We start from the raw sequence: 60,948 nt of genomic DNA, 5'->3' as shown, positions 1-60,948 counted from the left end.
AAAACCTGTTATAATCATAATAGCCACAAATACGCAGTGACCTTTCTTTTTCCCTTTCTTTTGTGTTTTGTTTTGGTGGGTTTCGTGCTGTTTTTATGCAGAAAAAGGCTATCAAGGAAAATGACAGTTTAGTTGCTCTGATTCTGTGCATGTATCATTCATGGCTTGCTGTCAATTCAATCTATATATCTGGCATAAATGAAATGAGTTTCTCCGACTATTCAAAAAGTTCTGCAGAAATTTGTTATGCTGTTCAAGTTACAGTTATGATGATAATAGACAAATCTCTTCCTAGAATATACAACATGGGGGGTTTAGGGTACCATTGATTATCAGTACAGTTGTACGATTGTCTATTGTGGAGTTCTGTCGGCTTCTAGATTTGTGATCAGGTAATATTTCCAAGAGGTAGCTTTCTAACACTATGAAATGTTCTGCTTGTGGCAGGTCACATTCTCTGTCATGTTCTTCAGAAACTGTTTTATGCATATTTCTGTTTTACCATCTGCTTACAATTTGCATATTTCTATGAGTACATGCTAATTCCCAGCTGCAAGATTCTGATTTTGGGTAAATGGATTCATGCAGAAATTTGTGGGAATACTATAATTCACAGTAACAAGCCTTGATTTTCAGTTATCAATGTCTGCACAAGATTGTGTAGTTTGAGCCACTCAAACACTCCCCTGTGACTGCTTGTCATATTGTCTTGGATACGCTCGGTGCCAGTGTATTTGTTTTACTAAATCAAGAGAGAACATGCTCATATTTTGTTGGTTATGTGGTCTGTCCTAGAATTGGACTTAAGCTTGTTGCCTGTAGTAATATCTCAGAGGTGGTCCATCAAAGAGATGATGGCATACATCTCTGCTTTTAGTTCGATGGTAGGATTTCAGACAACAGTGCCTCTGTTGCTAGTGAATCGGTATTAGTCCACTCCTTAGTATGAAGTCAAGTTGGTGTTTAGTGGTTTAAGTATCATTCTATGGTGTGGTGAACGTTACAGGGGTGTTGGTCTCCCTGTGAGCTGGAAAAATGAGTAATTTTGATCTTTGGATTTGGCATTAATCCAGTGGTCGAGCATCTTTCAGTTAGCTGGTTGGGCAGAACTGACATGGCATTTGTGCCCATGCCACAATTCTTGCATCCGTTTTGGATGGCAATGCCATGCCAAGGCATTGGCATTCAATCAAATTGATGGAAAAAGAATGGTCACTCAACCTGGTGTTCCTTTTATGATTATATCCTATGTAACGAGGACACAGCAAAATAAACATGGGACATGACGTATTTGTGGAATTTGCCATTTAATATAGTATATAAGAGGATACAGCACGAGAGAGAATTGGAGTATCCCTGAGACAGATTATATCTTGGACCCTGCTTATCTTTTCGTCTGAGCTCCAACCCTTGACCTTCCCCAGCATCACCATGGTCTATGTCACATGGGTGCGGGGATGCGGCACTTTCAAAAAACCTGGGTGTGGAGGTGCGGCAAAATTATAAAAAAATTTATATATATATATATATATATATATATATATATATATATATATATATATATATATATATATATATATATATATATAAAGTCCAAAAGTTGGACATAAATGACCTTGGATGCATTGACTGCACCCAGGGTCAGGTTGACCGCATCAGGGGTGGGTGTGGGTGCGACACGGGTGCGGCATCTAGTTGGAGAATCCCTGTGACATAGGGCAAAAAAAAATTTCTTGGCAAAATTTTTTTTAAGTTTGAGAATTGGATCAAAATGACCTTGGGTGCGTTGACCGCACCCAGGGTCGGGTTGACCGCACCCGCGTTGAGTCGCTTCGACGCGGGTGCGGCACCCTGCTAGCCGAATCCCTGTGACATAGACCATGGTTTTTCATCATCTGCCACCTCAATCTTCACTTTCAATCTCAATTCTCTGCCATCAATGGCTGCATCAAAGCTCTCTCTCTCTCTCTCTCTCTCTCTCTCTCTCTCTCTCTCTCTCTCTCTCTCTCTCTCTCTCTTGAAACCAACTACCATTGATTCTCTGTACAGGTTTGTCACAGGAGGCTTCCAGTTAGCTTTCAAAGAAAAACTGTCAATTTCAAGAGAGCGACTTTTTTTATTCTATTTGAGACCATATATGGAGATGCATTGCCTTACTCTGCACATCTGGTAGGGCGACCGGTGAATGTCACCAAGTTGATGGAATATCATGAGTTTGAAACCCACTGGGGCATCTCTTACCACAAAGTGGAAGCTGGTTGTACTCGCTGATAGGGAGGGTGGACCTCAAGGATTTGTACTAATCGAAGTCTTGCCTATATACATTCAGTGAGGTATGTTATGACATGCCAAACACATTTATGGGGCCAGAATTGCAAAAAAAAAAAAGCACCACAAAACCTGAAAACCCCATTTAACATGTTTTCATTATATAGACACACACACACACACACACGAGGATATTGGCTACTAATGAAGGTAAGAAACTAATGAGTAAAAACTACTCTTTTCTTCAAAAAAATTTATTTTTTTCTAGATCAAATGTTTCAGATGTGATCTACATGGTTTGTTTAGTAGGAAACTTGTTTTAAATCATGTGATTATGACACATAATTAGGTTTTTAAAGGGGGTTCAAAAATCAGCGGTCCATAATGTGCCAAATTTTCATAACTCAAAAGATCATTCTTTTATATCAGAAATGCAAGATTCAAGGCTTGATCCTTAGCAAACAATTCATGTTAAACACATCTATGTTGTTAGATTGAGTTGTTACAACTTGCTCATTTAATTTTTAGCTCATTAGTTTCTTACCTTTGTTAGTACCAAATATTTTTTCATATATATATATATATATATATATATATATATATATATATATATATATATATATATATATATATATATATATATATTAAAAAATGATTGTATTATCCTTGTAAAATGATAGATCTCCGAAATGCCTCACAATTCCTTCACATGTCCAAAATTTTGATTTTCAACTTTTTTAGGATATTTTTACCTTTTGCACAAGCGAACCTATTGATGCTCGCACAATAGATATGAACGTAGTATGAAGGTCACATCTCAATAAAAAGGAGATTCACATGAACTTTTTGTGAACCTGATGAAATTCACATAAAAAAAATTGTAAACATGTCTAGGTTGGATCTCAATAAAGGAGATTCACCTAACAAATTCATATCTTTTGGGGTTCGCAAGCCCTATGCGAACCTTCTTGAATTGAAAAGTTTTAGCTCGCCATGTTTGCTCCATACATTTGCGGCAGTCCTGACCTGCGCACATATAACATGTGAATGTCAATCTTGTGTTAATGCAATGTCATTTTGCGAATGTTCTTACCTTCGCATGCTTTCTGATTCATATATAAAGTCATTGATAACTCTCTTTTTTTCTTGATAGAACCCCAACTCTTTTTCCTCTTTTCTTATAGTGATTCCTCCGCAATTTATCTTGCAACATTTTAGTGAGATTGCACCAACATTTCGACAAGGTTGTGCATTTTTTCACTTTTATAGACTTTAGCAGCAGTTCAAGACCGTCACTAAAGCCTCTAAAAGCTAAAAAACAGTGCCTATTTGATGGATGAAGGGAGTCTGACTATACCCCTTCTCTCTCTCCACACACACACACACACACATATATATATATATATATATAGAGAGAGAGAGAGAGAGAAAGAAAGATAAATTGGAAGCTGCTTAATCGTTGAGTGCTTGGTCATCCAACCACCATGCTGTCCCATATATAACCTTTCAGTCTCCTTGCTTAGATACCTCTCTCTCTCTCTCTCTCTCTCTCTCTCTCTCTCTCTCTCTCTCTCTCTCTCTCTCTCACACACACACACACACACACACACATATATATATATATATATATATATATATATATATATATATATATATATATATATATATATATATATATATATATATATAGAGAGAGAGAGAGAGAGATGCTTAATCGTTGAGTGCTTGATCAAAACACACTCATGATGATCCAATGACCATGCTGCCCCCATATATGACCTTTCAGTCTCCTTGTTTTTTCCTCTTTCCCATAGCACCCTCTCTCTCACATTGTCCCCTCCCTCTTTGTACTTGACCTCATCCCCCACACCTCTCCCTCTCTCTCTCTTCTTCTCTATGTTGGACCGCCTTGCCAAACTCGTTCCCCACCTGTGTCGAGATGATCGTGTCGAGCGCCATCGAAAGTGTATACATCAGGCATCTCCTTTCCTGCGTTGGACCATTGTTGGAGCTTGTTCCCCACCCGCAGTGTGTACATCATGTGCGCCCTACCTGTTATCATTGTAAAATTTTACTTTTGCAAGTCAACTAACCTTATGAAAAAGTTTTGAAAATAACTCACCTTTATTTTAAAATGCGAAAAAAATTCTGAGGAATGGGACTCGCCTGTCAGTACGAGGTTCAACCGTTCCTGATGTCATAATCAGGGGTAATCGAACCAAGGATCAATCTTGTGATTTGTTTTGCTCAACTGTCTAAACTGTTATTCTATTCCTAAATGCACAAAGAATCAGGCATGTGCTATGAACTTTGAAAAATGCAGATTGAAAACATGATGTATGCTTCAAATATTTGAGAATATCGGGAAGGAGATGATTGAAAAATAGTGTTTCAAACTTGGAAAATATTGAAGACTTATTGAAATTTGAAGATTTTGAGAAAATCATTTTTGAAAAAAAAGACTTAGAAATGATGTTGACTAACCTATATGATGAATGAAATATCATTTTGTAAAATCATATTTGGAAAAAGAAAATTCGAAAAGGCTTTGAGAAATACCCTTTCTTTCATAAATCGATTTGGTATAAAAGGGTTTTTGTATACCTTATAGAATTTAAATAAGGTAGATTCACCATATATCCCTGACTATTACCACGAATATGTATTAAATATATCTCATTTGATTCTAAAAGGAAAAATACTTGGAAAAGCTTTTGAAAATTTATAATAATTTTTTAAGATAGCCTAAGAGTGTAGGTTGTTTGTAACTTAAAACAAGATGAAAAATTTGAGTTTCATTCATATTCTGACTATGGCCATAAATACGAACTCCACTTAGTTTATCAACTCTCTAGAGCAGGTGTATGTGCCATTCGTGTTGACCATTGTGGATTTGAAATATGCATGAATCATCATCCATCATAATTAATATTATATGCAAATGCAACCCTAATCTATGCAGAAAAGGAAAATATTCTTATTCCAATATTACAATTACAATTTACATCAACAATTGAAATAAAATAAAGAGAAAATAAAAGAAAATTTAATCTTGAGCTTTCTAGCAAAATTAACAAACAAGTTAGTAGAAATATGTAGGTTTTTTTAGATTTATCCAACAATATCTGAAAATTGAGGGATTTATCCGAATATAAGCCTTTTTCTATGCTTCTCTGAAATAAAAATCATTAAATATCATAATGGATGATGCCTAACTAAATGAATAGTAAATTAGAAATTCAAAATTGAGGAAAAAATAACCAAAATACCCTTAAAATTTGAGCTTATTTGCAAAATAGGGTTAAAAATAGGGTTTTTCAGAAAATATTGTTGTAATATGCTTAATCTGAAGACCAAACAGACTCAAAACGATGCCAAATCGGGTGGAGAGCACCCTGATGTGATTATGAACATGATCAAATCCTAAAAATATAAGACTTTTCATGAAAAAAGATGAAATAATAGAAAAATATTGATTTTTGCCCATATTTCACTTAAATTAGGACTCCACGGGTATCTTTTTTTTATGAAATAACTAAATAACACAGCAAATAAATTTTAAAAATCATAAAAATTGACATGGATACTTCTAATACTCTTAAAAATAATATGCAACTAAAAAATATTACTATTTAAGCAATAAATATTAAATAAAAAAAGGAAAATATATTGTTTTACCTACTATTTTGTACATATCACGGTGTCAGACCAGAACTACATATCAAACAGCTAGAGATGAAAATTTATGAAATTTAACAAACAAAAACTAGAAAGATCAATGAAAAAAACCATTTTTACAGATTGGTAATATGATCTTTGATTAGGGAGATACGACTTTGGCAAGACGCACTTGATTCTGACCCATGCATAACGATACAAGAAAGACCGACCCAGTTTCGGGTTTAAGGAAAAATAGCAAATAGTCATCAAAATTCATAATTTTTTTCAGAGATGAACTAGATATAACAATAAGAAAATCCCTTTTTATGGATCAGAAATACGATCTTCGGTGAGGGAGAAATTGTTCCAGTAAGATGACCTAGGGTTTTAATCATGCCTCAAAATTCAAGAAACACAGACTCTGATTTTGGACTTAAAAAAATAAAAAACGATGGTAAAAATTTATAAAAATCACACCAAAGAAAGTAGACATGCATACAGATTGGTTATTTTTTATGGTTCATTGATGCGATCTTCGGTTAGGGAGATATCATTCCGACAAGATGAACCTGGCTCTGAATCGTGTCTGTCAGTTCAAGAAACACAGGTTCTAATGTCGGATGAAAATAGAATAGTAAATGATCATAGAAATTTATAAAAAATTTAAATATTAAACTAGACACTCTAACAAAGATGTCGCTTTTTACGGATCTAAAATACGATCTTCGGTGAGAGAGATATGATCTGCGCAAGCTGCACCTGTTTCTGCATAGCATTTTAATAGTGCAGAAAACAGGTTCCGACTTGGATTTTTGAAAACAGGGTTACAGAACTCAGAAAAATCTATTTTTTTATTAGAAACCATAGATAGGTGCATGATTCCACCATAAAAAATTTAGATTTAAACAATGAATATAAACAAGTAAAATAATAGCATAAACAGACAACCAAAATTCAAAATATGGAATCTAAAACCCTAGAACAAAATAAAACTTGATTTAATAAAACGTGTAACTATGGCTATGGATCATGATTAAATGCATGAATAACTGAAAATAAACCTGAATACAGTAAAAATAAAAAATGAAATTCGAGCATGGATTGAAATTCGATTTTGTCAATAGAGAAGAGAGATTTGACCTATAGAAGGTTGAATCACCTTCTTTCTTTGGGCATTAACAAAATAAACTAAATATAAGCATGATCTATGGAATAAAATTATAAAAAGTTTGATCATGAATTAGTTGATCATCTTCTTGAAGCTCTCACATAATTCCTTAAAGTAAACAATGAAGAAAAAGCAAAGAAAAGATGGGCGGCTATGGTGGATTCAAGGGAAATCGATAGAAAAAAAACTAATAAAAGCAAAAGGAAGAAGAAACTCACCTTGGGTTGATTCAATAGAGGAGGCTGCTGGAACTTGAAAGAGCGGGAGAGCAAGAGGGCTGGAAAGAGGGAGAGATAGAGTATGGGGGTCGGCCCCTAGAGGTCCCCTTTTATAGACTTTTCAAAACTTTGATTTAGAGAGTTTTGATCTAATCGGAACCCTCTTAATTAAAAGAGATAATCCAAAAGAGGTGGGGTGCAATTTTTCTAAAGAGCCCTAATGGGCTTTGGTTTTTGACTTTTCAACTTTAACCTAATTAAAATATTAACTAAACCCAAATGGGTTTAAATACCCCCAAATATGGCGCCACCCATGTGGGTCCCATTTGGTTTTTAAAAAATGATTTTAAAGAGGTAAAAACAAAGGGGTTAAAAACATGATTTTCAAGAAACTTTGAAAGACACCTAGATCCACTAAATTTTTTGTAGTTTTGAAATAAGTAAAACACAAAAAATGAAACGAATTTGAATAAAAATGGAAATTAGGGTTTGGCATCCCTTGTCGGGTGGGCCCCACTTGAAGAAAATTGATAAAAAATAGAAATTGACTTAAAAATCAAGTTTAAAACAAATCCAGATCATTTTTTAAGGAAATGTTTTTGAAATAATGGAATATAAAGCCCTCGGGGTTGGCCAAATGGCAAAAATTGGTTCTAGAACTCACGTTTTTTAAATTGATTTCTAAGAAAAGGTTTTAAAATCGAGTCTGGATTTGATATTTTGAAAACAAGAGTGTCGGATCTCGAAAATGATATGAGATGACATGGAATGCGATAAAATGACATGCAATGACATGCGAAATGCTATAAAATGACATAAAATGACTATGAAATGCAAACTCTGGATGAGGGATTTGAAGTCCCGGACCCCTGGCATGAACAAGGAATTGAAAATTTCAGTCTGAGGATAGAAATTGGGTATTGGATATCAGATTCGATATTGGATTTGATCCAAATATGAATTGGATGTCGGATATAGCTAAAACTTCAGAGAAAGAATTGATCCGAGCCTAGATTGGCACTTATACCAACTTGGGAAAATGATAGAATTGATGTTTCGGATAAAATGACCTGAGCAATTATTTTGCCCCTGCAGGACTGAGAGTGACACTAGAAAATGAGGTTTAAACTAGTTTAAACTAGGTTCTAGGGTTTCTAAACTCAGATGAACTAAAAAGACATTGACTCAACTAAACTCCTAGACTGGATGATCGAGAAATGACATCATTCTCGAGAAAATGTTCAGAAATGAACACCGGAGTGAAGTGGATCACGAAAATATACTGAAGTGTGAGCTAAGATAAAGGTCAATTATACTGAGATAAACTAACTTTGGAGTTTAGACACTAGCTAGACTGACAAGACTTAGCTCAATTTCAGCTAAAATTGGCTGAAATAAACTCTAAGACTATGGGAAACGAAATTGAACTGAAACTGGACTACTTGAACTTCTGGTGAGCTCAGGTTAGACTCAAGGAAATAGGGTTGATTAGAATTAACTGACTCGGAGACAATTGACTGGAACTCGAGCTAGAAATAAGCCCATTCCTGAGAAAATAAACCAATTTTAGCTGAAATGATCATAAATGAATAAGACTTACTCATCGTGAGCTCAGGAGAGCTAGAAATGACAAACATTCTAACTATTCTGAACTTAAAAATGAGCTTGATTGGGTCTGACTGATGAGAGCCTAAGGTGACATAGGGGTAGAATGGTAATTTTACTGACAAAAAGAAGTAAAATGACACTTAAACTGGAATGGACCTACGGTTAGACTCCTACACTGGTCTACAGGGATGGCATCTGTGAAAGGGGGGTGTCCAAAAAACGAACAGGGAAAATTTGGGGTGTTTACATTACCCCCCTCTCTTTTTCTCTCCTTGCAAATGGGTTCCAACATAGAGTCTATGTGTGTGTGTGCTAGGGTTCCAAGAAACCCATAGAAGAAGAAATGGGGAGAGAGACCGTCCAAAATGCTCTCTCTCTCCTCTATGTTTGCTATGGGGTTTGAATAAATCCAAAGGTGAAGAAACCCTACCGATCTCCTTGTTTCTTCCTTTGGGTTTCTAACCACCATTTTTGCTTTGATCTTGTGAATTTTTTGAGTCAGTATTGAATACAAAGAAGGATTTGTCTTACTATTACTCTATTAATGTTTCTATTTTTTAACATATTTCATTCTTTGATTGTTGTTTTTCTAATTTTCGTGCTGACCGGATAAAACTTCAATAAGAAAAAAATGCATTTGATCCAACGACCAACATATTCTTATGTTGTTTTTCCAATTTTTGTGTTGTTTTTCTTATTTTAGAACATATTCTATGGGTTTCTAATTTTCATGTTGTTTTTCTTATTTTAGAACTTATTTTTGTTAGCATGAGTTGCTCAATACATTTCTCGATTTTTGCAGGCAACTTATAGATCGACATGTAGTGGGAAGGGTCATTGACACAACTGATTTGATCAGAGTTAGCCTACCAGCCCGAGAAAGGTACTTATTTCGCCATGATTGCAATCCTGACTCCACTCGATCCAAGATCTGCAACCAGAGCGGTGCCTAAACAAACCGGTTGTCAAGGGAAAGGCCCAGGTATGAAATCGGTAACTTACCTACCCGGGATTCGAAGAGGTGGGAGGTTGCTGTTGTGAGCATGAGATCAACGTTGAAGACAAAGACCTCACTTTTTTATCAGTTGATGTGTGGGCCCGAGATGAAGCCAAACACTTTGAGGATTCATAGAATCCTCTTCATCTGTTCAATGGAGGCTTCACCAAAAAGGATAAAGTCGTTGACGAACTGAAGAAGAGTGAAATTAAATCCGAAGAGGACGTCGAGTTTGTAAACCTGACCCTTGTGGCTTACATAATCAAGTCTGCCAACCCCTCAATGACAACGTCAATGAGAAGGGGGGGGGGGGGGGGGGGGGGGGGAAGCAGGCAGCCCTGCCTTAGGCCTCTATACAGATTTTAAACTGGGCTTAATTCACCATTAAGATCCAACAACTAGCGATTGCATTGCATGCACAAGAAGTAGATACTTAAAGTCTTAAACTTGTCAATCTTCTCAAGATGATATACTAACCGATCTGGATGAGTAGATGATATCTTAGTGCATGTAATCTTGGGTAAGTAATTCTTCCCTTCTTTTTTTTAATCTTAATAAACTAATTGTATGTTCATATATGGTATCTTCATATTAATGTTAACTGGCTGGTAATATGCATATCAAATTAACCATATGATGTATAAGCAGATAAATACCAGTTCACTATTTCTCTACAAAATTCTTTTTTTTTGTTTTTGTGAAATGTGGTTGTGGCTGTGTGAGTTTCTAGTTCATTGAGTACAACGTGCTTCTTCAACCATCACATACTCTTAAAAATATTTTTTAAGTGTGCTCTTGAAAATATTGGTATTCTTGTTACATTCTTCTTATGAAACTAATAAATTAAAGGACTGAGTCAAACTAGAAAATAGCTCTGTATTCTTGCTTTTTGGATAACCAAATGTGAAATTTTTTTTAATTGTAGACGTTGGTTTTTTAAATCTTCTAAAAACCTAACTGGGACAATCCGAAAGTCAATTCCCATAAAATCAAGCATGTAGATCACATCTATATAGTCAGATTTTAGAAAACATATAAACAATCTTTTCAAAGCTCTGTAGACTAGGGGTAGGCATAAAAAAAATGTTAGGCACCTGCCCATAACACACACACACACACACACACTCTCTCTCTTCATATATATATATATATACGGCCCAATATGCAAAAAAACATAAACAACTTAAGATGTAATACAAATACGGTTTAAGTTGGGTTACGAAGAAATAAGCCACAAAACTACGTGAAACTATTAAGGTGAAAATCATAGGTTTTAGATTTTTTTTTAGATTAAATCTTATAGATGTCATCGACAAGGTTTGTTTAGTGGGAAATGAGCTTTAAATAATATGATTTAGACACATAAGCAGGTTTTATAAAGGTTTAAAAAAAGTGAATGGTTCACAATTCACTAAAATCTCATGACTCGAGAACTCATATCCAAGACCTGATGCTTAACAAACAAAACATCCAGAAGACAACTATTTGGTCAGATTGAGTCAATAAGGCTTGAAACTATGATTTTCAGCTCTATAGTTTCATATAGTTTGGTGCCTTTAATACCAGCAAATATTAACCATATACAATATATATAAAAAAAAATATACTACGTATTAATGAGCCTAGATGCACGGAGCTTTCCCAGTTCATACTAGTCTTAGATACCTAAACGACGAGTTGGCTCATTGCTCCGCTCGCGCCGAGCCCAGTTTTCGAGCCGAGCCCAGACGAGCTGAACTGTAAGCTGCTCATCTTTTCCTGCCCTAGCCTAGCCAAGGGAGTCAGACCGAGCTGGCTAATTGGACCAAACCATTAGTTATGTCCTAACCCGGTCCAGAACATCTCGAACACTAAATTGATGCCCTAACCCTAAAAATGCCAAAGGGCAGAATACAAAAGCCTTTTCCCCTGTTTGTTTAATAAAAAGGAGAATTGGCGGAATCGACCCTTTGGAGTTCAAATTTTCGATCGACCCATCGTTTCCCCTCTTTCCGTACACACCACAGAGCCAAACAATCGTCTCCTTCCTCCTTCACAGATCAATGGGAACGAAGCGCCGTGTGGAATCGGAGTCCAATGCAGAACCCCTTGATTCCACGGTCGGGGTTTTCTCTTCCCCTTATCCCTTTTTTTGGTTTTTTGATTTCTTGGAGCAATAAAAGAAGAAATTAAATTGTTGATCTTTTGGTTTTTTCACTTCTTAATCTTCTTTTTCTTATTTTGGGTTTTATTTCTTGGTCTTCTTTTCCGTTTTTGGTGGAAGTATTAATGGGTTTAGGATCGTTGTCGTGATTTCGTGGTTTAGTTGAATGGTTCCTCTTACATTATTAACGACATAATTCATTCCCGTCGTTCTGGTTTCCTGTGAATGAGGATTTAAATGAGATTTTGTTTCATTAAACTTGTCATATTTGGATAAATTTTGGTAAATTCTTGGTTACAAGTATGTATCTTTTTCTTGCTCTAGTTGAAAAGAATTTCTCTTTTTTCTCTTTTCTTGTTGGTGTGTGACAGCTTCGGAGCAAACGGATAGTTGCAGTGCCTCCTTTTGATTTGCAACGGGCTCGGTCGTCGCAGCAGCATGTTCGGGCGCTCAATACTCAATTTGCAAGGTTCATACTAAAACCACAGTGATGTGCATTTAGTTTCTGGTCCATCTCGTGTTGGTTTAATATATTTGACGAATTTAGGAACTGTGAACTTTATAGTGAAGTACAAAGTAAATGTGTAATGTAGTGCGGAAAAAAATGACTTCATACTTCAGTAGAAATGATTGAGAAGAAAAATTTTGGATCAAAGATTAATCAGATAGTTCGACCCGTGTTTTTAATTGAAAAGTGAAAAAGGGGAAATTGTGTAGATCAGCAAATAAATAATATATATATATATATATATATATATATTGAAACTTTATGTTTCCATGGAAATGCTAGAGAAAGTTACAAGAAATTAAAGGAAAACCACTTTGAGATGCATTATTTGGCTAAAAACATACCAAGAGCCTGATGCAAATGCAAAAGCTAGTTGAGCGACCTGTTGTAGTGGTGAAATGAAAATACGATTTTAAAGGTGGAAGTCAAGATAAGAAACTTTGTGATTTCCTGCAATCAAGCTACGTAGAATAGAAGAAAAACATTTCATAGTTTGTGTTTGCTACTGTAGGCATGAATCCACATATACATAATACTGCAGAAAGGGATAAAACATGAAGAAAGCTATGCTGATGAACAAAAAAAATGCAAAAATGTACTTTTGCGGCTAAATTCGAGGGTTGAGAGGTGCACCAACGAATAGTTTATCCCAATTAAGGTTTTGCATGGTTCTTTTTGTGAATCCTCGATTTTCGATGATAGAACAGGGACGGATTTTGAAGTTTGATACAAGTCCCTGGGTATGGGCACTTGCTCCAACTTTTGGAATTATGTACTCCAGGAAACTATAATTTATCTGCTTGGGAGTTTTGTCATGAATCTGACTTGATGCTTGAAGGCAATTAAATTGTTTGGTTAAGATCTGTTTGTCTCGAGTACATTGTCCTTACAAATCTCATATCTGGTTGTTTTCTCATCTGCCTGAACAGCTGGGTGCAATCACAACTTCAAAATCATCCTGATGAGATTTGGCAAGACGGTGTGCAAGATTATCTGCATCATGCTTCACAAATTATGGTCCCTTCTTTCACTTTCCCTTTTTTTTGGTGTCCTTCCAGCAATTTTTATTGTTGTTTACGATTCTTGCTAATCAAGATCATATTGTTTATAGCAAGGTTGTAAGTATCGTATCGTTATCCGTATTGGTCGGGCAAAAATTAGCCTATATCATATCGTAAACATATCATAAATTTTTAATACAAATTTTTAATACAAATTTTTAAAATTTCTAAAAAAATCAAGAAAAATCAGAAAAAATTAGCAAAAATTATAAAAAAAATCATAACATATGAAACAATGATGAATTGCACAAAATACAACCATAAAATCACATATGAAGCATTTATGTCTGTATGTGCTACATAAGACTCTTGCAATTAAGAACATGCCACAAGACTCATACTTTCATATTACAAAAACAAAAACAAAATATTATATAAAACCTCAATAATCATAATCATCATCATCTTCTTCTCCTACTAAAATTAATAACAAATCATGCAACTGATAATTGACAATGTAAATAAAAGGCAACTACATAATTTAAATTTTAAACACAATTAATGCCTTAACTAACAATATTAAATTCACATCCAAGTTATACTAAAATGTCATTAAGTCATAACTAAACTATTAAGAGTTCATGATAACTAAAAACATTATGTTTAACCAACATTTTATATGTCGATCATCATCTTTAAAGTTTTAAACTATAAAGATCTTAAAACTAAACTATCTTCTAGAGCCTATTTGCCAAACACATGAACTACTCAGTGTTGCATCCAACTGCCGCGTGATGATCTCTTTATCTTCGGTCATTTTTTTGGCAAGTAGGTTATCATCAACTTCTTCAGAATCTGGAACAATGGTTGAAAGCCTTTTTTTGCATTTTTGAAAAAAAAAATTCTAGTTCAGCAATAACATCAACATGAAAAGTGACAGGAATAAATGGATAATCACATGAACATACATTTTGACGAAGACTTACAATATGTTGTTTAAATTTATGCAATCCACCTTTAATAATAGCACCACAAAAAAGACATGTCAATGATGATCCTGGTCATGGTACATCATCCATACTTCTATAATATTGCCACACAGGATCATCTCTATAAGATGAACGTGAAGACGACATCGAAAGATCTAAAATAAAACATAACCAATTAACCACCAAATAAAAATATAGGCATACAAATATTCAACAAGTTTACATACACATAACAAACTTAAGTCCTAGCAGTTTCCCCAAAAAAGCTCAATAAGAAGTAAGGAATATGGATTTTTACCTTAACCCACTTCCTTGAGTGAAAAAATGGTGGAAATGCACTCTTACTTGAGAAAAACACAAAAGCCCTCACCCTTGCACACGGATTGGCCCTCAAATCGCTCTCACGACTCCTAGGGTGTGTGGGTTCCCCTCTAATGACCTATACACAAATGAGGGAACTTGAGAAAAATACAAAAGCCCTCACCCTTGCGCACGGATTGGCCCTCAAATCGCTCTCACGACTCCTAGGGTGTGTGGGTTCCCCTCTAATGACCTATACACAAATGAGGGAGTCGGCCCTCAAGAGGTATTTAAAACCCAAAAAGTAAAAAGGTAACTTTTGGCTTTTTTAAAGCGCGCCGAAGGTGTATCATACAATACGCCTTGTAGCGTACGATACGAGTCAATACAAGGGCGTATCATACGATACACACAATATGGATATACGTGTGTGTATCATATCAGTTTCTCCAAAAGTAACGATACATATCGTACGGTACGGTATGATACATACAACACTAGTTTATAGATGGACTCCACTCCAATTGGCTCATCAGGCTGGTTTTTGTCACAACACTGTACATTATTAACTACAACTGTTTTGTGTCTAAAAGACCCTCAAATTCTATTAGAAGTAAGTTTCTTACTTGGGAAAGAGTTTGGTTGTACTAGACAAATAATTTATAAGTTCGATGATGCTTGGATGAAAAGATTTCTTGAATTGTGTGAGCTGCTGGTATGCTAGATGAATAATTTAAAAGTTCTATGATGCTTAGTTAAAAAATATTAGATTATTGAATTATATAAGCAGCTGATATGTAGAAAAGATTTTGAGTTACAGTCTCCATGTGTTACAATATTCTTCTTTAGTTCTTGAGTTTCATCTCAATTGTTTGAATAACTATACTGCACATGTTACATAAGCCTAAACTAAAAGCATTTGCAGTTTGAAATATGAATGTGGAACATTGAGTTTATGGTGGCAGTGCTGAACAGCCAAGGCATGTGCCATGGATTCATGGAATAATGAGAATGTAGGAACCCAGTTGAAAATTGAAATATGTTGATTTAAGAGTGTGGATTGATGTTTTTTTATCCCCTTTGTTGTTTCAATTGTTCTAAATATACAAGTATGAATTGTGTGTCTTAGTGTTTTAGTCTTTTCATCTGTAGCATTCTTGTTGGTTTTACTACTGTTCTTTTTGCAGCATATTTTGTATACTGACATTAGTCTACCTTTCTTTCTACATGCCAACTGGTTTGTAGGAGAAATTCAGTGATGTAGTAGAATGGCTCAAAGTAAATGCAACGGCAACAGAGAGCTTGTCTAATTCGCGCTCCCCTGATTTAGACAAAAAAATGGTGACTGATTTAAAGGCTAGCTCAGGTTCACCTAATTTAGACAACAAAGGGGTTACCAATTTAAAAGCCAAAGAGTTCCCAAATCAGCTCTTTGGAAACAGTGGATTGGTCCCAGGGTTTTCAAACTCAAGCTTGCTTAGTAAATGGGGCTCTAGTCCATTTTCTACCGGTCAAGTATCAGCACAAGGTAGATACCATCTTATGCATTATTCATTTATTTCATGCAATTGAACTATAACTTTTTCATTCTCTTGTTAGGAAGCCAAAGTTTAGCCACTGCTGCCTTTAATCCATTTTCTACCAGTCACGTATCAGCACAAGGTAGATACCATCTTATGCATTCGTCTTTTTTTCCATTCAAATGAACTATAACTTTTTCACTTTCTTGTTAGGAACCCAAAGTTTAGTCACGGCTGCCTCTAATCCATTTTCTACCAGTCAAGTATCAACACAAGGTAGAATACCATCTTATGCATTATTCTTTTTTCCCATGTAATTGAACTATAACTTTTTCACCCTTCTTAGGAAGCCACAGTTTAGCTACTGCTGTGAGTGGAACTGCTGAAGATGATGATGGTAAGAATCAGTGATTGGCTGCTCTTCATCTTTTACAATGAGATCTTATCATTATTTATGAGGCATAAGCATATTCTTTGAGCTCTTGGTACTGTGATCATGTGATACCTTGCATTTTGGGTGCTTGCATAGAGCATAATGGTCTAGACCTTTAGAATATGTAATGGATCCAATTTACTGTCAGAAATGCTTTGCTTCACACAGAGCTCTGCTCATATGCATCACAGACAACATATCCTCCAGAATATATGTTTTCGCTTGGCTGTATCATCTTATTTCATTGTGCAGCAGGATTATATAAGATTTATTTCATTATTTTCATTGTGCAGCAGGATTATATAAGATTTATTCCACTATTGCATAGAAGTTTTGGAACTTCATTAATGAAATAATTGTTGCTTTTGGGTTTAAGTGTCGAGGTAGAAAAGCGCTTACTGATGTGATGCAGGGCAGGATGGACCCAGACCCTACCCCAAGACCCGTGACCCGGATCCAGATCCATCAAGAAGAAGACCCGGATCTCGTCTCGGGTCCATGACTGGACCCGAGACCCGGATCCGCCAGCTAAATATTTAAAACCCTCTCCTAGGGTTTTACGAAGGGGGGATTGATTTTTTTGGGCAGCAGCCTTTTTTCGTTCCAGCATTTTTTTTTTACTTTCTTTACCTATTGTCTCATTCCTTTGCATTCACCACTGCATCATGATGTTTATTTCATAGTACAATTGAATTATGGAAAATCTACTGTAATAATAGTAAAGTGTGTCATCCACAACTGCGCAGATTCTCTGGAAGGGAACCCTGAATGTTGGTATGCTCTATCTCAAATTGATTAAACTCCTGTTTATTATTCGAAGAAAATGGGTGCCTATCGAAATCGAGAAAAAAAGGAAAATAGTTAGGAAATGGTACACACGTGACTATGAGTCATAATTCCTTGTTCAGTGTCTTTCTTGAAATGGAAACTGGCGAACAAGCCAACAAGTCCTTCAAAACAACTGCCAATAACCAGAAGATTGTGAAGGAAATGTTTGCAGTGTCAATTATTAGTTGGACAAATTTAAAGAAAAATAAAAGTTTAGAGAAGTGCCTTTTTTCTGTATAGGTAACACCTAGGATTCTGACCTCAAAAGAGGGTTATTCAGTTGGCAGGTGTTGCCAAACAAGATGATGCATGCTTCACCTTTACTTTTGAAATCTCTGGGCAGCTATGATATCTAAGGTAGTGATTGTCAAGTTTCCTTTTCTAGGCATTTAAGAAAAGTTTCAAGTTTGGATGGTGAATAATTCAGGTTTGGTGCCAAATAAATTTCTTAAGAAAGATCTTCACATTATTTTTTATATTTTCATAGCTTTTGCTTGGTTATGATAGTGATGTCACTACAGATGATTAAACATTAGCTTAGTAACAAAGTTATGTTGCTAGAATGCAGGAGTTATTTTTTTTTTGTACAATGTATTTTTATGCAGATCTCCAATAGTTGATCATCAATGCATTGAGATTGGACCCTACTTGACCCAATAGACTATTGGATCAAGGTCAACCACAGGTTCCAAAATTATTTAGTTGCCCTAGTTACAAGTAGGTTTGGTCCACATGAAAGTGACAAGCCTTATGTGGCCAGGCTCATGCCCAATCTATTATCTCAGTTGGCTTGACTGTCCTCACCTCTATTCTTTTCTCAAGAATGTTTTCCTCTTATAAGTATCCCTCCAACCCATCCTAGCTTGACACTATCATGTGTGCATTTTGTCATGAAGTTCAATCTCTTCTATGTATTTTGAAGGTCATTTCTGACTCTTGGGCATTGTGTTTAGCTTTCCGATGCATGTAAGCTTTCATTTAACAAACTCATTGCATTGTTTGTGGAATCTAGAGAACGAGATGGATCAACCAAGTAGCCCCTCTTTGAAGAGGAATGAAGAACATGGTGTCATTGTGGTGCATGAGGTCAAGTGCAAGTTGTATGTAAAGGTACAATTTTGTGCATTGTGATTCTTTAAAACTTGTGTTAGACCTGTAATGTTTTGCTTGTTGTCTTTGTTTGATATTATATTAGCTTTACACTTTCTTCCTAGATTAATTTTAAGTATTTCATCACTTGTATTGGTTTGTAAAGCACAAGGGCTGCTACTGTCTTCCAGGGTTACAACTATAATGAAGGAACCCACCTAGGCTCTATTGTTTGTGTTTAGGAGAGTTTAGATATTGTATCAAAGTATTGCTTGCGCTGTTGATTATGTGTTTACCATTTTTTGACAAGTTTTGGTTTAATGGTTATAAAATGGAGTGTAGTTCCTTACCATATGGAGCAAGGAATCTTCTTGAGTGAAACAAGAAAAAGTGTTGCCTAAGTTACTGCCAGTGTTTAGTGTGGCCATGGCAACAACATATAGAAGGAAAAACAGTAACTTGGTAAAGTAGGGTTTTCCTCTCTTTTCTCGTGGGAAAAGAACGAAATAATTATTCTGTTTTTTGGTAGACATTCTGAGAGGCTTTTAATGTCCTTAACAAAAGTTGGAGAAGTATCCTTGCTCCATCTTGGAAATCTGCCATCACTTCCTTCAAGATCCAAAAGTGTCCCTCGCTCTGACCTGGATGTAGCAGCGTAGTTGATTCATTTACTTCCCCTCCATGACTGAAAGTCACACCCCACAATCCCTTTTGTTATGAAATATTAATTTCGGATCAGCCGAGTATGGTCAAACATTAATTCACACAGGCACACACACGGATAATTTTGCTGCAAATGTTTGTGCATAGAAACACCTCTGGATCACCATGGCACATGTTGTTTTGATCCAATTGGACTTCATAGATGGATTCAGCATGGTCCAAATGCTAGGAATTGGCACTTGGGTCTTGTTTTTTCGACCTAAAAACATGATTTTAGTTTTTCAGAAAATAGCACACATTGTAAGCCGTTGATTCATGTTGTAATCGGATGGTCCAAGTGCCAATTCCCACTAAGAAAAGCATGTAGACCACATCTGTATAGTTAGTTTCATAAAAAAACAACCCAAAAAATGAGGCATTTGTACATACAAGTGACTATATATATATATATATATATATATATATATAGGGAAAAATATTTGCTACTAATGAAGGTAAGGAACTAATGAGCTAGAAATCATGGGTGCAAGTTATATCGACTCAATCTAACCACATAGATGTGTTCAGCATGGTTTGTCTGCTGTGGATCAAGCCTTGGATTGTGCTTTTTTATGTAAAAATGTGATTTTTTGAGTTATGAAATTTTGGCACATTGTGCGTCATTGATTTTTGGACCCCTTTAAAAACCTAATTATGGTGTCATAATCGCATGATCCAAAACAAGTTGCCTACTAAACAAACCATCTTGATCACATCTGTAACATTTCATCTACAAAAAAATGAATTTTTTGAAGAAAAGAGTGATTTCTACTCATTAGTAGCCAGCCAATATTTACCCATTTATATTTGTGTGTGTGTGTGAGAGAGAGAGAGGGAGAGAGAGAGAGAGAGAGCACCTACACCCGCCTAGCAGAAGCTATAGTTTTTTAAAAAATTGAGTTTTTCTGTTGATCAAACCCTGTAGTTATGATCTACATGCATTTTTTAGTAGAAAACAAGTTTTGGATCTTGTGATTGTGACCTACATGGAGGTTTCTTAAGATCTTCAAAAATCAATGGCACACAATTTACCAAAATTTCATGACTTAAGAAGTCTTATTTTTATGTCCAAAAACATGATTCCTATGAAACAAACTATGTTGAATAAATATGAGGTTTGATTGAGAAGATGCAACCTACATCTATGGTTTCTACTGGGTGGTTGTAGGTGCTCCTAGAGCACCTATAGCATTATATATATATATATATATATATATATATATTGGAGAGAGAGAGAGAGAGAGATTTGCTGAATCTCCTTTATGGACAACTCAATCTGACATAATGTATCCATGTTCACCACTGGCGCACTGATCCATGTCTATGTAACATGGTACACCTTTGTTGTTGGTTGCACCTTAAGTTTCTTATGGTTTGTTCTTTTTCCTTTTATTAAATTTTTCTCTTTTTTATTTTATTTTTACATTTTTCAGCCAGACAATCCACTAGAGAATGGGTGGAAGGATATGGGTGTTGGTCAGCTTTCCATAAAATGCAAAGAAGGCGCTGCTAAAGCTACCAGAGAATCCAAGCCAACAATTTTAATTAGAAATGATGTATGTGTGCTTTTCTTACTGTTTTTCTGTTCCTAAGATTATGCTAATCTTAAGACCAAGATTTTCTATGAATAAATGTGAAATTCACAGTTCTTTAGATCTTCGTTTTGCCAATTGTCATTCATTGATGGAAATGATCTATTGTTTTCTTTTTTCTTATCAGTACATGGATCTCTCTCTCTCTCTCTCTCTCCCTCTCTCTCTCTCTCTCCCTCTCTCTCTCTCTCTCTCTCTCTCCCTCTCTCTCTCTCTCTCTCTCTCTTCCTTTTTTTTTCTTTTTCTAGAGGGAGAAATTTCATTTTTTTTGTCTAATCTATCTTTGCTTTGCTTTGTCACAGGTTGGTAAAGTATTTCTAAATGCCTTGATATATCCAAGCATCAAAATGAACATTCAGAAGAATACAATCACTACAATTTTCCATACTTTGGTAATATACTCCGTGCCAAATATTAATAGTTCGATGGTTATCTATCATCTTACCCTAATGGTTTTCACTTAGCACAAAAATAGATGTATAATACGTTACAAGGTGGTTATATGAATTCTGTTAAGAATATCCTCTGTATTTTTGTGTACTACTCAATTTTTGTTCTCCATGCATGCCTTTACCATCCTTTCCTGCTACCAGATGTCAATTGAATATGACTATATAGGGTACAGTATATGGTTATTTTTATATACTTATATTATAAGTATATAGGATATATTACGGGAGTAAACCCTACCATCTTGGCTTAACCTGCATTGTTCATTGTGGCATAGTTTTTAACAAATGACACACATCTTTCTCTTATTAGTTTATAGATGCATGCTATGGAGAATCAGTTTGCCATGAAAGAAAGCAAGAAGAAGATACTTAATTGGGAAGATAAGAATTGCGTCATTAACCTCAAAGAATGAATGAATACAACACATAGGGGTCGGCCCTTTTAGATGCAAAAAACGACAAAAATAGTTGACTAAACTCACTAATGCTATGTTACAAGATTAACACTCTAGAATAAACATATATACAAATGTAGAGGATAGCACACAACCATGTGATATGGGTATTACACTCCTCAACACATGCTGCCTGAAGCACCTGAGAAGCAAGCACAGGAAATCTTTTATATTGTGCTCTTAACATGCAATTTTGGAAAACCTGTTTTTTCTAGGTTGTTAGAGTTGCTGCTGTTGCTGTCTATAATTCTGTTACACATGCATCCTCTACATTCTGAGCAGACAGAATGGGTCTGGACTTGGTACAAGTCAGACATGAGATTTCTTGCTATTATTTCTTTTTTGCCCCTAATAAACATCCAACTTCTAATGTATAGAGCTCAGGCCCCTTTCTCATATCTGACAACCCTAATTCTGGATTAAGAGTAACAAGATTTTTATCTAATTGAGCTAATGCTGCAAGTCAAATTGTGTCGCACTGGTTAGCCAGCCATGTGTAAGACTTGCATGTTCTGCAATCAAGCTGCCTTGTATCCAAACCGATCTGCTGCAGTGATGGGGACAGAGAAGATGAAGCTGACACATAGTATATTTATCAAGTCTAGGTTCAGTTCAAAATCAGAAAAGTATGGTGACTTCTTGCCTCTTGTTAGTTATGGACAATATAATGGAGAATTTCTCATAGAGTTTTATGCTTCATTCAAAAGAGAGCAATCTGTGGATTTATTGTACTAATGGAAAATTAGTCTTTGGTGTTCATGGTGGACTAGCCCACATTATGAATTCTGCAACTCCCCCACGGCTACTGTTGGTCTCATGCTTGCCCATTAAAGTTAGGTTTCACTCAATGGAATCTGCCCCATCAGGATGTCGCTTGGGCATTTCTTGGTTTTTGCTAAAAGTTCAGTCACAAGTCAGTACCAGTATACTGGTAATACCTAGATGAAGAATTTACACTACCATGCAACATTTAGATAGACAAATCGGAATTGTATTTTGTTACATGATACAATTATAGTGTGCTATGCTTCATCACGTGGTTGATGAATTTGCCGTGCATTAATACCAGGACATTTTTTCTATAGATTTTGTATGTTAAACTGCAAGTTTCTAGGCCCCATGTCGGTAACATGCTTGTGCTTTTATGAGACTCTCTCTCTCTCTCTCTCTCTCTGCTGTTCACGAAGCTTCAACTGCTCTCCTGTAGTGTCTGAGCTTCATTGACTTTGTGCAGGCCAGTGGTGATGCTAGTGGAAACGAGTCAGGAACCCCTATGGCACGTACCTACCTGCTAAGAACAAAAACAGAAGAGGAGATAAATAAGCTTGCAGATGCAATAAGAGAACATACTCCTCCATCTTGAATTCCACTATTGTTTGTATAATCTTTGTAAAATTAAATGCATGTGTTACATGGAAGAAAAATCAGAGCAGGATATCTGCATACCCATCAGTGCCTCGTACGAGTTCAGTTAACCTATTTTATGCTTTTCTTCGATAGCCAATTTTTCAAGTGGATGGTAGGCAGGGTACTGGCAACTGTTAAATTTCCTAAAGCTTGTAAGACCTATTTTAGTGTACGCTATAAGTTAACCTGCTTTGCGGGTGCATATTTGTTGTTCCTTCCATCTACCAACTTTCATGGCGGTTCCTCACGTGACATTTCTGCCCGACTCTGCTTTGTTTGGTTTGTGTGAAGCTTGTTGCAACTCATTAATGAGCTTGGCGAGCCAAGCTACAAGCAGCTCATGTAGTCTAAGCATGCTGAATACCAACAATGGGTAATGAGTGTTCGTTTGTTTAGATAGCTTATGTAACATTTGTATTTCTCATATGCCTTTGACACTCGCTGTGAAGTCGTAAAAAATGCGGTCTGTTTTTTCTTTTAAGCTAACCAGCTCAAGTTTGAGCTCGGCTTGGCATGCATGAGCTAGGTGAGCAGAGCCTGAGCAAGGCCTGGCTGTAAATAAGCGAAGCACAAACAAGCTCGAAGAGCATGTGTTCAGATTGTTCGATTGGTTTACATGCTCTACATGCATAGAGGAATGACCCACCATAATGAGCTTTTTGCTTTGGTGTCCGTGGGAAATTCGTTGGCAATGAATCTGGGTTAAAAGAAAGAAGTTGGTGCAGCTCTAGGACTTGTTCGGTGCCCTATTCTGCCGAACACAAATCTGACACCTTCCTCCCCCTTGAAGAAAATGAGGGCTGCTTTTCTTGGGGAAATCGGTGCCATGTTTTTGCACACGGGGGCTGATGTATTTCAACAAAATGCTCCCATTTTCTGTGCTAAACAAGCATGCCCCAAATCGTGCTTCTGCATATCCAAAAAGAAAAAAGAATAACGAGTGCTAGAGATTTCTTGGTTTCAGCATTTTTGAACAAAAATGGCAAGGCAAGTTTGTATTATTTGCTTCTGGTTCACATAGGTTTTGACTAGTCAGAGATTAAGATATTTGCTGTCAAGTTAGCAAGACATTCAGTTGGTAGCCCAAGGAAGATATTCACGAAAACATCATTGATGGGATCGACGGTTGCCACTCCAACCAGCCTGCACTTTCCTTCTCTGTTTAACCTCTCTCCTTTCCCAAATCTGATGCTCCCTTTTGATTCTTCAGATGTCAATACAGTTTCCACTATCAATGGAGGAGCTCTATATAAACTACCCACTGAAAAACAGAACCTGGCCTTAAACTTCAGATTCACCTGAGAAACAAAAAAGAAATATTAGATGGAGTTCTAGTCCTCTAGATTACTGTTAAAAAAGCATATATAGAAAAGGAATATTATGAGTGTCACCTCTCCGGTCTCTTCGTCTATTTTCCCGGTGAATACTTCTGGGACAATCTCGATCTTCAGAAATGGTGGCAATGGCAATCCTAAGAATCGAGTTGTAGCAGTTTCTAGTGGTGGAATGTATAGTGTCGCAATGTCAAAGGTGGCTAAGATCTCACCGGTGCCAGTTCTATGTCCAGTTGCTATTCCGGTACCGCCCTCTGCATTGTAGTCGAAGTCCGGATATCTTGAGATTCCAAGCTTGCAGGCCTTGAGACTCCGGAATCTTATGTTGCAGGATTCATTGTTCTTTGTCAGGCTATCAGTTTTTGCTCTTCTGGGCTGGTCTGAACTCTGACCATATGCCAAACAAAACACCGGTGGTGTGTGATTCTTGTGCTTCTGGAGAATGGTGGTGTTTGAGGAATGCCTGCAGAAGATTAAAGCGTTTGAAGAGGAATCTATCTTACAGGTGACCATGTTTCACTGGGCAATGGCAAGTCTAAGATTTGCAAGCCAGTGACTCTAGGGCATTGCAGAGATTAGTTTAGAATTTTGAGTAGGCGAAGTATGAGGTGGTGTTTTTTCTCTTGCCTTATCCACACTAGTAATATTTCCGTATTATTTATGGAGGTCGTTTTTGGAACCTCTCATTTTCAAATAGTCATTTGCAGTGGCCAGTGGGTTGTAGGGCCCCCAACCATCGCCACTGTACTGCCCTTATTAGTCTCCTAAGCACATGAACAAGATGCGGTTGTGTGATTGGGCCGAAGAGGGGGTGGGGGGCGCAGGGGAGATATTGCTTCTCCAAGATTGGATGAAACAGCAGAACATAACATGATCTGTTTTGTAACTGTACTACGTTAAGTGTTTGTTTCACCTCGACAATAAGTTGTGTTTCTTGTGTCCTGTGTTTGACTTTTATGCTATGCAGACAATTTGAACACATATGGATCATAGGACTTTATTTGCCCCACCATGAGTGTTTTAACATGTTTATTATAGATTTTAGCTCCTGATATGGATGTCAGGTTGAATCTAAAAACAAAAAAATGTTTAAAATTTAGGTAATTTGAGAAAAATAAGAATTGATATTTTTTTATATACAAATGCTTTAATCCTAGTCATATTGGATCTAATTATGAAAGTTTATAAAAAAAAATTATAGATTTTAGCCCCGAATATAGATCTCAAACTAGATCCAAGTACCGAAAAATATTTAAGTTTTGGGTAATTTGAGAAAAATAAGAATTCATATTTTTTACATACAAATTCAAAAACCATAAATAAATCATAAAATCATCAAATGCAAGAAAATAAATCATAAATAAACCAAAAACCTAAACTACAGGAAAAATAAACCATAAATAAATGTAAAATTAAATATAAAAAACTTAATTCAAGCCCTAATCAAAGAAAACAACCCTAATCAAATTAACTATAAAAATTTCTAATTAAAGATATTTGATTCAAAGCCCTAATCAAAGAAAATCACAAAAAAAACCATAATCAAATCAAAGGAAAGCCCTAATCAAATTAAATATCAAAAGTTCTAATTAAAAATATTTGATTCAAAGCAATGAAAATCAAATAAAAAAATCCTAATTAAAGAAAATCAAAGAAAAAAAATCATAATTTAAAAACCCTAATCGATCTAAATATAAAAAAGAAAATTTTTAGTCAGAGCCCTAATCAAAGGCCCAATCAATTAAGAAGAACAAAGAACGAAAAAGGAGAGAGAGAAGAACGAAGAAGGGGAAGAAAGAAGAAACGGGGGAAAGAGAGAGAGGGAGAGCAAGCCTTTCGCCACCGGTCGCTGCACATGAGAGAGAGAGAGAGAGAGAGGGGTTCTGGGTTAGAATCATTGTTCCACGGAAGCATTTTTTTTTTTTAACCGGTGATCCCTCATTCTGTTCTCGGCATAACAGGGTGTGTGTAATCACCGTTCCACGGATGCGATGGACGCATACTCTGCCACATCCACAGTTTGATTTTTGTTGCCTATTGAGCAATGCACGATCAAACACGCCCTAAAGGAAGGGAAGCCACTACATGGCAGCCAGTGGTTGGGGCCAAACATCTTATATGTATTCGGTCCTTACTCCACATGAACCAGGCACTGGGATCAGTCATCGCCAATGTCACAGGCAATAATCTTAACGACAATTCACACAACATTGCATTGGACCTAGAAAAACTGAAAGCAAGCTCCACTTGTAACCAACGTCATGTGATTCATGTTATGAGAGAGAGATTCCATCAATCTGGCCGGATCTAATAAAGGGGGTTCCATTTAGTGGTGGACCCACATACTAGCCATGGTGGGCAAGTGCCCACTCTAACTTGGATTTATGGCTTCACCTATGCTTCCATTTTGTAATTTATAAAAAAGCATAACATTTGCGAATTTAGTAGACTCATGGCAAGTGGAGTTTCGTACATATATTTTTACGATTTCATGAAATATATGCGAAAGAGTAGGATATTTACGGACCTGAAGTTCCAAGGCTCGGTACAGCGCTAGTGCCAGCAAGTCTTGTCCATGAGCGTCAGCCAAGGTCTGGTTTTTAAGCCCTATCCTGGCACTGACCAGGCTCAGGCCTGATGCACCCATCAATATCAATAGGCTGGCCAACTCAAGTCAAAATCTGATCCATGCCAAGCTGACTTAGCAAAAAGCCTGTGATCTGCCCGTTAAATTAGGTCAGGCAGCCTGAGGGCCACCTATGCCCCATCCTGTCTGCACCAGGGCTAGACCCCGGGTTAGCCCAGAGGAGGCTTAGCTCCAAGTAGACGATTGATTTTTGGACAAAGCATGTCTTTGAAATATAACTTTTAAAAACAGTCGATTAAATGTAATAATTGAAACGTTAGACACTATTTGTAAATAGCTGATAAGTTTTTGTAAATTTCACGTGTGTCTTTGTTTGGCATTTCATTTTGTTCCAATCTACGCTGAAGATTGCAACTAGACAAACTAACGAGGCATAATTTGGAAGAAGAGACTTGGTATTTTTTTTTTATATTTACACTGAGAAACCACCCAGGATCAGAGACCTCCCCGCACACTGGCTCTACCTGCCTTCTCCACCCAGGACCAGAGACTTACTCGCTCTACCTGCCGTAACTTAAGAAGAGGCTTGGTATTGGATTCTATATATGCCTAATTTGAACCTACTGATTATGGGCATAATATTGAACATCATGTGATTAGGTCAGCGGGCCCAGCAGGATGCTGGAAACCACTGTAGGTTCGAAAATGATTACGCAAATTGATTATATTGATACCCGCCAAAGGATCCACCAAAAGACAAATCAACTTGTGTTGAAGTCCTTTCACAAGTGGTAGGTTATGAAAGTGTTGAAAACAACCATTTTGCAATTAAAAATCAGGCAAAACAAACCTGTTAAAAAGACAGGACAGCGATCATAAGTACCGGCAGGCAGAACCAGTGCGGCTAGGTCAGAGTGATTTATCCGTAAAAAAGACAAAAGATTAATAATGGCACTAACAATAAAGGTTGAAAAAAAATCTTCAAGCACACATGAGCATAGATTCTGCTCGTAACTGTAACAAGCAGCCATCCCCAAAAGCCTCCCGAAACCCAAACAAGTTGCAGCCAGTTTTTTCTTTTTCTTAATTATAAAAGAAAAAAAAAACTGGCTTTATCTAGAACGTATGAGTTGCCATAGGGTAAATAAAATTTTAATGAGTTCGGAAAATAGATTCAAGCTTTTGTTATTTCTGGTGAAAAAAATCAGCAAACGTAAAGCGCTTAAAACATTGAGGAAAAGAAGATTAAAAAATATATATATATAGAGAGAGAGAGAGAGTAGAGCATAAGTGATTAATGATACATGCTTAATGAGTTTTTCTGCTCTTTCGGCTATTTTTATTAATGAGGAATCCACACCTGGATCATGTGTTTCCTATAAAAAAATTAGATATTTGGAGCCTCAAAAATTTACAAAGATCTTGGACCGTTAATTTTTTGAACCTTACAAAAACTCACCCATGTGTGAACACTTCATGAGCTAATCCCTATAAAATCAAGTACATAGGGCCTACGCTGTACTCATTATATATGGAAAAATATAAATATAAGACATTCTTAAAATGTGTTTTTTTATCATGTTAATATTGCATTAATGTCACTATAATTTCAAAACAAGTATTATTTTGAAATTTTCTTGATATTTTTGGGATTATGTAGGATTCTAAAAGTATTTTCAAAATCTCACCAATATTTGCAACATAGATTCCATCTTATAGACCATGAGCACACAAGCACCACTTAATGACCGAGGGAGGATCAGGTGAAATGTTGATGGTACACTTTTAGCGTGCCTCTGCACCTATAAACTACCATCTTTAGGATACAGCCTGTCAGTAGATGGTGGGTGATCAGGTGCAGCAGCATACAAAAATGTGCAATCACATTACACCTGATCCTCCCTCAATGACCAAACCAACCAACCCAAGGACAGAGAAATTTCTTCAATTACTATAAGCGATGCCAACTAGAACTTTAACTGCTCAAACCATGCAAATCAATGATATTAGCCGAAATAAACAAGAGAATTACAAGCACCTCTTGGGAAAATATCCTGATAATCGTTTCCACTTTACAAAGAAGTTGAGCTACTCCACATTGAGATGCTAGGTGATTTCCCTTTCTGAATTTCGCCATTGTGGAAGTAAAAGTTAACAAACAAGGGATGACTGGAGAGATGTAGCATGTGAAAGATGCGTCAAAGAGGCCCATCGTATAACTGATCCCGTCACCATTAAGTCCAGGTCGCCCAGCTGCTCAAACTCTCCCAGGCCAATGGTGCGATTTCTCCTGTTTTTTCTTGCCTCAATACTGTCCCCATGAGAGGCTGAGGACAACATTAGCATCTTCCCAAAGCTCAGGTCTGCATCAAATGAAAATGAATTTAGCACACACCACCATAGAAAAATTAATTTCAAAGAGTTTCACATCTGTAAGAGGATAATTTTAGGCCAAATTCTTAAACCACCAAGGAGAAGAATTGAATAAGAATGAGAAATGATCACCTCTGTCCATGACAGTTGAATTCTCTAGGTTATCAGAAAATGAAGACAGATTCTCCTGCTCGTGGGGAGTGCACGGACTGAAGAATGCAAAGCTTGGCACCGAAGCCATCGGCGAAGCGAATTCCTGGTTGCTATATCCATCACTCATAAATGAAAAGCCAGTAGATGGGGAACACACTGCAGGATTGACCACAAATGAAGAAAATGATGATTTGCAAGTAAATGTAGGTGAGTGCTCCTGTTGAACACCAAAAACCGCATTGCCAGAGCTCAAGCTAAAGTCATAAGTCATAGAAATGACTTGCTCCTGTGAGGAGTCCTCGACTGAGGGAAATTGGCCTTCACTTTCCAGGAGTTTCTCTCCATTTTTAATCCAGCAATGGTCTGCAAATGTAAAAGGATCACAATAATTTTTTAGGATTACTCCAGAGGGGCAAGAAAATAATTACTGATGCAAAACTAGGATCACAACAATGATGAGTAAAAAATAATTAATCTTTAAGTAGGCATCACAGAGTTCTCTTTTTCTTTCCCTCATGTAATTCTGTCTTCCTTTGCTCAGACAGTAGACATCAGGCATAGTCCATATGATCAACTAATAAAAAGCAGATGAAACCTTGACCAGATCATAATCATATTAACAAAGCTATGAAAACCAAAATGCACATGAAGCTTTAACAAAAAGCACCAAGGAATACCAAAAAAGGGCATCTATCTTTGCAAGTTACTGCTAAAATGAAAATGGTTCAACACCACTACAGTAACCTTTTTGAGCCAGCTATGCATTTATGTTTGCCACACGTAAGCATATACAAAAGTAGACATACCTAAGACCTGTGCTGCCGTAAGCCTCTGGCTTGGATCTCTACAGAGCATTCCCTTGATCAAATCCTTGGCAGAAGCAGATATTTGATCCCAAGGATCTGATGGAAACCATATATGAGCAGCCTTGACTTCATCAAAAATCTTCGCCTTAGTCTCCCCCCAGAACGGAGGAACCTCACTAAGAAGCATGTAAAGAATCACGCCAGCACTCCATACATCTACTGCTTGGTTGTAGCCCCCAGAAAGAACTTCTGGAGCAATATAAAATGGACTGCCAACTATTCCATACAGATTCTGCCCTGTTGGAGGAAAGTGTTTGTCATTTGGTGATAAAATTGATCATCGACAAAAAACAGAGAACTTAAGTGTGGACAAAAATAATACCATGTCTGATGTAGCTCGCAAGACCAAAATCAGCCAATTTTATGGGTGCTTGCCTTGATAATGTGGTAGCCAGTAGAATGTTCTCTGGTTTCAGATCTCTATGGACAACACCCTTGTCATGGCAATACATCAAAACTTCCATCAATGGCTTGAACAGAACTACAGCCTCTGTTTCTGAAAAACGACCATGTTCCTCCAACAGATGGTAAAGTTCACCACCTTCACAAAGCTCCATGACCAGATGCACATAATCCTCCTCCTCAAAGACTGCTTTAAGATCCACAACATTCGGGTGACCTGATAATCGAGCCATGATTTCTATCTCTAGTTTGACACTACGCACATCTTCCAATGTGACCAATCCATTCTTTGCAATGGATTTACATGCCAATGTCTCCCCTGTCAGCTTATCTAAACAGGATCTGATGACCCCAAATTGGCCTGAGCCCAATTGCTCTCCAAGCAAGTATCTATCCTCCAAATTACAAATTTGTGTTGCATCTAGAATTGGCTCAGTCAGAAAACGAACTCTGTAACAATTAGGTAAACATGCTGAAGGTTTGTTGCCCTTCGCAATTGCCATTACCAATCTGTAGCTCCAATCACAAAGAGGAGCTGCTTTAGATTAACCCAGAATGGAAAAAAATACTAGATCTCTTACAGACCCAGTGATGAACCAACGGGGTCAACCTAGTCAATCCTTGGGCTTTTCAAATTTGATGTCTCACCGATCGCTCCAACAAATGATTTGAACCTGTCAATAAGGACAATCCAAACAATTAGATCCAAAATTCAAAAAACAAACCCCACGGTTTCTGAGCATGCTTTATCTTACCAATATATTAGAAGTATGAAAAGGCTCCTGCATCTTTCATCTCAAGATCATGTTACTGCAAGCCATGCTTGCAGATATAGAGCATGAGCCTATACAAAGTCGATTTGGGTGATATCTAAATCCCAGCGGTTTGACAGTGCCAAGAAGAGTCACTTCAGATGAGGTTCTCAATCCTGGACACAAATTTAAACCGCAAAGTTTTAAGGGTGAACTCTGCTACCAGCTTTGTAAAGAAAACAATTAAAGCAACACGGTACTTTTGTTTGCCTTTTGCACTTTAATTTTTGGATAACCAAGCTGAGATTCAATCTTGATTCTGTTGGCTACGAACAAGCAACTTTTACAAATCCAGCTATCGGATTCTACCCAAGGCAACACAACACATATCAAGACATGCTGTTAATGGTATACTACCAAAATCCACATCTAGTATCCCAGCACACACATGCACATATACACATGGATGAAGTTGCACTCTTCATAATATTAAATGAGGCATAAAAACAAATAAAAATGATTTCATATTTGTTCACTTCTATTGTCTCAGACTCTCAAGTGTCTTAAAACATGAAATTAAACAGCATTTGTACTGTAACTGTAAGCATGTTGCATGGAAAATACAAACACTAGATATTATCAACTAGATTTTAAAATTGAGCCTTCAAACCATAGTCACACAAATATCGGTATCGGCTATATCTCAGTGAGGCCATTTCTCGCAATATTATAGGTTTGGTGATAAAACTAGGGAAAATCTCAGGACTTAAAAATAAAGGATATATATAAATAACAAAAATAAGTAAGAAAATATCATGTTTAGATAATAAAGTACATAAGTAATGAAAGAAATAAGTAAAAATGCTAAATAAAGAATTAAAACACATTTAAGACATAGAAAATAAATAAAAACAGTAACAATAATTGATAATATTGTGATATTATCAAATTGGTGATATTTTAAAAAATATCATGATATTTTACCTATAATAGCATTTGCTGAAAATACACATGGATGAAGTTGCACTCTTCATAATATTAAATGAGGCATAAAAACAAATAAAAATGATTTCATATTTGTTCACTTCTATTGTCTCAGACTCTCAAGTGTCTTAAAACATGAAATTAAACAGCATTTGTACTGTAACTGTAAGCATGTTGCATGGAAAATACAAACACTAGATATTATCAACTAGATTTTAAAATTGAGCCTTCAAACCATAGTCACACAAATATCGGTATCGGCTATATCTCAGTGAGGCCATTTCTCGCAATATTATAGGTTTGGTGATAAAACTAGGGAAAATCTCAGGACTTAAAAATAAAGGATATATATAAATAACAAAAATAAGTAAGAAAATATCATGTTTAGATAATAAAGTACATAAGTAATGAAAGAAATAAGTAAAAATGCTAAATAAAGAATTAAAACACATTTAAGACATAGAAAATAAATAAAAACAGTAACAATAATTGATAATATTGTGATATTATCAAATTGGTGATATTTTAAAAAATATCATGATATTTTACCTATAATAGCATTTGCTGAAAATACAGTAATAATATCGCGATATTTTGAAAATATTGCTGCTATCTGTGACTATGCTTCAAACACAAAGGCATCTAAAGAATATTGAGTTTAGACTTGTTACAGGCTGGTTTACAACACCATTAAAGGATTCAAGCATAAGAAAAAAGGCTGTCTTCCACGCAAAAAGGAAAATAATCAAACTGGAAAAAAAAAGGAACCTAAAAGCTTGGACACCAAAACCTCCCAATCATAAAGATTGATATCACCATTATTGATGTTAAATGACAAGGTCAATGGCCGAATATCAACGGAAGTAGTCACCTCAACATTATTACCATAGTTAGCAAACCTGGCAAGTTGAGTCGTGAATCGCTCGAGTCATCCCAGAACTGGATCACCGATTTCATGGTTTTCATGGTTTTAATGCATAATGCTCATAAAAGGATAATTTTAAAAAAAAATCATATATTTTAAAAACATAAATATCAACAATTATGTATAGTTGAATACTTAGGTAGCTTAGTCATTGATTTGGTGATTATACAGTTTGGAGCTTGATTTTTTTCCATATATTAACATTAAAAAATGCAGTCCTAACCACAGTTAGGTGATTATACAGTTTGGAGTTTGATTTTTTTCCATATATTAACATTAAAAAATGCAGTCCTAACCACAGTTAGCAATACGTGAAACGGCAAAAATCGTTAAACACTGAATACATTATTTGTAAGGTTTCACATTAAAAAAAAACAGCTGAAAAAATGGCATAAAAAATGAGTCACAAAAAAAAAATCGGCAAAAAATACATACAGGTTTAATTCAGCTTTAATTCTATAAAACGGGGTCAAATATATATATATATATATATATGAGATTTTTCTATGAAAAACAAGTTAGAATATAGGAACAATGAGATTCAGATTCAAGAATTATTATGATCTGAATCCAAGATCCAACCCAATTAGATCCATAATTGAGTTTTCTAGAAAAGTATTTTGTTTAAATATAAATTTTTGTGTTCTAAACCCTTCACTCAAAAAAAATGTGTTTTTTTGCCGATCTTTGGAGAAAGACAGAGTTTCAGTAGCTTTATTTATTTTCAAAGTTTTATTGAAAATAGCGTGTTTTAAACAGGGTTTTGCTAACTATGGTCCTACTAACTCATCCGAGTTAGCGAGTCAAGCCGAGGACTCCCAAAGTCAAGGGTCAGGCGATGCAGATCTGAGTCACAAGTTTGCCAACCATGATTATTACAAATGAAAATAATGAACAATCCATTTCCTTTCGGCTAACATCTATACAGAATTGCAGAACATAAATAACCAAAAAGAAAAAATTCACATCCATTTTGTGGCTATTGTTTCACAATCTTGAAAACATAAAAACCATACAACAATTGTACTTTCAACCAAATACATACACTAAAACAGCTGACAAATAAATCATCAAGTTAACCTTAGAATTATGCCTAAGAACACGACTGTATGACAAATAATTCAACAAACATTCAGTGAACAACGTCATTATAATATAATTTTGAAGCAATAAGAAAATGGAAAGCGAGACGCCCAATTTTCTGAATCACCCAAATCTTTCTCATGTGCATAAATTCTTCAGACAATTGATAATGTCGAAAGCACATATGTTCATCATAATATAATTCTCAAGTAATGAGTACACCGAACAATAGAAACATCATCACATTAATGATTAAACAAAAAACTGAAACCAAAACAGCCGAATTTCCTAAGGAACCAAATATTTCTCATAATATACGAATTCTTTCTAATATTAATAATGTCCGAAATCATCTCTTTCGACAGAAAGTTAACAAATCACAAATTTATCAAAGATAATCCAGAATTTGTGGTCAATCCTTGAAACCCACGAAGAAAACCGAAAAACCAACCTCGTCCTTCGAAGCCAAAAACATCACAGACCTCTAAAAAGCCCAAAAAATAAGGAATTTGTCCTAAAATACTCTCAGAAAAGGTTTAAACAAACAAACAAACTTCTTCTAAACCCTAGAACCCAGAGAACCGACATCAGAAAAAAGAAAAACGGAAGACCCAGATTTTCTGAACCGAAGATCGTTCAAAAAACGGGACACCAACAAAATGTCTCCTAATTAACAAGCCAGATCTGGGAAAAAAATCAAAAAAACACCCACATTCATTTTTCTTCTCATCCTCCTTCAAAAATACCCCAAAAGACGACACCCCTTCGGCGATTCCTCCCCAAACACCAAAAAGGAGGGAATTTTCTTCACACCAAACACAGAAAAGAAAGACTATGCATCTCAGAAAACTAAAACGAATACCCAAAACAATAATTTAAAGAAAACAAAAGAAGGGAAAAGAAAAAAAGAAAGGAAAGAAGGGAAAGAACGTACCTCTGAAAAAGAGGAAGAGAACCCCCTGAAGCTCCCTCTCTGGACGTATTGATCCTTTGGGAAGGGAAAAGAAGCTTTCAAACGTAGCTCGGTGCGGCTTTTATAGACGGAAAAATCTATTTTTTGATATTTTTTAATCAGCAATAATGATTTATTTAATCTTTAATAAACAATATATTGATTGTTAGCTGGTGCCTGGTGGGCGCGCATTGAATAATACCAAAAGCAAGGTGGGCCCCCGGACGTGAAATCTAGATATCAATCCAATTTATTGGATCGGTCTTTTTGGTTTGTCTTGGAGAAGTACAGCAAAATAACTAAAATATAACGCCAATGTAAATAACGGGTTAAATAGTATACACTTTTCTTTCTTTCTACGACGAAGGAAAACCCTCACCAAGAACTGGGTCACCTTGTGTGCCCTCAACCATGGCAAAGCAATGACAGCCCGTGAAACATAAGATTTTTTTTTGAAAGGTAAGCTAGGGGTTAGGCAGACCCCCACTAGTTATTAATCAATGTATCACTGGGGTTTTGAACCTACACCGTCTTCACCACAGGCAGACGTGCAATGACAGCTCCTACCAACCACGTCGATCCCCTGTTGGTGCACATCAAGATCTGATTTTGGTAATATACACTTTTTTGGCATTAGCTAGGGATGCAAATGGGTCAGATCCAGCAATTTTTCACTTGTTTGAATCCTGTTATTTCATGTTTTTAGCAGTTCCAAATCCAACCCGGTTTGCTTTTTTTTTTTTTAAGGCAAGTTGGGGTTGGGCAAACCTCCACCAGTACCACTAGGTTTTGAACCTGCAATGTCTCACCACAAGGAGACATGCACAGACAGTTCCTACCAACCACGCGAAGATCCTGTTGGTCATCTTTAGCATTCTACTCATACGGTTGGAGCGACTTGTGAACGTTACCAAGTTAATAAAATGTTGCGAGTTCCAAACTCACAGGTGTATGTTTCTTGTTGCAAGGTCAAAGCTGAAGTGTAGTTGAGAACTCGCCAGTGGGGGAAAAAAAAAAAGATGATAAAGAGGATATGAAACGTGATAACCAATTTAACGTTAGTTCAACCCTTTAAAAGGGTTTTAATTACGTGAAATATAATGTTTCTTCACGGTCGGCATGACGGCAAAGAATAGAAAAGAATATTCCAATTAAATGCCCTTCTAACTCTTGAGACGGGGTGCTTGCCTTTGAAAAATATGAAGGTCAAGGGGTGAATTTGTCAATATAAAAAAGTACATTGCCCTAACCCCGTTCCCTTTTCTTGAATTCTATGCGAGTTCCACGTGGGGCCCATAGGGTGTCGGTGGAGTTTTCCGTTTTAAGTCAATAAAGGAAATGACAATAATAGGCTTCCTTGATGACATGGAGTTGAATTTTTTTCGAAAAAGAAGAAAAAACAAAAAACAAAAAAGCCTTTTGGCGTGAGAGTTGAGTAAGCATGCGTTTGCTTTTTAGGTCACCCATGACGTCACGCTCAATTTATTTCTATTTTATTCGCTTTTGTGTTCGTGGGGGACAAATAAAATAATTGAAGTTAATTAAAAAAAAAGGTGCCTATCAAGTCACAACGACCTTTCTGGTGCCGTTCATCTATGCGATGAGCGGTGATGAAGGCATCCAAAATACTGTTGCCGAACTACGTTTTCGGCCGTTCATTTTGCAAACTCTAGATGCCGCTCATTTAGAGCATCAACGGTTGTGGAAAAAAAAATGTGAAACCCAGTTGGGCGATGCTGAGTTGAATCATGGTATTTTCGATGCCGTTCATTGCATGAATGAACGGCATCAGAATTACCTGACGGATTACCGTTAGAGGTCGCTCCGACCTGATACGCACTCCTAACTAAAAGGTGGTGCAACTTGTTGACGGTTTGGCGTCATGAAATCTCAATGTGCGGTTTTTGACAAAGGCCAGGGTCACGTTTGTGCGTCACTAAAAACAGGAGGTTTCTGTGAAAAACGCACGAAGCGTTTCTGCGATCCAAAAATGTGTTTTTTGTGCATTTTGGTTGTTTTTTTGTGTTTTTTTTTTTTTTTTTGCGCTGGCAGTCCATCACGCAAACACAATGGACAGGGCTAGGAGGGGCACGAGCCTCTCCTAAAGTTTTGACATTTTTTGACCTTCCTTTAACCACAAGTATCTTAGTCATCCACAAGTTTTGAAATTTTATTTTATTAAAAAAAAAATTGCCCCCATGTAATCCATATATAAAAATTTATATTACCCATTTTATATTTTATTTTATTATAAAAAAAATTTGCCCCCTTTAAATAAAATATAAAAATTTATATTGCTCCTCTTTATCTTTTAGTTTTATATTTTATTTTATTATAAAAAAATTTGCCCCACTTCAAGTAAAATCCTGGATCCGCCATTGGCAATAGACAGTCACCACATCAAGCACGGATGGATTAAGCACCTACTACTTTATATATATATATATATATATATATATATATATATATATATATATATAGAGATAGATAGAGAGAGAGAGAGAGAGAGGAGGAGGTTTCACGTGCTGATTGTGTGGTAGGGAAGGTGGGTGGTGGGGGGAGGGTGGGTTTGGATCATTATACATGCTGATAAGATTGGTGAGTCATTCCCATAAATAATTAAAAGCTCAAGGCCTTGAGCTGGATTGATTTGTTTTTTTATTTGATGACAAGTAACCCTCACAAAAGCGAGAAAAAACTCGAGTGGAGCCCCAGGACAACCCTGTCTTACGTGGCCCACCTCTGAAAGCTATCAACACCCATTCACAAAGCTGAGTTTGATTCGTAGTATTCATCTTACCACCCTCACAATCAACCTGCTGGCCACAAGAGCAACCGCCACGGCCTTGACTTGCATTCATGAGCTGCGGTGACAGATGCTTTTAGTAATTTGTAAGTGATCAGACTAATTGTTTTTACAGGGATTAATGTTTTCTTGTTTAATCATGAACAGTAGGAACAATTGCTTTGTGCAACCACAACAATAATAATAATAATAATAATAATAATGAGTTAATCTTTGATGCAGACTGCAAGAGACTTGTAACCGTCAAGTATCAGCCACGAATTCTTATCTGATACTCAAAAAAGTTTTATATTCTCGGGTTATTGTCAAAGAAAAGTATCCATTGTGTTAAAAAAGGTGCAGAGTAGACTCATGGAAAATGATTTGCACTCTGTACATTTTATTTTATTTTATTTTATTTTATTTTATGTCTTTTTCCTTTTTAAGTTAACGTAATAGTATGTTGGTAGATTAGCAAATTAGTATAAAATGCATTTCGACTTTATTATAATGGACGCCGTTAAAATTATAATATTTGATGATTTTAATAAGGTCAATAACACATTTTCACCACCGAGGTGGTATCACATGTGGTAAGCGGGTTCCTGTATCAAGCTGAAGGCTCAGGTTCAAATCGCTCTGTCACATGGGGCTTAAGAGATATCTGGTAGGGGGTCTGCCTAACCCAGCTTGCCTCTAAAAAAAAGATAACATATTCTCAAACGCATCAATATGTCCATGAACTACTAAGAAAAGATATGTTAGTATGTTAGGTCAGGTAGGCCTCTTTACCATGGTTTTTTCAAAGTGCTTATGTTGTATTTGAATGAATCGACTCCGTTCAGGTTTTTTAAAAAAAAATATTCCATGATATTAGAAAAGTTCAGAGTAAGACCAGTTAAAAGTGGTTGCACCAAACTCTTTCTCGCTTCTTGATGGCCACAAGGTTTCTGCTCATCTGAATGATAATACACGTAAACATCATCAAACTGTTGAGATGTCATGAGTTAGACAACCACAAGTGAAAACCCTTTGAGGCGGAAACTGGGTGCATTGATGGGCAAAATGAACATGGGGTTTTACACCAATAAATTCGTAGGCAAAACAGTTTTTCTTTGATAAACTAAAAGAAAATGTTAGAGGACAATATATATATAGAGAGAGAGAGAAATTTCACTACAAGAAAAACGGTAATTAACGATGGATGTTATTTGTCGCTAATCCATCACAAAATTTGTCGTTATAGAATTTAGCGACAGATAGCATTCGTCGCACATTTCTAGTCGCTAAAATGTGACAGAAATTATCTGTCGTTACTTCCGTCGCTAATATGCGATGGATTAGCGATGGACATAATCTGCCTCTAAATAAGCACAGATTTAGTTTTGCAACAAATTATATTCTATCGCTAATCCGTTGCTAAATTACTGACGGCATTAGCGACGGATACTCATCGTCGCTAATCCATTATAAAAATTAAAAAATAAAAATAAAAAAAAAAGAGCCCTGAGGCATGCGCCTCATACACCTTAAGGCGCACGCCTCGAGGTGAGGCGCGCCTCATCATATTGCATCCATTATCTGGACATCACATAAGGACTAGCCACAAAAGATTATTCAACATACTTTCTAGAAATACCTGGCGACCACCTTCCATGGCCTTTCTTTTCCAAACACCAGCAGTCCCATTGAACCCAAAACATGTTGGAACATTCATCATGCACAAACTGAGTAAGACAGGTTCAACCAAATTGAAGTTAGAAATTCTTCTGACGAGGCTGCTCCACCAAATCGAAGTTAAAAATTTTTCTAACAAACTAGCAAGGAGGCTAATCATTAAAATATCATTCATGTTATGATTGATATAATTTTAGTGTTTATGGTTTAGCATAAATTAATCAATAAGGTGGCAAGAAGTCATCAAAGTAACACAAGAGAAACATAAATTTTTAACATCAAGTGGATCCTAATCTAGTAGTGATTCCAATCCAAGACAAATCTGAATCTTCCCAAACAGAAAAAAAAAGGTTTTTTTTAAGGTTAATAACAATGGATATTGAACACTCACCACCCATTTTCAAGCAATATGTTCCAACCAATTGCTATGCACCACTTTATGTATTTTTCCAATGTTGATTCTATGGTGCTTATATACATGTGGATTCAAAGTATCATCAGTTTATTAGCAATAAAGAAAAAAAATAGCAAAATGCAAATAATAGCCACCAAATTATTTAATTTCTTAAGCTTGAAAAATCACCTCTCTGCATACAACTCTGAATCTGATGAGCAGTAAATTGTTCTTCATCCCCTCTTCTTTCAACCATAACCTTCCGAAAATCTCCGAGCATCAAAGGTGCAAGAGCCTTTGTTGGATACTTTACCAATCAAACAAACATAGAGACATTTAAAGGTACACGACTTCAGTATTGGTTTAGAATACATAAACAACCCTTTCTCAAATAGAAACATTAAGGATATAGCAAACTTCTTATCCACAACATAGCTAAATGGGCATTTTATAGCAGATGAAACTTTTTCTAAGACCGATATGAAGAAAATGCATACCTTAAAATCCATACAAGTTGTACAAGGAATAGGTCTATCATTTTTGCACTCATGTAAACACATGTGCATATAACATATAACATGAGAATTTACCTCATTTTTGCATTACCGAGTTTTATCACATGGCCTCCACACCCGCATACAGTAAGCTCAGCAACGTGCCTGCAAAGAATACATATACAAAATAGTATAGGGAGGATGTGGCGAAAAAATTAACAGAGAGACGGATATATATACAAATCATATTTTTTTTCTACAACAATGCTAATTATTTCACTTAACAATTAACTAATTGTTATATTAACAACTAACTAATCTATTTAACTAAACAACTAACAAAGTAATAAACTAACACTAACACTAGTATTCAATCCAAACATAAAAAATCAGTAAAACACTTAGTAAAACACAAGTAAAAAACAATAAAATAAATAGTAAAAATATGTAATGGAACTTAGTGAACACAGTAAAAAAAATGTAATGAAACTTCAGTTACTATTCGGCAGAAAACAATAAAAAACATAAATAAAATCAGTAACAAACAGTAAAAGCATTGCAATGACATTCAATTTCATCCAAATATTGAAATTCAGTAAATCATAATGAAATTTATTTAATATTCAAACAGAAAATGTAGCTTAATCAAATCAACATTCACCAGATTTCCAATAATCAAACAGAAAATGATTTCATCAAACAGAGACAGTAAAAAAGAAATGTGGCATATTTCACTCATAACATGATGAACAGAAAAAATAACTAAAACGACCACGTCCAAGAATATCCAGAAAATTACATATAACTCCAATATACAAGTATTAAGAACAGCATCAAAGAATTATGCGAGAAAATAATACTGAAGCAATGCTAAAACCTAAAACAAAAAAGATTATCAGAATGTATACTCTGAATATTTTCCAATAAAGCATATTTAACCAAAAATGGTTCATATCTATACAGAAATGCCAATATATCATTTGCTCAATTACCAAAATGGTTTATTTAATTTCTTAGACAAAAATAAAGGTAAGAAGTACAACCACAAATAAAATAAAAAACAATATTGCTTTAGCAAAAAATTCTATAATTTTGGAAACTAGAACTCTCGATTTCTCTAATTAAATGAACCAAGTAGTTTGAAACTTCCAGAACTAGAATCAGAAGCTTACTCGTTCGACGGAGCTTTCTAAACAAAAAAAAAGAAGGAAAAACAAAAACAAGAACGTGATTGAAAGATTCAGCTAGAGAAGCAAGAGAAACTAAAAGCATGATCTTTGCATCAGAACAAACAAACGAAACGCAGAAATTTTCAAGAACAATATCAACATCTAGAAATCGTGAAATCGGAAGATCGTTCACCTGAAATCCCGACGTCGTAGCATTTGGGGCCCGTTCTTGGAGAGCGGGAGGTGAAAGAGGGAGAGTCGCTGGAGAGTGGGAGGTGAAAGAGGGAGAGCGGGAGGTGACTGGGGCCGTCGCCGGATAGCGGGCGTCCAAAGAGAGAGAGAGGGTTGTCATCGGAGACCGAAAGGGGGGCGGTCGTCGAAGAGCGGCAGGTGGTCGGTGCGGTCGTCGGTAGCCGGAGAGAGGGAGGGGGCGGTAGTCGGATAGCGTGAGGGGGGCGGTCGCCGGTAGCCGAAGAGAGGGAGGGGTGGTAGCCGGACAGAGGACGGAAAGCGGCACAGGTGAGAGAGAAAGAGAGAGCAGCGTGTGTGAGTCAAAAAAAATTGATTTCGTTCCCTAGGGCGTTTTACATCGACAGTTAACGACAAACTAGCGATGGAATTTTTTCGCCTCTAGTCTGTCGCCAATCAGGGAGATTTTACAACAGCATTTAGCGACAGAATATTGTCGTCACAAACTAGCAACAAAGGCATTCCATCGTTATCTCTGTCGCTAAGTGCAACGGGTTTTGCGACATAAAATTTTAGTCGCTAATCCGTCGCTAAGTAGCGACGAAGTTGGCGACGAAAATTTTTTCGTCTCTAATTTCGTAAATATTTACGAACTTAGCGACGGATGGTTTTCACTCGCTAATCCGTCGTAAATTTGCGATGAAAAAACTTTGTCGCAAAAGTCCGTCGCTATTTGGCATTTTTCTTGTAGTGTTTGGTACTAATGAAGGTAAGAAAATCTTTAGCTAGAAGTCATAGGTGCAAGTTGTATTAACTCAATCTAACAACATAGTTTGTTATCATGCTTTTTAGAGTAAAAACACAATTTTTTAAGTCATAATATTTTGGCATATTGTGGGCCGTCAAACTTTCAATCCCTTTAATGACCTGCTTACTTGTCATGATTGTATGATTAAACCAAACCATGTAGATCATATATGTAACATTTAATCTAAGAAAGATTGAAAACTTTTGAAACAAGAGAGTGATACCTTCATTAATATCAATTGTTGAATATTTTATAATCAAATATTCCTTGTTACGTACCTTCAGTAATACCCTTTGTTTCAAATTTATTTGATGCAAAAATATGAATATTTTATCATCAATTTTTAATACAATATCAACTATTTATTTTTTACCTCGTAAAAATGCATAGATGAGCAAAAAGATGATTTATCAAAAACATATTTTATATTAAATAAACAATGATAAACACATCTAACTATTGAGATCTAGCATAAAACACTTAAAACTATGATTTTTAGGGTGTTTCAAAGAAAAAAACAAGGCAACACTATCCCCCATTGTTATATATATATATATAGAGAGAGAGAGAGAGAGAGAAATTGGTAGTTGCTCACGCTTTAAGTGCTAAATGAGTTTTTTTGCCCTTCTGGTGTTTTTTTTTACCAGTTCTGATTTCTTAAATGTGTTGGGCTTGTTCGATTTACAAGGAATGCACATTCCTGAATCGTGTGTTTTTGATGAAAAAATGATATTTGAAGCCTCAAAAATTTATAAAGATTTTAAACCGTTGATTTTTTGAACCTTATAAAAATCCACCCATGTGTCGGAATCAAACACTTCAAGGGCTGATCCCCATAAAATCAAGTGAATAGATCACATCTGTACAGTCAAAATTTATAAATAAATTAAAAAAAAGACTGAAAACCCATTTAGTACACTCATTTAGCACCTAACGTGTGAGCAGCTACCAATCACTATATATATATATATATATATATATATATATATATATAATCGCGATATTTTTTATATTCAGAGTGTTGATGCGGTCCATATTGACTTCAACAAATGCAATAATGTTATCATTTAACCTAAAAAACAAAAACCAGGGTTAATGTAGCAAATGGGTTGGCAGGGCTCACGCCAGGAGCGTTCCCGGTATTTGAATCAAAACCCCAGTCCAATACATTCTCCAAAATCATGTTGTACGCGAGCCTGGTTCCAGCCTTAGGTTTGGCTGTCATACACACTAAGTTTGCGTACAGCCCTGTCCACTATCACCATTCAAAAAGATTCAATTCCATACGGTATAAAAAAAAGGCCGTTATAGTCGTTTGGTTATTCATTACAATGGGCTGAAAGACCCTGTTTCTCAGCTGCTTTGCCAACAGAAAATATGAACATAAAACTTTAGTTTTTAGTAAAAGACAAGCAAAAGAGATCCATGCAACATAATCTGCTGGCGATACTTCCTGAATCTATGGGCTAGGTCCAATTGGGGTGAGCTATGATCCAGCTAGCACTGGACTTTGAACCCAAGTGAGGGAAGTTTGATCCAATCCAAATCTAGCCATTCAACTCTGTACTACTGCAACTGGACGTGTTAAGTGCAAGTTTTGTCTCATTCCAACATATAGAGCTAAAAAAAAGGCTAAACCACTAGGGATTTTTAGCATCAACATCATTATTTTTATCTTTTTTTCTCTTTTTCTTGAATTCAACATGATCTATTTAATAATAATTGATTCTTGAATCATATTTTTTGCTGAAAAAATATGTTTTTTAAATTAATTGTTTTTTGTTTTTGTCAAACGTTGATTTTTTTAATTACCAAAGAATCCTTCCCTAAATGATTGACTTAGATCACATGTACAGGAGTCGAATTTGCATCAATGAAATGCCAATGAAGTGGGTGTGGAGATAAGGATGACATTGAGGATGAGTGGATCTCATTTGCAACTTCGGCTTACTCACAAACATCCATGCAGTGGTTCGAACTTTAAAACTTGGGGTATACAGCTGACAGAGATTCAGAGATGGTTTAAGCACATTTCATGGGCCCCACAACAACAAAAATGGAGGCCCTGCTCATAATGCTGTCATGTGATTAGCACATATCAGTCACTTAAGGGGTCCTTGTAATTCAGATAAAGATGTAAACTGTTCGGGTTTGGGTCGGATCTAAGCATTACCAAGTCCAACTTAATTGAGTTTGACTTAATTGGATTTGGATTCAGATTGGGATGGAAAAAAGATAAAATCAAAGCTATATCCGACTAGCTTAAAACTTGGTATTTATACTTAATCGGGTCAGATTCTAGTTTTAATTAGATTTGGGTTCAAGTTTGAATGCAAAACTTAATACCAAACTCGAATCCGATTATTAATTGAATCTGGATTTGGCTACCAAACCTGCTTAATAGACTTGGATTCAGGTCAGGTATCATGTTGCACCCAAATTGTTTGGGTTTCTAGATTCAATTCAAGTCTTATCGAAATTGGATTTCCTTTTTATGCCATATTGTGCTTTAACTTTACTTTTCCCCATTCACAGTCCAATATATTTTCTCATCGTACTTCATTCGGCAAGCATTTGACACCTGATGTTTCCTGTGTGTAGCTTGTTAAGTTATGGCTACCAAACTCCATTGGGTTTGAAAGTTCTACATACGGAACTTATGGCAGAAGAGAAAGAAACTATTCCGATCTGACCTCGGACACGAGTTGATCATGTCACAAGGTTCATAGGTTTTCATGAATTTTCACTCGGCCTATTAGCTTCGTTGAAACTTATTGGTTCTCTCCTCATCATTGTGCCTTTTTAGCCGTTCATTCTTTCCACGAGTTTTAGTCAATTAGGGGAGCAGGCTTCAGCTATTCCATGTTGGCATAAAAATATATATAATGAATATTAAATTTGTCGGATGGCCAATATATATATATATATATATATATATATATATATATATATATATATATATGTATATATATATATATAGAGAGAGAGAGAGATGAAAACCTACTAGATAGAAAATGTACCAATCCTACCTACTAAGAATTTTTCGTTATTTTTTTAAAAAATTTGACTTTTCTGATGCGTTCAGCATGATTGATTTACTAGAAATTGATATTTGGATTATAACGCCCCAAAATCGTCGACTTGAAACCTTTTATGAGAAATGTTGAAAGCTTTGAAATCAATCATTTATCAGAGTTTGAAACAGAAGTTCAGCGGAAGATCAGGTTTAAAATAGCGAATCCCTAGACTTTGGGCGCATTATCACACAAATGCAATATTTCCCTTATAAACTGATTTGCAATTCGAATATACATTTTATTAAAATGAAAAGAAGAACCACGTTTTGGTAATATAGTTTTAGAAATCCAGAGTTCTAATCAGAATAAATACTTTCAAAAAAACTTTATACCATATCTATCAAAAGTGTCCCTAAGAGCGCAACGTCAAGAAAGGGGCATTGCCTCGAACGCATCACGTCATTGTGTCATCGCAAGCTGTATAGCCTGTTTACCACCTGCCCATGGAATGGGTCAATCCCACAACAGACTAGTAGGGGTGCAAAAGACAAGGAAGAACAAATGCTGCAATAAGCAAGATAATTGCTAGGTCAAGCAGGAAAAGCAAGAATAACAGATCTAGCAAAGGCATTGTGGAGTAAGCAAAGCTCTAGTAAAGCAAACAGCTACATACAAGAGCAGTAAATACCACAGTACTAAACAAACAACTATAGCAATCCAACAGATGCTATAGGTGAAGAGCAATTAACTCTATCACCAGTCAACCAACTCAACTGAATAATACAAGCATTCATGACAATGCTCATCATACATACAATTACCATTAGATGACTCAGTCCATCGGCAAGTAGCTACATTAATTGTAAAGCATAAACTATTGCATCACAAGCAATTCATAAGGTACTCATGATAAGAAATCATACGGTAGCAGTTATATCACAATATGTAACAACTAGCATAATGCTAGTATTATAAGCAATTGATTAATATGAAAGCTAGTTATTACCTAATACAGAACTGCGCAAGCAGTTTAACCAACTAGGGTAACGCCTCAACAGGCATGCATAACTCAGCGAGTAATGTACTGGATTATAAGGCAAACGAGCAAGCAAACAATTCATGTCACAACATGCATATCTCATGATCATGTGTATAAATTATATCTTGTCTCATCCGTCGTTGTGGGTATGCACAAGGCAAAATGTAGAAACAGTCAAAATCGATTCGGGGGTTCATTATGCTATGTATTTTATTATACCTCGAATGACTGACTGAGTTCGCTCCTAAGGGAACGGCCAGTGACCAAGAGAGTAAATCCCCAAAGGCAAACAAAGGCCCAAAGGATGCGCATCCGAACTTCTGCAGAAGTGGCTTGAAGGATTTTCCCCTAACCTCCGATGACTGAGGCAGTCAGATCTTTGCCCGAGATTGCCATTAATGACTGCTCATCGAAGTTTTGTACCATTCACCATCTCTCTTGATGAATTGTCCCGAATGAGCACAACAGGAGGTTTCTTAGCCGTCGTCACATTCTACATGCCCTGGTCTTTCAACCCAATCGAGCATCTTGCCTGTGAAGGCGCATCAGTATCATTTATGTGAATTATACATGCCATTGCGCGTTCGAGGCAGCCATACACCTTTCATCCTACTCACCGCAGTACGCAATGTACTTGTTCAAAAGTACAACCACGATGAGAGGGGCCAACCCATAGTGAGGGTAGAAACATCACTCTTGTGATCTCAAACACATGTCATTGCATATTCGAGGTAGACATACACCTCTCATTCTACTCATCGTAGTATGCAACATACATGTTCAAAAGTACAAGTACGATGAGAGGGGCAAAGATCTGTCGCAGGAAATCCCAACACATCTATTTTACAGAAGTCCACAGTGAACTCATTCAAGTTCCAACATATCGTGCTTGGGTCCTTTAGACAATCGCAAACATTTTGTCTATTAGGCAAAAGTCAACATAACAGGATTTAGCTTAATGTGTCAATACATGTTTAGAGGTTACTATAGACCTCACGTCCTGCTCTTCGCAGTTCAAACATATCATACATGACTAATGGTACAACTACAAGAGGAGGAACATGGATTCCTCGTAAGAAATCCAACAACAATACCTTCACGAAGGAAGGAAGACACTACTATGTTGGTTGGGCCAGAAAGCCTAGAACTAGGTCTCGCATCAGAGGTGATGTAACGTCGATCTAGCGACGGTGCAAATACCTCAATAGGGTTCTCTTCCTTCTCGTGCACAGGCTTCTAAACAGAGTTATCTGAGTCGTATCAGATAGGCAAACTGAGGTTGTAACACACCTTTCCTAAATACCTCGATTTGAGAGATCCAGCTGCTATCTCTGCTTTACAAAGCTATACATACTTGAAAATAAGTTTCCACCTAAGATCATCATCTTTGGAGAACCGAAGTGCATAAGTGTGTGTCGTGACTCTTAAGACAAGTAAAACGATATACACTATACACTCGAAGTTGTACTCAGGGAGTGCAAGCTGGCAAAATGGAAAACTCGTGCACATACAAATGCAATGGAAAATCGAGGGGCAAGACTCGATGGGCGAAGCTGCACCGCAAGCGCAAAACGCATAAGCCACACACGAGGTATGGAATCATACCTCGGCCATCGAAACTCACAAGCAGACAACTACGTAAGCAACTCACAAGATATGAGGTCCTATACTGACTAAGCAAGTGTAAAGGACGACTCACGAGGCATGGGGTTGTACCTTGATTAAACGATAAGCGTAAGCAAGTAAAGAAGCATACGATAGATATAGGAATACATGCGTGAGCAAAGCATATGCACGAAGTGCGACAGCAAGATAAATACGAACACATACAAAAGTAAGTGCAATAGAAGTACGACAACAACAGAAAAGTAAGGTACGAAGAGCAAAGCAAGTAGCAAGGCCATGGCGCATAAAGCGCGGGGCAACAAGTAAATACAAGAAAGTAAAGTGCGAGAACGTAAAGAAGGACCAGGATGTCCTGGTAAAAAGGCAGACATATACAAGTAAATGCCATGGCGCAAAGCGCGGGGCAACAAGAAAGTAAAGTACGAAAAAGTAGAAAGGCCAAGGATCGTGAAACCGCGTCCTTGAGTTAAAATATATGAAATGTAAAGACAGAAATGAAAAACCTGGGCACATATAGCGCGGCGGCAGCAGAAAGAAAAATGCGAGAAAGTAAAGAGGGCAAGGATCGCGAAACCGCGTCATTGAAGGTAAAGACTTAAGTATATATATTATACGTATACATATATCATCATCTTTTAGTTATCTTTCCTTATTTTAGGATTTATTCGTTCATTGTCCTTTCACGCAAGAATCTCCTACCTTAAGGGGTTGCGGGTCCTCGTACGCCTGCGGCGTAAGCAAACAATTGCTCAAGCCACAGAGGGCGAGCTGGATCCACCGTTCAACCTGGAAAGCTTAGAGTGTTAGTATATGGCATAATATAAACTAGAAGCAGGTATGGTAAGGCCTGCAGTGGTACCGAACCCCAAACATGAGAGCAGGCAGGGAGCTTAGCTTCTTGCAGGAGGAGGACAGAGGCAGCAAGGCCTCTTGCCTGCAGGAGGCAGAGGCAGGAACCCTGCATCCTACAGACAAGGGTGCTAGAGGCAGGGGCCTCAGCCTTGCTTGGCAATATAATCAAAGTCAGGGAGCAGTAGCTCCCTGGCTGACATAACAGAAAAAGGCAAGGGAGGGAGCAGAGGCTCCCTGCCACACCTGCCACAATGAGACATGCCCCAACAAGACAGGGGGGAACACCCCCTGTCATAACACGAGACAGGCAGAGGTTCTGCCCCTGTCGGCAGCAAGAACAAGGCAAGGGTGCAACGCCCCTTGTTGGAGAACAAATGAGATGCACGGGGCAAGCCCCTGCCTCGATGGGCGAAGCTGCATCGCAAGCGCAAAACGCATAAGCCACACACGAGGTATGGAATCATACCTCGGCCATCTAAACTCACAAGCAGACAACTACGTAAGCAACTCACAAGATATAAGGTCCTATACTGACTAAGCAAGTGTAAAGGATGACTCACGAGGCATGGGGTTGTACCTCGATTAAACGATAAACGTAAGCAAGTAAAGAAGCATACGATAGATATAAGAGTACATGCGTGAGCAAAGCATATGTACGAAGTGCGACAACAAGGTAAATACGAACACATACAAAAGTAAGTGCAATAGAAGTACGACAGCAACAGAAAAGTAAGGTACGAAGAGCAAAGCAAGTAGCAAGGTCATGGCGCATAAAGCGTGGGGCAACAAGTAAATACAAGAAAGTAAAGTGTGAGAACGTAAAGAAGGACCAAGATGTCCTGAAGTAAAAAGGCAGACATATACAAGTAAATGTCATGGCGCAAAGCGCGGGGCAACAGGAAAGTAAAATACAAAAAAGTAGAGAGGACAAGGATCATGAAACCGCGTTCTTGAGTTAAAATACATGAAATATAAAGACATGAATGAAAAGCCTGGGCACATATAGCGCGACGACAGCAGAAAGAAAAGTGCGAGAAAGTAAAGAGGACAAGGATCGCGAAACCGCGTCCTTGAAGGTAAAGACTTAAGTATATATATTATACATATACTTATATCATTCTCTTTTAGTTATCTTTCCTTATTTTAGAATTTATTCGTTCATTGTCCTTTCACGCAAGAATCCCCTACCTTAAGGGGTTGCGGGTCCTCGTACGTCTGCAACGTAAGCAAACAAGAGCTCAAGCCGCAGAGGGCTAGCTGGATCCACCGTTCAACCTTAAAAGCTTGGAATGTTAGTATATGGCATAATATAAACTAGAAGCAGGTATGGTAAGGCCTGCAGTGGTACCGAACCCCAAACATGAGAGCAGGCAGGGAGCTTAGCTTCTTGCAGGAGGAGGACAGAGGCAGCAAGGCCTCTTGCCTGCAGGAGGTAGAGGCAGGAACCCTGCATCCTGCAGACAAGGGGGCCAGAGGCAGAGGCCTCAACCTTGCTTGGCAATATAAGCAAAGATAGGGAGCAGTAGCTCCCTGGCTGCCAGAACAAAAAAAGGCAAGGGAGGGAGCAGAGGCTCCCTGCCACACCTGCCACAATGAGACATGCCCCAACAAGACAGGGGGGAACACCCCCTGTCATAACACGAGACAGGCAGAGGTTCTGCCCCTGTCGGCAGCAAGAACAAGGCAAGGGTGCAAAGCCCCTTCCCAGGGAACAAATGAGATGCAGGGGGCAAGCCCCTGCCTCGAAAACATGGAGAGGATAGGAGGGCTTCACACCCCCCCTCATGGGAAACCAAAGGAGGCTGGGGGGGGAGGCGCTCACCCTCTGCCGACAAAACGCAGGAGGCAGGAAGACAGACCCCCCTGCCGAGGAGCAACAGTAGAGCAGGGGACTTCAGCCCCTGCCGAAGAACAACAGAGGGCAGGGGGAGCTTCTCCCCCTACCAGGAAAATGCCAAGAGAGCAGAGGGCTCGCCCCTTGCCGATAAACAAATGAAGGCAGGGGTGTGATGCCCCCTGCCAAAGACAATAACAAAGGCAGGGGGACCCCGTCCCCTACCGAGAAACAACAAAAAGTGACAGGGGTGGAACCCTCTGCCGAGGAGAGGCGACGACAAAAGGCTCAGCCCCCTGTCGACCGACAACAAAAGGAAGGCAGGGGGTTAACCCCCTGCCGACAAGAGGCGATGACAGGGGGCTCAACACCCCTGTCAACCGACTCCAAAAGAAAGGCAGGGGGGTTAACCCCCTGCCGACAAGAGGCAATGACAGGGGGCTCAGCCCCCCTGTCGATCAACCCTACACAAAGGAGAAGGAGAGGGGAGGGTTTTACCTCAGAAGATCACAACAACGGGGAAGAATGACGAGAAGAAAAGGATGCCCTCGAGGTCACCAGTGTCAACGGGGAAGGGGAGTCAAGAACAGGGCGTCGCCGGAAGTTGAAGGTCGCTGATGATGTCGCAGGGAAAACGAGAGGAGACAGTGGGTCGTTGGAGCTCAGAGGCCGCTGTCGGCGTCGATCGTCGGCGTCCTGCGACACAGGGGATGAAGAGGGGGGGATCTCAGGTCGTTGAATCTCGAAGGGGGAGATGGTCGACAGCTGCGATGGCTGGCGTCTGTCAACAGGCTGCCGGAGACGAGAGGCAGAGAGATTGAGTGAAAGGGGCGCCGACAGCTCTGGCGTCGGGGTTCTGGCTCAGCCGACAACCAGACGGGAGGTGGAGATGGTCGCCGACAATTGAAGGTCGATGGCAGCTCCGATCGCCGACGTCTGCAACACCCGAGACGAAGGCGGTGGCCGGCAGCGAGTTGCCAGCGTCGGTGGCCGCAGGGAGGGACACGTGTCGAACACGATTTTTCTTTTTTTTAACGGGCTTTTCATGGATCATGCATTTTAGATGCAAAAATAATACTTAAGCCTCAAAATTTTATAAAAATTATAGACCATTGATTTTTAAAGCTTATAAAAACCTATACTTACATCTGAATCAAATGATCCAATTATCGATTTCTCCAAGCAATCGGGTACCGTCAGTCAAGTAGCTTCCTACTATATATATACTCATTAAAACTGCTAATTTAACGAAAATATGATATGCTTTTTTTTATGATGAGGAACCCTCTGTAGTGAGAAAAACCTTGGGTGGGCCCCATGACCACCTAGACTTACGTGTCCCACATTTGAAAGCCAAGGACACATCATGTTTCAGTGACATTTAATCTGGTGCCATTATCTCAGCACCCTCACAACCACCCCGCTGCACTTGGGTCACCCTTGTGGTGATATGATTTGCTAACTAACTTACTTTCAGCCTATTTTGCATTGGATCACTCCTACGAATAAAATGTCATTTTATTATAAGTTTGACCGATAACGAGTGCTATGTAACCCTATATTTGAGAGCCTTGGGATGGAAACATCATTTTCTTCTCTTTTTTATAGTCAAGCTGGGTTGGGGAGATCCCTAACTATTCATTGAATGACCATTATCTATAATTTGTACATAAAAAAATCACTTTCAAAATCCGATTTTCTTTTTCAAAACCCCTAGTTTCTAAAAACAAAACAAAAAATCTTGGGGTGCTTTACTTATTTTTTTAGATATAAACCCTAGGTAGAAAATTGTTTGCTTGCTTATAGAAACTGCCTAAAAAAAATTATTTGAGAATATAGAAACTCTTGTTGAAAAATTACATATCATGTAGCATTTAAGGAAAGTTCAACTTCTAACAAATTAGGTTTACAAATTTGAAAGAGACCTCGCTTGTTTTGTTTGTGCTCTTTCTTTATTTGTCCTCAATAACTTAGAACTTTCTTTATAGAGCTTCTTGTTTTTTTTTTTTTTTGTAGTTTTTTTAAAGCCCTATCCAAGTCTTATTATTTCGATCTTCAGATCCCACCACTCATACCGAGAATATAAGTTTAGGTATATTAGTAGTTGACGAAGAAAGTCGGATCTCCACTTATACATGCTGGAGACATAAGATTGAGTATATTCGTGGTGGACCTGAATGTGAGCAAGATGTGACTTCACTCCATTCGTGAACCAATCAAAGAGACCTATAAATCTTGTTTTCAAAATCTAATTTGTGTGTAACGTGAATTGTTTGGACTCTTGTTTGTGTTGGAGACCTAGACAGATGGTTAAGGATTTGAAAAAAGATTCTCAAATAGATCAGCCCAAGAATCTTAGCCATCAAAAGTAGGATTTGAATTTAAGCCATTCAAATCAAAATTCCAAAGGAGAGACTAGTAGACTGATCCAAATTGAACCCATCACTAGGTTCCAACTAGCTCCTGTAGTAAAAAAGACCCAAGATCCAATAGATGATCCAAACAGTCTGAGAGAACTAGAGATACCATCTTAGTCAATTGAAAATATGGAAGCAGCTGAGACAAATCTTGAAAAAGATCATGATAATACCGAGTTCATCACACTACCCACTTAGAAAGGAAAGGTTCTTGTGTCAGTATCCATAAATAGATCCACTTACTAACATTTGGAAGATGAGAATTCTTCTCTAAGGATGATGATCCAAGATATCTAGCAAAAATTTACGGAGAATGAGTACAAGCTATAAACCCTTCAGTACCAACAACAGTTGTATCAAAAGCAGAATAGGCAAAGTGTCTTGAATCAGCTAATACAGGTTATTCATTAATTAGCCAACAAATCTAGTCCTCCAAGCCCGAATCCAAGTACCACAATCTAAGAAGCTCATGTAATGAGTCATTTCTTGTTGCATCATACATTTTTGTATGTGAAGTGTCGCCTATGTAGTCAAAAGCTATAGGCAGTGCTTAGGGGGTGAGCCCATAAAAAGATTAACATGGGGCTAATAGGTACACCAATTAAAAAAAATACATAAAATCTATAAATAAACTACAAAATTTAATAACAAAGACAAAAATATAACATGTAAAACAGAATCGTAAAACATTTTAAAAATCAGAATGTATAAAAAATCAAACATATTTACATATATATAAATAACAAAATAATCTTATTTATTAAGATGTACACATAATACATCAAGTAAGCAACAAATACTTTAACAAAATCACGTGCGTTCAAAGAAACATTTCAGAAACATGATATATAAAAAATTATGTAAGATGTGATTGCACATGTTCCTCCTTCACCTGTGGAAGTTCAGATCTTGGGCAATCTCGTTATTTCTGCAAATAGCAGCGTCTTTCTCCGTAGCAGGGGGAAACGTTTTTCGGAAACAGGTAAGGGCAGCGCGGGAAATCCCCTGGGTGACTGTCTCTCCTTCCCATCCTCCTCCTCTTACTCATCTACGGGAAAGTCTCCTGCCTTTTCTCTTTTTTTTCCTTCCTCTTCTTCTTTCTTTTCTACTCTCTGTCCCTAGTGTATTAACTCCGCATTTACTAACGTTTTCCCTTCCTCTTCCGCTGTACGGTTGAGGTCTTCTCTGCTTCGTATTTATTGAGATTCTTTTGTTGCGTTCTTTCTTCTCGTCTCGCTCAGTCAGAGAGAGTGACTTTGTTGCTGCATGCGGTAACTCTTTCGATAGTCGCTTCTTCTTCCTCATCCGACGGGTTTCTTCCTTCTAAACAAGGCAAGAAAAGGCGGCCTTTCGAGATAACCGGTAGTGATTTCTTCTGCTTTCTTTCATTTCTTTTTCTTTTTCTCTTCTTCTGTTTCTCCTCCTTTTTTTTTCTTTTCATTAATGTATGTTATGAATTGTTTGGACTACCACTTTGCATATTGAAGCTTCCATGTTGACCCAGTCATGAAAGTTGCAAATTGGTCTTTTTTTGTTCTTTTGGTTTCTTCCATTACTTTCGTTCTATATTCTCCTTTATGTGGATCTCTCTCTCTCTCTCTCTCTCTCTCTCTTTTGGTTAGGTGGTGTTGCTGTGATCATGCAAGCATGAGTTGTTTTTTTAACTTTTTTGGTGTTAGTGTGGTACCCATGTGCTGCGTTTGACAAAAAGGTGGGAAAGTTTTGGAGAAGAGGATGTGATGACTGAAACAGGGGATCGAAGCTATCGTTCCTGGTGGTGGAAACTATGTACATTGTGCGGAGGTGATGTGGGTATGGGTTTTCTGTTGGTAATTTGGATGTGGGTGATGGAGAGGAGTGCTCTCGAGGATGTATGCGGGTTTGGTTTGTGGGATACTTGTTGGATTTGCGGTCGAATCGTGCGGGTTTCTTTTGGCGAAACTTAGTGGGATTCGTGCATCGGCGGTTTTTGTGAAGGGGAGTGGCGTTGATCCTAAACTGGTGTCAATGGCACTGAAGGAGAGCAATTTATAGTACAGATGATTGATTTAATTATGGCATTGAAAGGTTTTCATATTGGATGACTTTTGGTGAGTTTCTGTTTTACACAAGGTTGCCAGAAAGAGAACTTCTTGGGAAGCATAAGCAGGAAGTGCGCGGTCCTTTGAAGTCCATGTTAAGGGGAAAGCATGAAGTAAATTAAGAAGTGGAGCGCGAATTCTTTGAAAAGCATGCTTCTTTGACATAGGACTCAGGGGAGGGGAGGGTTATAACTTATAAACCCTTTTCCCCCTCTCTCTTTCTTTTTCTCTCTGGCTCTCTCTTCTCTCGAGCATGCTCGCACGACCTCTGCTGTCGCCGTTGCCCTCCGCATCCAGGTACGCTTCTCTCCCCCTTCCTCCGCCTCTTCTTCTCTCTCCCTTCTTCCACCTCCTCTTCTTCTTCTTCTTCTCTCCCCCTTCCTCTGCATCTTCTTCTTCTCCCCGCCTTCCTCTGCATCTTCTTCTTCTACTGAAAGTTACGGAGACACCCGTGCGCAGCTGGTAGCCGGACCCCAGGTGCGCCTCTCTCTCTCTCTCTCTCTTCTTCTTCCTCCCGTCTCCCCTCTTCTTATTCTTTTCCTTCCCTTCTTTTCCTCCTGTCTGCCCTCTTCTTCTTCTTCCTCCCTTCTCCCCTATTCTTCTTTTCCTTTTCTTCTTCTTCTTCTGAAAGCTACGGAGATAACCCGTGCCCAGCTGGCAGCCTCTCTCTCTCTTTTTCTTCCTCCCGTCTCCCCTCTTCATATTCATTTCCTTCCCTTCTTCTTCCTCTTCTTTTTCTTTTCCTCCCGTCTCCCCTCTTCTTCTTCTTTTTCTTCCCTTCTCCCTTTTCTTCTTCTTCCATTCTCCCCTGTTCTTCTTTTCATTTTCTTCTTCTCTTCCTCCCGCCTCTCCCTCTTCTTCTTGTTCTTCTTCTATTTTTTTTTGGCTGAATGAGAGAAGTCTATATTTTTCTGTTTTTCTGAATGCTTGTTTTAAAAGCATGCTTCTATTAAGGCGTGTTATGAAATTTGTGTTAGTATAGGTCTTTTTTCTGTAAAAGTATGAAGGCATGTTTTTTTTTTTTGATTTTATGGTTCTATCAAAGCATGCTATGTATTTTGTGTTAGTCTATGATTTTCTGTTTTTGATTTTTTATATATCATGTTTCTGAAATGTTTCTTTGAATGCACATGATTCTGTTAAAGTATTTATTACTTACTTGCTTTAGTTGATGTATTATGTATACATCTTAATAAGATGATCTTGTTATTTATATATATGTAATATGTTTGATTCTTTATATATTCTGATTTCTAAAATGTTTCTTTGAATGCATGATTCTGTTTTCCAGTGTTTGGCATGTTATTTTTTGTCTATTGCTTATTGTTGATTTGTATGCATGTTTGCTATTATTTTTTGCAGTTTGTTTATATATTTTGTGTATTATTTTTTTATTTTTTTAATTGGTGTACTGACTACTCCCCGACTAGTCTTTTTAGCTACTCGCCACCTAGGTACTCCTTACCACTTTTGACTACATAGTAAGAGACACTTCACATACAGAAAATTTATGATGCAGAATAGGAAGTGCGTGGGAAGCACGATAGTAGTTCATTTGAGCATGACATGAAGCACAATTATGAAGTAATCATGGCGCTTCTGGTTACCTGGCTCCTTATTGCCCAGAAGAACTGCTTTGTATTGCTCTCTCTCATAAGTCCAGCTTGATGAAGTGTTGTTCAACTGATTTCACTGTTAGCACCAGTACCAAGATCATTTCATGAATGGAACCAACTTAAACCATGGATCTATTTCTTCAACTCTTGCTAATTATAATTCAAAATGCAACAACCTGTGACTGACACAAACTTCACCTTTCGAGCCATGCAAGCCACTTGGTTATCTAATTTGACAACCTACAAGAATACAATGAATTCCCAACTCAATAAATGTAATGTGAAATTGCAAAGTGATGTGGGAGGTGAAGCAACAAGGGCTATGCATTACGGAAACTTATAAACAGGCAATGAAGGTTTTTGGAGGAAGCAGATGAGGTGGGCAGGAGCCAGGAATCATGATAAGCAGCCAACCTACATTGCTATTTCTGTCTAATAAGTGCTTTTGCCCATATTAAATCAATGGTTGGAAGGAAAACATTGGTCAATTTGTTTGTCTTATTTAAAGTTAGATTTTTGACATTAACAATCTTCTATTCTTATTTTGTTTTTTATAGTTGGTTATTGTTTATTTATCATGGGATGTTATTATTGGAAACAAGACAATTCATTATTAGGTGTGAAACTGTGAATCAGTGTCAAACCAAGAATATGTTTAGGTCAGGGTGGGTCATAGAATAGCTAGATAAGTTTATCAACAACAACAACAACAACGCCTTCATCCCAAAACAATTGGGGTCAGCGATATGAACCAAAAAAGAAATTCATTTTGGGTCTTCCACATGAATCCTTTTCCTCCAATCATTTCTATCCAATGCCATGTCGTCGGTGAGGTTCAAAGCATTCATATCCTTTTCTATCATCTCCATCCAAGTCTTCCTAGGCCTACCCCGACCTCTTTTAACTAATATATTTTCCCATTTCTCCAACCTTCTAACTGGAGCATCATTAGGCCTTCGCCGAATATGTCCAAACCACCGTAAACGATTCTCTCGCATCTTATTTTCAATGGGTGCAACACATACCTTCTTACGTATCTCCTCGTTCTGAATCTTATCTTTTATTGTATTTCCACACATCCATCTAAGCATCTGCATCTCAGCTACACTCATTTTTTGAATATGATGTCTCTTGGCAGCCCAACATTCCGTACCATATAGTAAAGCGGGTCTAATAGTCGTCCTATAAAACTTTTCCTTCAACCGCAATGGCATTCTACGATCGCACAACACTCCAGTTGCACTTTTCCATTTCATCCACCCAACCTTTATCCTATGATTTACATCTCCATCAATTTCTCCATACTTTTGAATGATGGATCCCAAATATTTGAAATAATCATTCACCGATATTTCTTGCTCACCAAGCTTCACTACACTCCCATCACTACTTCGTTGCTTACTAAACCGACATTCCATATATTCAGTCTTACTCTTACTCAACTTAAAACCTCTAGCTTCCAATGTCTGTCTCCATAATTCTAACTTAGCATTAACCCCAGCTCTAGACTCATCAATCAAAACAATATCATCAACAAACAACACACACCACGGTACATTCTCTTGAATTGATCTCGTAAGCTCATCCATCACTATCGCAAATAGGAAAGGGCTTAAAGCAGATCCTTGATGTAACCCAACCGTTATCGGAAAATTGGTTGTCACTCCTCCACAAGTGCGGACATTGGTTACTACTCCTTCATACATATCTTTAATTATACTAATGTACTTGAGAGAAACACCTTTCTTCATCATTGTCCACCAGAGAACGTCCCTAGGTACTCTATCGTATGCCTTCTCTAAATCAATAAAAACCATATGCAAATCTTTGTTCCTCTCTCTATATCTTTCAATAAGTTGTCTAAGAAGATGTATAGCTTCCATAGTTGATCTTCCAGGCATAAAACCAAATTGATTCTCCGATATCATGACAACCTTCCTCAACCTAGACTCAATCACCCTCTTCCAAAGTTTCATAGTATGACTCATGAGTTTTATACCACGATAGTTTGTGCAATCTTGTATATCACCCTTATTCTTATATAAAGGCACCAAAGTACTCTTCCTCCACTCATTAGGCATCTGATTTGTTCGCCAAATCAAGTTAAAAAGATTTGTCAACCATTCTAAACCTTTCTCTCCCAAGCATTTCCAAGCCTCGATAGGTATACCATCTGGGGCAACTGCCCTTCTTGATTTCATTTTCTTCAAAGCCTCTGCAATTTCTTTCTTTTGAATCTTGAGCATGAAGTCACGATTTATCTCATGAAAAGGAATGGAGAAGTCTCCAAGATCTTGAGCATGGCTATCATTAAATAGCTTATCAAAATAATCTTTCCATCTCTCCTTAATCTCCTCATCTTTGACTAAAACCCTTTGCGTTTCAGCTAGATAAGTTTATCAAAGTAAAATAATTTGTAAAATGATTATCTTAATATGGTCATTTCTTAAAGGGACATTTTAATTAGTCAATTATTTTGGCATGTTTTTTCTTCTTTTTAGGAAACCTTGGTGGAATATCTGGAATAGTTATATATGTCTCATTTACCAAAAGATTTTAGCTGATTGATTAAGCTAAAATGATTTTGGAATTCCTCTTGGAAGTTTTGCATCGTTATCTTATTCCTCTCACCCCATATTTCTTGTCATCTTTTAATGCAAGATTTCCCACACCTCAATGGAACTAATTGATTGCTGCCTATGATTGTAAAATGTGCGAAAAGAAAAATCTATCTTTTGTGCAATAAGATATTTGTGAAAATGTATATCCTTACCAGTAAATTGCAAATAGAATAACATGGGCTATACCCATGCGCAAGAACATTCAAAAGATTCCTGAACAATTGTTCAAAATTGGATAACTTGGCCATACTCCTTGAATAGTTGAACCAAAAGCTAGTTGGGGAACTTAGAATGTACTTTTGTCTTACTTTCCTAGCAACTAACTCATTCACAGCATAGCACACAAATGTTTTGAAGTTTGATCCTTGTGCTGTTAATGATGCATTTTAGGCTGTTTTAGATTGGTCCAATCAAGTTTAGCTGATCGATTATTTCTTCTAATCTTCTTTCTTATGAATCCAAAGGGATTCCAATAAACCCATTTGTTTTGACTTGTGGTACTTGGACACTACATTTTTCCATCCGTACCCGTGTCGACACACGTGTCCCCGTGTTGACCCGGGTCGACACGCGTGTCCCC

General features: G+C 37.3%; 3 protein-coding genes across 3 annotated transcripts; 1 reads left to right on the top strand and 2 right to left on the bottom strand.

The window, feature by feature from the left end:
- Positions 1-11,805: 11,805 nt before the first annotated feature.
- LOC149836097 (uncharacterized) lies at positions 11,806-23,549 on the top strand. Its single transcript, XM_090008985.1, has 11 exons — positions 11,806-12,018; positions 12,434-12,531; positions 13,500-13,587; positions 16,106-16,388; positions 16,460-16,522; positions 16,594-16,656; positions 16,727-16,777; positions 18,654-18,751; positions 20,866-20,988; positions 21,327-21,416; positions 23,166-23,549. The coding sequence occupies exons 1-11, from the start codon at positions 11,962-11,964 to the stop codon at positions 23,292-23,294; spliced, it is 1,143 nt and encodes a 380-aa protein (XP_089865111.1). The 5' UTR covers positions 11,806-11,961; the 3' UTR covers positions 23,295-23,549.
- Positions 23,550-24,304: 755 nt separating this feature from the next.
- LOC149836096 (ATP-dependent Clp protease ATP-binding subunit) lies at positions 24,305-25,254 on the bottom strand. The gene is made up of 2 exons (XM_090008986.1): positions 24,730-25,254; positions 24,305-24,636 (listed from the first exon to the last, which is right to left on the bottom strand). Exons 1-2 carry the CDS (start codon positions 25,183-25,185, stop codon positions 24,367-24,369), a joined length of 726 nt encoding a protein of 241 aa, XP_089865112.1. The 5' UTR covers positions 25,186-25,254; the 3' UTR covers positions 24,305-24,366.
- Positions 25,255-29,233: 3,979 nt separating this feature from the next.
- LOC149836095 (calcium-dependent protein kinase 21-like) lies at positions 29,234-35,804 on the bottom strand. The gene is made up of 6 exons (XM_090008983.1): positions 35,732-35,804; positions 31,809-31,981; positions 30,974-31,727; positions 30,592-30,888; positions 29,765-30,148; positions 29,234-29,622 (listed from the first exon to the last, which is right to left on the bottom strand). Exons 3-6 carry the CDS (start codon positions 31,554-31,556, stop codon positions 29,411-29,413), a joined length of 1,476 nt encoding a protein of 491 aa, XP_089865109.1. The 5' UTR covers positions 31,557-31,727; positions 31,809-31,981; positions 35,732-35,804; the 3' UTR covers positions 29,234-29,410.
- Positions 35,805-60,948: the final 25,144 nt, after the last annotated feature.

Source organism: Nuphar pumila, chromosome 6 (assembly GCF_984573655.1).
Source record: "Nuphar pumila chromosome 6, dmNupPumi1.hap1.1, whole genome shotgun sequence".
Lineage (NCBI taxonomy): Eukaryota > Viridiplantae > Streptophyta > Magnoliopsida > Nymphaeales > Nymphaeaceae > Nuphar > Nuphar pumila.
Note: the sequence above shows the minus strand (reverse complement) of the source record. Positions and strands in the feature narration are given on the sequence as shown.

Coding starts and splice junctions, on each gene's coding strand:
- LOC149836097 (XM_090008985.1), top strand. CDS start 11,962: ATGGGAACGAAGCGCCGTGTGGAATCGGAGTCCAATGCAGAACCCCTT. Junction 12,532..13,499: donor CTCAATACTCAATTTGCAAG/GTTCATACTAAA, acceptor CTGCCTGAACAG/CTGGGTGCAATCACAACTTC. Junction 16,389..16,459: donor CGGTCAAGTATCAGCACAAG/GTAGATACCATC, acceptor TTCTCTTGTTAG/GAAGCCAAAGTTTAGCCACT.
- LOC149836096 (XM_090008986.1), bottom strand. CDS start 25,185: ATGGTCACCTGTAAGATAGATTCCTCTTCAAACGCTTTAATCTTCTGC. Junction 24,637..24,729: donor TAGACGAAGAGACCGGAGAG/GTGACACTCATA, acceptor TTTGTTTCTCAG/GTGAATCTGAAGTTTAAGGC.
- LOC149836095 (XM_090008983.1), bottom strand. CDS start 31,556: ATGGCAATTGCGAAGGGCAACAAACCTTCAGCATGTTTACCTAATTGT. Junction 30,149..30,591: donor TACGGCAGCACAGGTCTTAG/GTATGTCTACTT, acceptor TTACATTTGCAG/ACCATTGCTGGATTAAAAAT. Junction 29,623..29,764: donor TTCAACTGTCATGGACAGAG/GTGATCATTTCT, acceptor CATTTGATGCAG/ACCTGAGCTTTGGGAAGATG.